Below are 72,089 nucleotides of genomic sequence, written 5' to 3' on the forward strand. Positions count from 1 at the left end.
CAGTGAAAATCCAGGGGAAATAGTTATTGTTCAATAGCATACATTTTGTAACTAATTAAACTCAAGCAGTATTATAGAGCATGATAAACATTCAGTAGAGGATTACATGGGAATATCCAAGAAATTTTACCCATAAAAATTTATTACTCTTTTACTGGTGGGTAACAGTTGACTATCACATGTGGAACTGGGGGGGTCTGAGTTGTATTAATATTTTAGTAGTGATGCATTCTCTTAAGTCACTGGCTTTGATCTCCAATTAGTACATCTTTATATTGTGAAGATTGGAATAATGATTGACAAATTGCCTGGATTTCCACAGTTCAACATAAATTTTCTGCAATCAGGATTTACAGAGCTGCCTAAAGAGTAATGTTTCTTTCAGAGAAGATCAGAAAACACCATAGATATATAAAGGGTTTTCTATTAAGTTTTGTCTTATAAGTGATTTCTCCTTTAACTATTCAAAGGAAATTAAAAATCTTAAACTAAATGTAGTTAACACTTAATATGAGCATTAGAAATTTAGAGAGGAAAGACTGGAGGATTTATTTTTTCCAGCAGTTTCGCATTTCTCCTTCCCATTCTGCTACAGCAATAGGGTTTGGCTGTGAAAGCCTCTGTCTATAGAGTTTCATTTTCATCCAGGTAAATTAGGCTGTTCTACTGTTAAATACATCCTCTACAACTGTTAAGAAGTCTCTAAAAGTGTAAGAATGTTTAGTAATATAATAATTACTCTATTTGAGATGTAGGACACCAAAGTTGGGTTCAAAGTCAAAACAGGCCAATTTTCAATTTATAAACATTCATCTTACACAAAAAACTTTAAAAAGGATTTGGTTACCTCACCTCAGAGTTCCTACCAGCCCAACACTGAAGCTTTTGAAAGAAGAGTCCTTTGAGTTCAGAAGTGAAAAGGGAGGATATAAAAACAGGAACACCAAAAGGCAGTTGACCCTGAGATCTAGATCCAGGCTGAACCTAACACATCTTAGCCCATATTTCCCAAAATGCTTTCTCCAATCTGCTTGACATGTATAAAATGATGATTTCTTCAAGAAAATCAGACCCACTCTGAAACAGAGCAGGATAGCATGACGGTTAAATGCATTGGCCCTAGAGTCAACCCCAATCTCAGCTCTACTATGTAAGCTATGCAACAAACAAGTAATTTTATATCACTCTGTATTAATTTAGTCACCTGTAAAATGATAATAAAAATAGAATATACCTCATAGGATATCTGTGAAGTTTTAAAGCGATTTACTCTATGGAAACTTCTTAGAACTATGACTGGCACATATGAAGTGTTTTTAATGGTAGTACTGTGAATCAGTTTTCTGGTACCACTCTTCTCTCAACTCTTTAATAGCAAAATAACTGAGGCAATAAGAATTCTAAAAGAAAGAAGAGAGGAAAAAAATCCTGGAGTGCTGTAGAATGAAGAGGTATTGTTTAAGTGAAAGAAGACATAAGGTTTCAGGAAAGAAAGGCACTAGAAGAGGAGAAAAACAGAGTGGGATGTGGGATGATGTTAAGAAAATATTTGACCAGGTAATTAATATGTTGGCCACAACTGACATTATATCAAAAAAGAAGTAGTCATTTTCCCACTTTTTTACATTTTCATTCTTTTTGCACAAAATGGTCTATGGTTCTTAGAACTCAGAACCCAATCTAGCGCTAAGGCCTTCAAAGGCCTCTAAACTAATCTGGGAACCAACTACTTCTAACCTTCTTTTTATTATAAACAGAGCTCTAAATTCTAACCAAGACACTACAATTTAGAGTTTGAATACAGTAAGTAACCAAGCCTTTTGCAAATATGTACCAGCAGAAACCCAAAGAGATAGCTTCCATATAGAGCCCAAGGGTAAAAATACAAAGAAAAGGAGCCGAGTCCTGATGAGGATGCTGATACAGAGTTCCTGAAATGGAAATATAGGAACCATCTGTTAAAAATGCATACTTGATGAGTTGTAAGCCACCAGGACCTTTTAAAGTCTTTACCATGTTAAGTACATCTGGAATCACACTGGTTATTGGGTGCTCAGAAAAGGAAGCAGGCTCCAGCTGACTCGGCACTAGTAGCCAAATGGAAGTCAGAACAAAAGAAAAAAAGACCATTAAGTAGCCCTCCTCAGGGAGCAGCACAGGAAAAAAGGGGCAGGAGGCAGGAGAGATTTATTTTCCTAAACACTCTAAACAAACACTTCAGATTCTGACTTCTTGGGCCAGGGCTGGAGGTTTCCATGGGGAGAACTGCTTCAAAAAAGGTCATGTTAAGGTAAGATGAGAAATTCTTTTTCCAAAAATGACATAATTCAAGCTTTCCCAGAACGTCCAGTTTCTTATATTGAGCACTTACTCTGTGTCAAAATGTGGGCAAATCCCACATAATATCTTATTTCATCTTTATTTTAAAACCCTGTGAAGTGAGTGATGTTATTACTCCATTTGATAGATAAGGGAACTGAGAATCAGAGAATAAGGTAGTAAGCAGTTTGTACAAGGTCACAAAGCTAGTTTGTGGTAAAACTTCAAATCCCTCACTAGAATTTATAAAATAATATGGTTACATGAATGAGAGAATATTCCATAGACTGCTTGGCTTTCTATTTCCTAAAGAAAGAAAGAGAAAGTAATAACATCAATTTGGAATTACACCAAAATCTTTAAATTTGTTTTAAACATAATAGACATTTACAATTTCAGATACACACATGATTTCTACAGGCAAATGATTGCCTCTTGCATATATAATTTAGTAAATCAACTGGTCTAAGTAGATTACATTACAAAAGTCTACTAACAGATTATTAAAGTTAGTAGAAACAGAACAAGAAACATTCACTGCCCTTGGGTGACATTTCCATTTGGGAAATGTTGGAAGTTTATTTCTACAAGATTAAAAGCAGTACAAGCATATCCCATTAAATGAGATCCTATGAATCTAAAATTTTCTTAAAGAAAAAATAAAACTACTTGAAAATAAATTATATTGTTCTGCTTCCTTACCAACACACATTATTTCACACACATGCTCACACCCAAGCACACACACGTTCTTTTCCACCATCTCATCTCCTCGAGCAGAGCCAATAGTGCACCATTAACATGCTACATTAATTTAGCCCTATTTTTTCTATAGCATTATCTTTTTATTCTTGCTCTGTATATGTCAGTGTACATTAGTTTTTCATAGAAAATTTACAATATCTGTTCTAAAGCTTAACTAAACTTTAGCATAAATCTTCCTTGTCAAACCCAATCCTTTGACCCATCTTTAATCTCTGTTCCAAATTTACAGTTAGACAAAGATGTGAGAGGGTGATATCAATGTAAAGTAAAAAAGTGTTTTGCCTTGATAAATTTCAGTGTATAAAATCACTAACTCCAGGAACCAAAATAGGACTTAAAATGTCATCTTTTAATATTTTTTAAAGATTTTGCAAGCCAGCATGAAAATAGGAATGGTGTAAGGAGACCGATGGAGACATATCAGATATGTAATTAAAGATATAGATGTGCAGAATACTGTTAGCCCAAACATGTATTGTCACTGATAAAGAAAAAAAAGAGTTGCAGGGTTTTAAACAATATTTTGCCAGTTATATATACCAAAAATATTCCCCATACTTTGGAAATGTCATACAATATGTGTCAAAGAGAAGTATCATTCTCTTTGAAGCTCTGCTCAACGTTTTATGTTTCCATCATTTCTGTTTCCTCCTCTTTTGGTGATGTGCATGTCATGTGTCTGTGGACCTAAAGGGAAAACTCACATAAACACAATGTCTGCATTGACAACTCTACAGTTCGTCCGCAGTGAAGACATCCATTGAGTGTGATCAAATTCCATTGCAGTATATCATCTAGAGACTTTATAAAAGGAAAGCCCTAGGTGCTCAGCACCCATTGTGGCTACTAAATTATGTATATTGCTTTATGTTTCCTTAATTTCCAATGTCCCAATTAGATCACAGACTAGCATATTATGCCTTCTTTATAAATGCCAGGATTTGATTTGAAGTTATAGAACAGTCATTTATTACTTTTGAGTGAAATTTCTACAACATTAAATGCATGCAGTACAAGAATACTTCATTAAATGAGATTCTATGAATCCAGCATTTATATGGAAGGCAACAGGGATAGCAAATATCTGATTAAAGTAAACGACTAACAGGACTCTTTTTCAATTTTTAATTCTGAAGATGCAAAGCAGGTTTGTATATTTATGGGATATATGGAATATTTTGATGAATTATGCAACATGTAATAATCACAACAGGGTAGTAAGGGTATCCATCACCTCAAGCATTTATCCTTTGTGTTACAAACAATGGCATTATACACTTTGAGTTACTTTAAAATGTACAATTAAAGTATTACTGACTATAGTCACCTTGTTGTGCTATCAAATACTAGATTTTATTCATTTAATTTAACTAATGTTTTGTGCCCATTAACCATTTCGACTTCTCTGCCTACCACCCCAACTACCCTTCTCAGCCTCTGGTAATCATCCTTCTACTTTCTATCTTCGTAAGATTAGGTGTTTTAATATTTAGCTTCCACAAATGAGTGAGAACATGAGTTTGCCTTTCTGTGCCTGGCTTATTTCATTTATGATGACCTCCAACTCCATCCATGTTGTTACAAATGACAGGATCTCATTCTTTCTTATGACTGAATAGTATTCCACTGTGTGTATGTACCACATTTTCTTATTCCATTCATCTACTGATAGATGTTTAGGTTGCTTTCAAATCTTTGCTATTGTGAATAGTGCTGCAGTAGACATGGGAGTGCAGATATATCTATATATTTGTATTACCTTTCTTTTATGGATATATCTAGGAGTGGGGTTGCTGGATCACATGATATCTCTATTTTTAGTTTTTTGATGAATCTCCCAACTGTTCTCCACAGTGGTTGTACTAATTTATATTCCCAACCAACAGTGTTCAAGGGTTCCCTTTTCTCCACATACTTGCCACCATTTGTTATTGCCTGTCTTTTGGATAAAAACCATTTTAACTGGGGTGAGATGATATCTCATTGTAGTTTTATTCTGTATTGCTCCTATGATCAATGATGTTGAGCACCTTTTCATATGCCTGTTTTCCATTTCTGTGTCTTCTTTTGATAAATGTCTCTTCAGATCTTTTGCCCATTTTTTATTGGATTATTAGATTTTTTTCTATAGAGTTGTTGGAGTTCCTTCTATATTCAGGTTGTTGATCCTTTGTCAGATGAGGAGTTTGCAAATATTTTCTCCCATTCTGTGGGTCACGACTCCTTTGGTTGGAAGTGACAAAAATTCAATGGAAGATAGCTTAAACTATAACAGTAAGAGCAATAATTAACATTCACCGAAAACTTACTGTGTTCCAAGCATTTAGCTAAGTATTTCTCACACATGTGCTAGGTACTCTCTTTGCCTCATTTTTGACACATGAGGAAATGTGGCTCAGAGAACTCAAGGCACTTGTCCACACCAACAGAACTGGTAGATCATGGATTCAGATAGGAATCGAGCCAGTTTGACACTTAATTACTATGCCACTGGGAAAGAAAAATCCATTCATCTGAAGAAAACAAGGGGTGGTCACAAAATTAAAGGAAGACCAAGAAAACACCCCAAGTCAGGAAACAGGACAGAAAATAAAACCAAGAATTATCTTATGTTAAAATCTTGCATCCTTTTCTCCTACATAGTAACAGTCTCCATGTGGCAGAGAATGTGGCTATGAACAGGTCAGATTCCCATCTTTACCACTAAAGTTGAAAGGACATAGCATCAACACAACCAACACCCAAGACTGAAACATTCTGGGGAAGGATTCTGATGCATACCCACCCTCGGACCCAACAATAGGCTGGCGAAGTGCTGCAAATGGTCCACCTCCTGCTGGTTTGAAGGGGATGGAAAGGGCTTAGGATCCATTACGGAACCACATGGAAGGATTTGAGGAGTAGTTTTCCAAAGAAAGATGCCATTAACAGAAAAACATAAAGGCAGTTTTATTATAATGGAAATAACAATAAGTGTTTATTATTCTTAGATGCAGAGGTGTGGACTCCAGACTTCGCTCAAGTGTGGCTGAATCAGAGGCCCTTGGGAATGTCTGCATTTCCATGCGTCTTCTAATTCATTTAAAAATAATCATTTCTGCCCTACCGTCTTTATGATTCTTTCAAATGTGGTAACAGTTTTCAAAAAATTAAAATTCATCGATATGATTTGTGACTATTTCAAAAGGTAAAGCTTTGTACTATTTATAGAGATAAATATGTATACAAGCTAAGTAAATTGTATGCAACACTTTGACCTTCTGAAGAGAAAAAACACTTCTCAAGTGTTTCAATAGTACTACTTTAAAAAACAAACTTTAAGTGTGAAATATATACTCAATATAAATTTTTCAAGTTATTTATTAAAGCAGATATAAAAAGCTTTTGGCAGGTAGAAAATTCTATTAAGATTTCTCATGCTCCTATAACAAAACAATTATACCAAAATCTTTCATAATTCACTTTTCACTAACTAGATTTACATTTTTGTCATTCATTCTTTAACTCATCTATTCATGTACTTGTATGTGCAAGGTGTTTTAAAATTCTATCACAATGAGTATAAATTAATTGGCCTGACTCTATCAAGAAATCAGCAGCCACTTAATGACTTCATTCAACAAATCCTACAAGAAACAGTAGCCTCAAATTTTCCCTCTTCACTGAGTCTAACAATCAAAGTACTGTTCCACCATAAAAAAATGACTTTTTTCCCAAGGTAATGAGAATTGTACAATAAAATTTGAATTGTCTAGAATCACAGGTAGCCTCTTCTAAATTTTGTTTTGCATGTTGTTTCACTATTCTTTCCAAAATTTACTAGCTCCCTAACAATTCCGTCAAACTAGATATTATGGAATGGTTTGGCCCTCATTAGACCACTAGAAGATATAAAACATGTTTTAAATTTAACATGAGAGTGAGGAATATTCTTTCCATGTACCTGAGAAAGAATTTCCAGAGATACTTGGATAACAAAACTTCCTCCAAAGATTTTGAAACTCAACCATCTCATTTTTCCAAACCCTTAATCAAACAATCATGAGAACAAAATTGCTTCACAATATCTACTCCAAGAGCTAAGCTGAAGAGAAAGCATTCCTTATTTATCTGAACTAGTAATATCCAAAATAGAAATAGAAATAAGAGCAAAAATGTCTTTCATATTTGTCTAATGCACAATCATTAAGCACTCATTATTATTTTTGCTCAAGCATATTCTATCATATTAATAAATCTGTTCTTATATGCAAATGGCTGACAGTAATTCAGTCTTTCTTATTCCTGAGTGGTTCTAAGAAAGACTTCATATCCATGAACAATTCTTACATGCATGTCACCATATAAATAAACAACTCCTAAAGGTTATCTTAAATGTCACTAAGCAGACATTGTATATCTAGCAAGAATGGATCTAAATATGGAGGCAAACTAGGTCCGAATTTCCAGAGAATCAAAATAGCAATTAAAGAAACTTCTTATAAAATTCAGAAAGCTCAGCACTGATTTCTCCACTACTGATGGGAATCAGAGTAGTCAATGCATCTTCCTGTCTTTTAGAGTTGTTTTATTCGATGGCTGGAAATAAATTACAAAAAATACTTTGAAAGCCAAAACGATTTTGAAATAAAAAGCCACCACCCAAATGGATTAGACTGTGAAATCTCTTGGTCCCATTTAACAGAGTGGAAGCCTTCCACAAAGATTTGGCTATCTCTGAGACAAATCCCCCAGGACAGTTCAATCTACTCTCCCAGAGCATTTAAATTTAGGATATCATTTACACAGAAACCCTCTAAATCTGATACATTCACAGACTCTCACTAAGTGAAGTCATATTTGTATTCAGTGCTAGATGATACTAGCTGCTACTTGTGAAAAGTGGTGTTGTTTGCTGAAATTTCTATTTTAAACCCAGCATTCTTTGTGAGAATTGTTAGTCTGTGATGTTGTGTCCTCAGCTCCCTGCCACAGTTGAAGGAAGGGCAACCCTCATTTTCTGGAAGTAGCTGACAGACGTTTCGTTCATGATAGAATCAAACTTTCCATCAGTGTGTTTTATGAAGGTGTTCTGCTGAGACCTGGAAACCATCAGTTGTATTTGCAGGTGAAGAATTCTCCCCAACAAGGGAGAAATTCTAATGGTATAAAGAAGCTACTGGAGAAGACAAAGAACACACTGTCTTCATCTTGCAGCTGGAAACTGGTTATGTTTGCTCCAGCTACTCCAAATAGCAGCTGAAATCTAAAAAGAAATGTGAAAAAGAAGATATTTTTCTTAAGATGTTTCAAAAGCATAATAAGCAGAGAGGAAAATACTGTCACTCAGGATAAGATCTCCATATGACTATCATGTCCCTTTCTAAGAATATTCCCTGGTGTGGTCTGTCTCTACCTGGATACTCACTATCCACCTAACCAAACTACTTCTCTTCACTTATTTAGGCTTAAGAGATACAAAGAAAGCCCTGACTCCAGCAAAACTAACAAGAGTGAGGGTGTCCATAGGCCTTCAGGCCGGAACTGAAGTGGCTTTTCCTTGGAGAAGCTTCCCCTGACACCCAAACAGGATGTGGTTTTCCCCACTATTGATTTTACTGGAATCACCCACTTTTTCTTCATAATATTTATTCCATCTGTACAAACATAATTAAATTATCATTTATGATATTATTTGTTTACTGTAGACTGCTTATGGGAAATGAATAAACAGATGTTACTAAAATAAAAAAAATTCTCAGTTAAACCATGAGAAAATTTAATTATTTAGAATTCTTTGTTCTAAAACACTTAATTGGGAAAAAAAAAAAAGAGGAAGGGAGAAAGGAAGGAAAAGAGGAAAGGAGGGATGGAAAAAGGGAGGAAGGGAGTGAGAATCTTACTGATTCACCTGAGGGAATAGTCCAGAGTAACTGTAATTTCAGATGAGACTGAATCTGGAGTTCAAACAATGGAATGTAAACAAACTATTCCCTCAGGTGAATAGTCCAGAGTAACTGTAATTTCAGATGAGACTGAATCTGGAGTTCAAACAATGTGACCACATTGTTTGTGATCATCCTTTCTGAACTACGTTTTCACAGGTTGACTTCTTTCAATGGCCTTGCTTCAAGGTTACATGCTTATTTGTTATGCCTAGTGGAGAATAAGAGAACATTTTATTCTCTAACAACTCAACTAAAGTCAAAGAATTGAGACTTTGGGGCCATATCTTAACTTGGCAGTGTGCCCATTCTTAAGCCAATCAATGTGGCAGAGATTTGTGGACATGCTCATTTGCTTAAGCCAATCAAAGCTCATTCTCAGAGCCAAGCATAAGGATGTTGCTCCCAAATCTCATCACTGAAAAATCCAGGGTACTATTCAAAAGGCAAAAATTAAGAATGGATGCTACAGAGACAAGAAATAAATGTCTACAACAATGACCAGTGAAATTTTGCACTCGAAGCCTCAAAGAGGTTTTCAGTAGGGAAATAGCAAAACCCGATTTAGGTTTGTAACTGCTATCAATGTGGAATGGTTAGATATAAAGGGAATTTTTAAAGCAAAACAGTAAGATTTGATGACTGGATAGAAATGATAAGAGAGGATACCATAAGGAGGATGGCTCTGAATTTTCTAGCTTCCATGAATGCATAGATGTTTCTGCCATGTATTAAGATAAAACATACAGGAGAAGGAGCAAATGTTTAGGACTCTTAAAATCTCTGTATTATTTTTTACATTCTGTAGCAAATAGATTTTATACAGATAGAACACTGGAAACTACAGAGGAATGTGTTAATCAGTCAGGTGGTGAGCTTAACAGGCTACCACCTCCCAAGAGCATATTAAAATAAACATTGAGTTACAATAAATTACAAACACATTGCCTAACTCTATTTTCTCATTTTTTTAGAGAAGGCACCAAAACAGGATATCCTACAACTTGAATAGCTTTTTTCTAGAATAAATGCTGAAACTCAACTAGGAGTACCCAGTGAATTCCAGTACTATTTCTGCTAAACACATTGGAGGAATTTTTACTCTCTCACCTGAACTCACATCAGCTAAGAGAGTTGATTAATTAGTTTTGCTGCATGACAAACCACCCCAAAATTTAGTAGTTTACATTACAACAAAATAATTTAACTCACAATTCCATCAGTAGGCAGTTTGGGCTAGGCTCAGCTAATCTGGGCCTGAAAAGCAGATTTCAGCCAGGACTCAACCAGGGGCAGTCAGCTGCCAGGTCAACTGGGGTCCCTATTTTCTCCTTAGTAAGGTCTATCAATACCCAATAGTCTAGCCCAAGTTTATATAAAGAGTGACAGTATGGTTCCAAGAAGAAGAAAAAAGCAAGACCCAATGTACAAGTGGTTTTTAAGTCCTTACTTATATCACATTTGCAAACATCCCATTGACCCAATTAAGCCACATGGCCAAGGCCAGAGTTACTGTAAGGGGGCACTACTGAAAAGCCTGCAAAGAGGAAGGTGAACCCATGGGAGCTTTTAAGACAATTAATCCACCACAGTGACCAACAATTTGACCTACACAAAGTATTAACCATAAAATACTTTCTTACACTTAAACCTGAGGGAGCATTATATCTATATTAAAGCTTAAGTATTTTTTATTCTTTTCATCAGACAATTACATTAAAATCCTTGTTCTGGAAAATTGGGGTGATGAGTTTTCAATTTGCTATCTTACTTAACAGCACCCTCTCTGACACAATTATTTATAACTACATTGACAGTAAAATTCATAAGGCTTTATTTAACTAAAAAAAATAGAAATTTGAATTAGCAACAATTTAATTCTGATCTTAATATTATCATTGCTGTTCTCGTTATTAATCTGCACCAACCAGTTTCAAGCAGCTCTGAACAGTGAATCTCTATCCTGGGCTCATGATGGCCTTTTCAACTTTGCAAATCAGGTACGTGTAAGTTCCTGACAATAACAAGTCTGCTAAAAACATAGTTTTGGGAAATTATATCTATAATAATGAAACAGAAAAACAATTAAGACATTTAAAAATTCAACTTCTGTTTTTAACCATGAGGGAGAAACAAGGGCCAGACTTACCACTTGAAATAACTGTTGTGTTTTTATTATCATATGTTTCAAAAAACTTTTCAGTTTCTTTCTTAATATCTTCATTGATAACTGGTCATTTGAGAGCATATTGTTTAATTTCCATATGTTCATATAGTTTTAAAAAATCCTCTTGTTATTGATTTCTATTTTCTTTCCCTTGTGGACAGAAAAAAATACTTGACATTATTTGAATTTTTTGAATGTTTTAAGAATTGCTTTGTGGCCCACCATAGGATCTGTTCTTGAGAATGATCCATGCTCTGAGGAGAAGAATGTGTATTTTGCAGCCATTGGATGGAACGTTCTGTAAATATGTATTACGTCCATTTGGTCTATAGTGCGGTATAAGTCTGATGTTTCTTTGTTGATTTTCTGTCCGGGAGATTTGTTCAATGCTGAAAGTGGAGTTTTAAAGTCTGCAGCTATTATTGTATTGGGATCCATCTCTCTCTTTAGCTCTAATAATATTTGTTTTATATGTCTGGTTGTTCCAGTGTTGGGTGCATATATATTTACAATTGTTATAACCTCTTGCTGAATTGACTCTTTCATCATTATATAATGACCCTCTTTTATCTCCATATATAGATTTTTTCTTGAAATCTATTTTGTCTGATATAAGTGTAGATACTTCTGCTCTTTTTTTTGTTTCCATTGGAATGAAATATCTTTTTTCATCCCTTTATTTTCAGTCTATATGTGTAGAGTTTAATCCATTTATTTGTAATGTTATTATTAATAAGTAAACACTCACTCCTGCCATTTCATTATTTGTTTTTTGGTGGTTTGTGGTCTTTTCTTCCTTGTTTCCTTCCTGCCTGCCTTTCTTTTAGTGAAGGTGGTCTTCTCTGATGGTATGATTTAGCTCCTTGCTTGTTTCTTTTGTATCCGTTGTATATTTTTGATTTGAGGTTACCATGAGGCTTGCAAATAAAAGAATCCATTATTTTAAACAGATAACAACACTGATTTCATAAACAAACTAGCCAAAACACAAGCAAATAGAAAATAAAAACTCTATACTTTAACTTCATTACCCCAGTTTTTAACTTTTTGTTCTTTTCTATTTATATCTTACTGTACTGCCTGTGTCATGAAAAGTTGTAGTTATTATTTTTGTTTGGTTCATCTTTTTGTCTATTTAAGATATGAGTCATTTACATATCATGATTCCACTGCTATAATATTCTGTGTTTCTGTGCACATACTATTGTCTGTGAGCTTTGTACCTCAAGATAATTTCTTAATGTTCATCAACATTCTTTTCCTTCAGGATGAAGAACTACATTTAGCATTTCTTGTAGGACAGGTTGTGTTGATGAAAACCCTCAGCTTTTGATTGTCTGGGAAAGTATTTCTCCTTCATGTTTGAAGCACATTTCGCTGGGTATATTATTCTAGGAAAAAGCTTTTTTTTTTCCTTTAGCACTTTAAATATATTATGCCACTCTCTCGGTCCGTAAAGTTGCCACTGCTAAGTCTGCTGCCAGACATATTGCACTTTCATTGTATGTTATTTGTTTATTTTATCTTGCTGCTTTTAAGATCCAGTCTTTATTTTTGATCTTTAGGAATTTGATTATTAAATGACTTGAGGTAGTCTTCTTTGGTTTAAATCTGCCTGGTGTTCTATAATTTTCTTATGCTTGAATGTTGATATCTTTCTCTGGTTTGGGAAATTCTCTGTTATTATCCCTTCGAATAAACTTCTGTCTCTCTCTCTCTCTCTCTCTCTCTCTCTCATGTTTTGCTGCTCTCCCCACTTTAAGGTCATTACTCTTAGATTTGCCTTTCTGAGGCTATTTTTTAGATCTTATAGACATGCTTTATTCTTTTTTATTATTTTTTCTTTTGTCTTCTCTGACTGTGTATTATCAAGTAGCCTGTCTTCAACCTCACTAATTATTTATTCTGCCTCATCTGTTCTCCTGTTAAAAGACTCTGATGCATTCTTCAGCATGTCAATTGCATCTTTCAGGTCTAGAATTTCTGCTTCTTTTTAATTATTTCAATCTCTGTTATCAGATAGAATTCTAAAATTTTTCTCTGTATTGTCTTAAATCTCTCTGAGTTTTCTCAAAACAGCTTTTTGAATTATTTGTCTGAAATGTCACATGTCTGTCTCTCTGGGCTTGGTCTTTGGTGCCTTATTTCACTTTTTTGGTCAGCTCTTGTTTTTCTGGATGGTTTTGATGTTTTCCAGTGTCTGGGCATTAAAGAGTTTGGTATTTATTGTTGTCTCGGCAGTCTGGGCTTGTTTGCACCCATCCTTCTTGGTAAGGCTTTCCAGTTATTCAAAGGGACTTGAGTGTTGTGATCTACATTTTTGGTCACTGCAGCTGCATCTGCATTAGGGGGCACCCCAAGCCCAGTAACGCTGTGCTTCTTGCAGCCTCACAGAGGCACCACATTGGTGGTCATGGATAAGATCTGGAAGAATTCTCTGGATTACCAGGCAGAGACTCTTGTTCTCTTTCCTTATTTTCTCCCAAACAAATGGAGTCTCTCTTTCTGTGCTGAGCTTCCTGGAGCTGTAGGAGGGGTGACACTAGCACCCTGTGGCCACCACTGCTGGGACTGTGTTGGGTTAGACCTGAAGCCAGCACAACACTAGGTCTCATCTAAGGCCCACTTTAACCACTACCTGGCTATTGTCTATGTTCGCTCAAGGCCCCAGGGCTCTAGAATCAGCAGGTGACAAAGCCAGCCAGGCTTGTATCCTTTTTTTCAGGGCCAGGAGTTCCCCTGGGAACTGCTGGGTCCAGAGATGCTGTCAGGGAGCCAGGGCCTGGAGTCAGAAACCTTAGAAATCTACCTAGTACTCTATCATACTACAGCTGAGCCGGCACCAAAACCATAAGGCAAAGTTCTTCCCACTCTTCCCTCCCCTTTTCCCAGATAGAGGAGTCTCTCTCCATGTCCAACTGCACCCCAGGCCTATAAGGACTACTGCCAGGCTACCACTAATGTTCACTTCAGGCCCAAGGCCTCTTCAGTCTGATTGTGGTAAATGCTGGTAGGCCTGGAACTCAGCCTTCAGGGAAGTAGGCTCCCCTTTGGTCCAGGGTATATCCAAAAATACTGACCAAGAGCCAACACTTGGAACTGGGAACCCCAAAAGCATGCTTGGTGCTTTACCGCACTGTGGCTGAGCTGGTACCTCAACTGCAAGATAATGTCCTCTTTACTTTTCCCTCTGCTTTTCTCAAACAAAAAAGAGTCTCATCATAGCCACCACAACTGTTAATGTGCTAGGTCACACCTAAAGCCAGCACATCTCAGAGTAATCACCAAAGGCCCGTGGCATGTAGTACCTGATTACTGCTGTTGACTATTCAGGGGTCAAGGGCTCTTTAGCCAGCAGGTGATGTATCTAGCTAGGACTAGTTCCTTCCCTTCATGGCAAGGGATTTCCTTCTGGTCCAAGCTGAGTCTAGAAATGTCATGCAGGAGCTAAAGCCTCACTACTCTGCCAGGTGCCCTCTCCTACTGTGGCTAAGCTGGTGTCCAAGTTTTAAGACAAGGTCCTCTTTATTCTTCACTCTCCTCTTCTCAAGCAGAAGGCAGGAGTCTCCTTCAGAGCTGCAAGCTGTGCTGATTGAGGCTGGGTTAAGGGTGGTGCAACCACTTCCTTGGCTGACCAGCCAGTATCTCCCAGATCTTTTGCCCCTCAAGTCCAATGGCTCCAAGACCAGCACAGCATTAGGACTTGCCCAGGAGTTGCATTCCTTGTGGCCTAGACTGCCTTTCGAGTTTATTTAGAACCCCCAGAGCACTTCAGCCTGTGGTGGTAAGGTTTGCCAATACTCAAGTTCCAACCATTGGGATGGGTGACTTCCCTCTGACTAGGGCTGGTCTAAATGCTCCCTCCATGGGCACTGGCTGAGTTCTGACTGGTGTTGCTTTCCACTACAGTAGGGCAGCACTGAGTTCCAATGAAAAGCCGCAAAATTGCTGTGCTCTCCCTCTCTCAAACACACAAATTCTCTCTCAGCACCACAGGATGCTGATGGTGCACGGGTTAGTGTTAACAATTCAAGACTGTTTTTCCTACCCTCTTCAGTGTCTCTTTCACTGATATGAGTTCAAAACCAGGTGTTATAATAACTCACCTAATTTTTGCATTTTACGAAGGTGTGTTTTTTTGTGTGTAGATAGCTGTTAAATTTTGTTTTCCTAAGAGGGGATGAGTGGTGGAGGCGTCTATTGAGCCATCTTGCTCTGTCTCCTCCTCTATGTTCATTATCTTGATGTGGTAATGGTTTCACAGTTAATAGATATGTCATAACTCTTTGAAAGTTAAATATATATAGTACGTTAATTATACTTCCATAAAGGTGTAGGAGAAAAAATTTAAAAATTTAATAAACAGTTTGAATTTTGAAACTAGTATTCTATTTGAACTTCGATATGTTAGTGATCATTTCTGAGTCCCAGTTTTCTCATCTATAGAAAAGAAAGGTTTGATCAAATGACTTCTAAAGTTTTTTCAAGGTTAAACGCCTAATTCTTTTGTTTTATGTGTTTATTATCTCAGGCATAATAGATTGTATATTTGTTCACAAATATGTGCTACTTCTTCTCATGACCTCTCCCCTTATGGTGCTTTCCTGTGGGTAGATTATATTCACCGTTGCATGACAGATTGGCTTGTCCATGTGATTTACTTTAGTCAATGAAAAGTAATTGGAAGTAAAATCAGAAGCTTTAAGACTATGATTGTGCCCTATCCGTTACCCTTTTCCATGTGATTAATAAGTCCAAACGTGAGCTCCTCCTTCAGCCTGGGTTCCAGGATGAAGAAGATGTGGAGCAAAGCTGAAGACCTGCATGGGCATTAATGTGAGCCAGAAAGGAATATATTTTGATAAGCCTCTAAGGATTGAGGAGGTTTTGTTAATATTTGGTGAAACTATCACCTGTAATAAGTTTGAAGTAAATACTGTATGTAATAAATTTTGGGCATTAAGCAAATAACGTGAAAAACAGAAGGCTCATAAGAATGAGTTAGTTGCATGTGCTATTTCTCCTATCTGATTTTAAGCTTCCTGAGGATGAGCAATACAAATTGCTCATCTAAAAAGAAAGTGATGAGCTCAGAAAAATATATATGTATGCATATATATATATATATATTTATATATATATACACATATTTTTTTGGCTGGTTTTCAAGTAGCACTTAAAGGGAACATAGAAAGTCTGGGAATTCTGGGTTGGGAAGATTAAACTAATTCTGAATTCTAACTAATGAATTATAAATTGGAAAGAACCACTGGACAACCAAATGTAATTAACACTCAGCCTCTAAACCAGGACCAAATTAACAATATGCTGAAAAGCTTTTTTTTTTTTTTTTTTGGATTGTTATCAGTGCTCTTGTCTTATTATTAATACATTTTAAAAGAAAAACTTCGGATGGATTATGTTCTCTGAGGCCACAACAGTAGGAGATCTCTTCCTAGGGCTGGTCTAAATGCTCCCTCCTTAGGCACTAGCCAAGTTCTGACTGATGTTGCTTTCCACTGCATTAGGGCAGCACTGAGTTCCAATGAACAGCACTGTACTTGACTGAGATACTACATGTATAGCGCACATTTATTAGAGAGTGGTTGGTTGGCTTACTTCCTTCATGAGATGAGACTATCCACTGTGATACCTTCTCAACTGGAAGGCCTCTTCCAAATAATCAACTGGCTTCTACCACTTCTGTGACCTTTCTTATATCAAGAGTTTCTACTAATAATGTCATCAATGTTATCCCAAGTGAGTTCCTTGAAATACATATTTTGTGGAATGTTAATGTGTTAGGCATGGGTTTGTGGTCAAATTAGTTTAGAATGCACATAGTTAAACAAAATTAAACAGTTTTATCTAGTATAGAACTTCTCACAGATTTTAAAATGCCAATGGATATGGTGAATCTTCAAGGAGGGACTTGATATACAACATTTGCCAGACTTATTTGACCACAGAATGCTTTTTTTCCGCTAGTGCATTTTGCATATTTTATATTCTATGGAAAACACATAGAATTTAATATTCTATGGAAAAACTATTTCAACACTGTGGGAAACACTAAATGCATGCTAACATCTATATTTTAGCCTAACTTTACTTCATGTGGCGACTTCCATGATACTAAGAATAATTAGAAGCAACGATGACAAATCTTAAATTTTTGCTTCCGGTTCTTTTCTATGCATTTCTATATTCCATAAGGACTTGAATAATCAATACGTTCTTTGTTCCTTCGTTGTGCCAAGTTTATAGCTCAATTACAGCACTTCTTTCCAGCTGAGAAACTGCCTTTTGTTGTCCCCTGTGCAGGAACACGCGGCCCTGGTTCAATGGGAAGGAAGCCAATCACATCTAGTTGCTGGCCCAACGCCTGGCTCACAAATTGAAAGCTATATATGAGCATGGAGCCCTAAAAAGAGTTCTGAAAAATTGTTGAAAAGTTGCTTATCTTGTTGGGTCTCTCCAGCCCCTTCCCCTCCTTTTCTGTTCATGCCATTTTCCAGCATCTTTGAGATATGCTATTGCCCTTTGTTCGTTCATTATTCCCATTAACTCTGCTAGTTAATCCCCTCAATGTTCTCCAGATATGCTCTGTGCTTTCATTTCCTGCCTCTGCTCTGGTTGTCCCTTTTTCCCAAATGTCCCATATTTCCACATAGGCAAGACTGCTTATCCTTCAAGGTCCAGTTCAAATGATCTATTGCCTTGATTCCCTAATTGTAAGAAAGCTCTCTCTTCAGAATATCCACAGCACGTAGTTTTTGACATGAAGCATGCTCTTTCATATGGTAATTTATGTACATGTGTATCTCTTCTGACTATTAAGTTCCATGAGGGTGGATGGTACAATTTGCTCACCTTCAGCTCTTCCTGTGCACACACTTTACCCACCTATGTTTCAGAAGACAATGATGTGTAAGACTTTTATTGAAAGTCTTCCACATTGACTGTCTCTATCTTGGTGCAACATACATACATCAACATTGACTGGCTCTATCTTGGTGCAACATACACTAGTATATAAACTCAATACCATTTTACTTCCCTAGAAAATAATTATTTGCAATAAATATGCTAGTAATATAGATTTTATAAATATTTTATAGAAAAGAAGATTTACGGCCAGGCACAGTGGCTCACACCTGTAATCCCAGCACTTTGGGAGGCCGAGGTGGGCAGATCATCCGAAGTCAGTAGTTCAAGACCAGCCTAGTCAACATGGTGAAACCCCATCTCTACTAAAAAATACAAAAAAAAAAAAAAATTAGCCTGGAATGGTGGTGTGTGCCTGTAATCCCAGCTACTCAGGAGGCTGAGGCAGGAGAATCACTTGAACCTGGGAGGTGGAGGTTGCAGTGAGCCGAGATCATACCATTGCACTCCAGCCTAAGCTACAAGAACAAAACTCTGTCAAAAAAAAAAAGAAGATTTACATGCCATACGCCACAACACACTTCATAATTTTTATGTGTTCGACACATCACTTCTGTTAAGTCCCTGTAGACCTACTGCCCATGAGAGCACTTCATCATTTTCTCTCTCTCTCATAGCCAAGCACACTTGCTTTTGGCTTTTCCATTCCAAGACCCTCTTCCCCAGCCATGAACTCCCTTTCTTCCTTTATATGCAGAAAAGATATCTCCATATCTGAATCAACATACTCTCAGGAAAGGTGTATATAATCACTGTCTGCAATTTCTCTCCTTCCACTCGATCTTCAACATACTTCAATTACACTTTTGCTACCATTACTCCACCAAAAATTACTCCCATCAGGGCCAAAATACATCCAAACAACTAAACCCTTTGACCAATTTTGGATGAAGCATTTGACTACTAATCAGTCGCTCCTCCTTAATACTTTTGTTCACTCGGCCTCCTGCATAGTACATTTTTTGTGGTTTTCCTTCTACTCAACTCTTTGCTTCCTCTCAGTCTCACTTGGTGATTTTACTTCTTCTCCTTGGCTTCTAAGTGTGTACCTTCTAGGAACCAGTCATTTCGTATTTTCTCTTCACTATCCTCATTTGTTTCATTAGAGATCTCATCCAGGCCCACAGCCTAAATGTATGTTCGCTAGCAACTCCTGAATTTATTTCTCAACTCAAACTTTTTCCAAAGTCCAGATTCCCATATCCAACTTTCTACTCAACATTTCTACTCAACTGTTTAACAGCCTTCTGCACCCTCACACACCCTGGCTGTTACTCCAACCCCTGCTCTATCCACAGCCTTCTAAGTCTCATTGATGGTAATGCCTTTCTTCTAGGTCACAGGACATGAAACTTGAAGTCATCCTTAATTCTTCTCCTCACACTCATCAACCAATCTATCAGAAAATTATCCTGGCTCTACTTTCGTAGTGTATCCAAAATAAGAAGTCCTCTCACCCCATTCATTGCTACTCCCCTGCTCTGAACCACTACCATGCTGCCTGGATTGCTGCAATATCCACTTAACATGTTTCCCTACTTCTACCCTGGACCCACTTAAATCTGTTTTCAGTTTAGCAGCCAAAGTGACCATTTAAAATGTGAGACCATGTCACTCCCCTGCTTAAAACCTTCCAATACCACCCCTCTGCTCAAAACCTTCTCAATTTTACTCAAAGTAAAAACCATTTACAAAAGCCTAAAAACTCTACATTTCTTAATACTTCTCTGACCACCGCTCTTTCCCCTTTCTTTGTCAGTCCTTCTTCTCCAGCTGCACAGCTACACCAGCCCCCTGGATGTTCATCAAACACCAGGCATCCTTCTGTCCTAAAGCCTTTGCTCCATCTGTTCCCTCTTTCTAGACACACATGAAGACACAAAGAGACCTGTTCATCTTTGCTTAAATCTCACTTACACTAAGCATATTATTTAATACTAAAACCTGGCATGCAGATGTGCATGCACACATACAAACATGCACTTAGCATTCCCAATCCACCCTACCCTACTCTAATTATTTTCCATAGCATTTATCACCTTCTGCCATAATGTATGATGTGTTTACTTATTACTTATCATTTTATTAAGTGTTACCACAGATGGAATATGAGTTCCATGAGAGGAGACATTTTAATCTGACCTATTTGTTTGTCTTTTACACTGATACGTTCCAAATACTTAGAATAGTACCTGGTACTTAGCTGATGCTTAATAAATATTTATTGAAAGAATAAGTAACCAAGTGTTAAGAAAAAAAAGTTCTTGACCTGGACCTACTTTCTTTAGTATACAATAGGGACAGAATAATAATTGTCACTATTCCCTTTATAAAAGATTTATATATTTTGTTTCCTCTTTAATATGAAAATACTAGCAATTCCTAATTGTTTATTCCAGCAGTCCCCAACCATTCTGGCACCAGCAACCAGTTTCATGGAAGAAAATAAATCAGAGGGGTGGGGTAGGTGGTTTCAGAATGATTCAAGCACATTGCATTTGTTGTGCATTTTATTTCTATTATCATTTACATACCCACCATAATATAGAGTCAGTGGGAATCCTGAGCTTATTTTCCTGCAACTAGATGGTTCCTTCTGGGGGTGATGGGAGACAGCGACAGGTCATCAGGCATTAGATTTTCATAAGGAGCATGCAATCTAGATCCTTCGCGTGCACAGTTCACAATACAGTTCACAATACTATGAGAATATATTCCCACCATTGATCTGACAGGAGGCAGAGCTCAGGTGGTAATGCTTGCTTGCCTACTGCTCACGTCCTGCTGTGCAGCTGGGTTCCTAACAGGCCATGGACCAGTAGCAGTCCATGGTCTGGGGTTTGGGGATCCCTGGTTTATACCTTTCACCTCTTCCTACAGTGTGATCCTCCATGTACAACTGACCTTTCTAGGCTCTTACACATTATTAAGATCAGTCCTTCTTCTTCCTCTCTACTTATCCAAACAATCCCAACTCTAATATTTTAGCAGCATATAGGCAATGTTCAATAGCATTTTTATAAAATTACAAGAGAAAATTTGTTTAGCCTTATTAATCATTGTCTATCATGTCTGGATTTTTAAAATCATTCTTTTTATTGCATTATAATGCAATGAACATACAATAAACTGCACATATCTTACATGTTCTATTATACAAAATTTGACTATTGTAAATATCAATGAAATCTATATTCCAAAAGAAGTTATGGACTATTTCTATCATAAATGTAAAGTTCCCTCAGGCCACTGTCTTTCAACTGTCTCACACCCATTCATAAGAAGCAATCATTGTCCTCACTTTTATCCACAGAATTGTTTTGCCTGTCTATGAACTTTATATAAATGTATATGGTATGCATTTTTATGAGTCTTAGTATTTTTACTCAACATATGGTTTTGAGACTCACTTTTTTTATTACATGTATCAGTAGTTTGTTTTTTATTAATTGTTGAGTATATTCTACTATACAAATATACCATAGTGAATTTATCCACTCAACTTTTTGACAGAGAGGTATTTCCAGTTTGGAGTAACTGAGAATAAGGCTGCTATGTACATTCTTATGTAAGTGCTTCTGTAGATAAATATTTTCATTTCTCTCAATAAAAACAAAGAAGAGGAATTTCTGGGCTGTAGATATGTGGGTTTTTTTTAATCTTACAAGATATCACTAAAAAGGTACCTGAAGTTGTTGTAACATTTTTATCCTCATGAGAAATATATGAAAGTCAGTTACTCCACTCCTCATCAACATTTAGTGCTGTCCATCTTTTTCATTTTAGACATCTTGGTGTGTGTGAAAGGAGATTTCCCTGTGATTGTAATTCATATTTCTCTGTGACTGATAATGTTGACAACTTTTCATGTGCTTAGGAGTCATTCAAATGTCATCCGTTGTGTAGTCCCTGAGTTTTTTTGTCCATTTTGAGTGGAATGCTTGTACTTTGATAGTAAATTTATAGGAATTCTTTGTATATTTTCAATATGAGTTTTTTGCCAAATACCTATGCTACAAATATTTTCTTAAGGCTGACTTGCCTATTTATTTCCCTAATGGTGTATTTTGGTGAGCAAATATTTATAATTTTGATGCTACCTAATCTATGAGTTTTTTTTTCTGTTACTGCTAGCTCTTTTTGTGAAAACCTAAATAGAGAGATATATCCTCTTCATTAACTGGAAGACTAAACATTGTTAAGATATCAGTTATTTCCATATAGCTCTATAGGTTCAATGCAAATTCAGTGTAACATACAGCAGGGGTTTTAAAGAAATTGACATGCTACTTCCAAAACTGTATAATAAAATGTCATATATTTATAAACATTAGACCAAAATATTTAAAAATATAACTACTTAAATGAAATATGCTATCTTATATCAAAATTTGTGAAAAAAAAATCACAGGAAATAAACCAGGATGGTATTTGTATTAAGGTAGAAAATAGATCATGGGACATAATAAATTGTCTGTATTTAGACCCACTTGAATATGGTTAATTGATTTCACTACATGTAACTAATTTAGTCAATTAAATGTAAAAAGAAAAAGGATTTCGAACAAATAGTATTAGTCCATTTTCACGCTGCTGATAAAGACATACCTGAGACTGGGCAATTTACAAAAGAGAGATTTAATGGACTTACAGTTCCACATGGCTGAGGAAGCCTCACAATCATGGCAGAAGGTGAAAGTCATGTCTCACATGGCAACAGACAAGAGAAGAGAGCTTGTGCATGGAAACTCCCCTTTTTAAAACCATCAGATCTCATGAGACTTATACATTATCACAAGAACAGCAGGGAAAAGACCTGCTCCCATAATTCAATTACCTCCAACCAGGTCCTTCCCATAACACATGGCAATTCAAGATGAGATTTGGGTGGGGATGCAGCCAAACCATAACATTTTGCTCCTGGTCCCTCCAAAATCTCATGACCTTACATTTCAAAACAAATTATGCCTTCCCAACACTCCCCTAAAGTCTTAACTCATTTCAGCATTAACTCAAAAGTCCATAGTCCAGTGTCTCCTCTGAGACAAGGTAAGACCCTTCCACCTATGAGCCTGTAAAATCAAAAGCAAGTTAGTTACTTCCTAGATACAATGGGGGTACAGGCATTGGGTAAATACAGCCATCCCAAATGGGAGAAATTGGCCAAAACAAAGGGGCTACAGGGTCCATGGAAGTTCAAAATCCAGGAGGACAGTAAAATCTTAATGCTCCAAAATGATCTCCTTTGACTCTGTGTCTCACATCCAGGTCACGCTGATGCAAGAGGTGGGTGCATGGTCTTGGGCAGCTCTGCCCGTGGCTTTGCAGGGTACATACAGCCTCTCTCCCAGCTGCTTTCACAGGCTGGCATTGAGTGTCTGCAGCTTTTCCAGGTGAATGGCTCTAGGTGTTGGTGGATCTACCATTCTGGGGTCCAGAGGATGGTGGCCCTCTTCTCACAGCTCCACTAGGCAGTGCCCCAGTAGGGTCTCTGTATGGGGGCCCCAACCCCATATTTCCCTTCCACACTGCGCTAGCAGAGATTCTCTATGAGTGCTCTGCCCCTGCAGTAAGTTTCTGCCTGGGCATCCAGGCATTTCCATATATACTCTGAAATCTAGGTTGAGGTTCCCAAACCCCAATTCTTGATTTCTGTGTACTTGTAAGCTCAACACCACGTGGAAGCTGCCAAGTCTTGGGGCTTGCACCCTCTGAAGCCACAGCCAGAGCTCTACATCTTTCAGCCAAGGCTGGAGCTGCTGGAACTGCTGCTCTGAAGCCACAACCAGAGCTCTACATTAGTCCCTTTCAGCCAATGCAGGAGCTGCTGGGACACAGGGCACCAAGTCCCCACACTGAACACAGCACAGGGACTCTAGGCCTGGCCCACAAAACCAATTTTTCCTCCTAGGCCTGTGATGGGAGGGAGTGCTGTGAAGATCTCTAACATATCCTAAAGACATTTTCCACACTGTCTTGGAATTAACATTCAGCTGCTTGTTACTTATGCAAATTTCTGCAACTGGGTTGAATTTCTCCTCAGAAAATGAGATTTTATTTTCTAGTGCATTGCCAGGCTGCAAATTTTCTGAACTTTTATGCTCTCCTTCCCTTATAAAACTGAATGCCTTTAACAGCACCCAAGTCACCCTTTGAATGCTTTGCTGCTTAGAAATTTCTTCTGCCAGATACCCTAAATCATCTCTCTCAAGTTCAAAGTTTCACAAGTCTCTAGGGTGGGGGTAAAATGCTGCCAGTCTCTTTGCTAAAACATAACAAGAGTCATCTTTGCTCCAGTTCCTAACAAGTTCCTTATTTCCATCTGAGACCATCTCAGCCTGGTCTTTATTGTCCATATCACTATAAGCATTTTGAGCAATGCCCTTCAACAAGTCTCTAGGAAGTTCCAAACTTTCCCACATTTTCCTGTCTTCTTCTGAGCCTTCCAAACTGTTCCAACCTTTGTCTGTTACTCAGTTCCAAAGTCATTTCCACATTTTCAGGTATTTTTTCAGAAATGCCCCACTCTACTCGTACCAATTTACTGTATTAGTACATTTTCATGCTGCTGATAAAGACATACCCGAGACTGGGTAATTTACAAAAGAAAGAGGTTTCATGGACTTAAATTTCCATGTGGCAGGGGGGCCTCACAATCATGGCAGAAGGTGAAAGACACATCTCACATGATGGTAGACAAGAGAAGAGAGCTTGTGCAGGGAAACTCCCCTTTTTAAAACCATCAGATCTTGTGACACTTATGCACTATCCCGAGAACAGTATGGGAAAGACCTGCCCCCATGATCCAGTTACCTCCCACCAGGTCCCTCCCATGACATGTGGGAATTCAAGATGAGATTTGGGTAGGGACACAGCCAAACCATATCATTGTGCTAGCAAAATTACATGTACATAGTGGGAGAAAAAGCAACAACACTGATCACACTTCATTCCCAAGCAGTAATTTAGGGTGGATAATAAAGCTAAACTTAAAACATGGAATAACATTTTATAAAAAAAAATAAGAGAAAATCTTTATGATCTTAAAGTAGGCAGAGATTTTTTGAAAATAACTTTTTTACTCTACTTCAAGGTTATTGAATGAAGCCAATCTGATTCCTTTATCTGAGCTCATTTGTTAATGGAGAGCAAAAGGTGTAAAATGTAGCCTATTTCAGAAAACACAAGGAGAATACTTGGAAAAGTCAACCTTAGGAAGAATTTAGTACATAAGTTTGGAAAGAAAATATTTTTTGAGCAGAAGATACCCTCTTCAGATGCCTCTGTAATAAAAAGATAGCCCTCTTATTTGTAATATGTACCTTGTTGTATAAACGGTTACCCTATGGTGACTACTCTGTTATAGAGACATGCAAGGACAGGCCTGCATTCTTATCATTAATGGGTAGGACTTCCTTGAGAAAGTGGCCATTTCCTGGTGTCAGTCATCCTGATAGTGGTGGGTCTTTGGGTAGAAAACAGAAATCATGAGGAATGCTAAATTTTCTACTGCTTTTAGTCTATATTTAGACCAAAAATTTATCAAGGATGGCAAGTACCTGGCACATTGCTCCTTACCTTTAGAAGACACAATTAACATAGCATAAGCAACTACCTCCTATTTATTAGAATTGGCATTTAAGAAAACAATCAAGGCATTCTTAATCTAAGTGATTAGAAAAAGTACCCTAAATGGTATGTTTTAAGTTGGTGTTTGTTGTGTGAAATCCATCCTGGAATAAAAAGGGAGAGACATAGAGATTTTTTTTCTAGGGCTCCTCATAGATGGCACAAAGACTAAAAGCTCAGGGAAATAAGTTAAAATACATTTGGAAATGTCATATTCTCTAGATATCTGGCATTCCGTATTTATTGGCTTTTCATTACCTCTAAGATTTTTATGCATGTATGTATGCATTTAATGTATTTATTTATTTTTGCATTTTGACTTTGCCTATGAAAATCAATTTCCCAGCTACCTTCTGCTTTTCTAACAAAACTCTGACTTTGTCTTATACTTTTGTCATACTTCCATGGGTTTTGGGGGAGTCTCAGGAATTGAGTGCTGATTGGTGCAAGCTAATCATGCAGAGTACCATTTTTGTTACGGGCAATCAGTGCAGGTATAAGGCAATGTTGGCCAAAGAGACACAAAGGGATGTCTGAGGGGTTTTAAGAAAGACTTTCTTGCTCTTTAAAAGGAACACATGAATAGGTAGCCTTCCTCTTCCTCTGACCAACATCATGACTGGAAATAACGCCTGAAATTGCTGTAGTAATTGTGTGCCTCTAAGTGGCACAAATATAAAGAGGATGGTGAAACAAAAAGAGGGAGGAAGACAAAACTGGATGACATCATTGAATTTCTGATCATGTGGTGCCAAAGATCTGCCTTCCTCTGATGTTCTTGATAGAGTCCCCTAAAGTTATATCAATTTAGTATAAGATGTTTTCCATTACTTGCTACTAAAGGCATACTAACTAATATGCTTTTTTTGTTTCTTTAAAGAGCTTCAGCCTTTCCTTCCTTTGAGTAGTTAGGCTATAGGGATTTATGAAAATGGTTTTGGTTCATGTTTGACCTAAGTTAAAAATAGAGAAGAAGAGTTCCATGCCCTCATGTTCCCATAATCACCCTGCCAGGAAAGAGGTTGAGTGCCAACTTCGAAGAGTTTGAGTTTGATTTTAATTAAGAAAGATGTTATTCTTCTCAGACTTTCGAATCACACTAAGGAAATCACTCTCTGGCGGTGGAACACTTGTACACAGAGCCATTCTGCTCAGAGACACTGGAGAAAGAAAAAAAGGCTGCTTGGATGCCTGCTGGCTCAGTGGGTACTTATCCAGGAAAAAGCGAGAGTCAAATTCTTTGAACAATGATTACCAGACTCCAAGAAGCCACTTCTGTATTTACTTTTCTTTCTATTTTAGAAGTTAGGACACGTTTAGGAGGCAAGATCTTTTTTATTTTAAGTTTTCTTTTTTGATGCTAATCACTTAATGACATTTTCTCCTTCTGGGCTGAGGTTTTCCACATTTGGTCTCTGTCTTCTTTTTGGCTTCATTAATTGGACCATAATCCCTTTCCCATCTGCCCTGCGTTACCACTGATTTTCAGAGCGATCTCACAAAGGTGGAACAAGTACACGAATGTGGCTCTTTGCTGGTGATGATGCAGCAGACAAGGAACTGAAAATATGGTGGCAGAAGATACATCTGGGTAGAGACTACATCGTGAGTATTCACAGGGTTCCAAAGGATTCTCCACACCACTCACCCTCCAAACTCTGGTTTGTCACAGCACAATAAAGTAACCACATTTGAGCATGTTTATAAATCCTAAGCTTAACCCCCTTACATAATATATTTTGTTCACATTGTTTCTTAAGTGCCTTCAATTCAGCATTTCATTTACAATAATGGTTCTCGTCTTTGAATACTAAGTATGTGCCAGGCACTATGACACCTGATTTGCAGATAAATCTTATTCATTCCACGCAGTTATCTAGCAAAGTTGGTATTATATTTTTATATGTGAAGAAACTGATTAAAGGAGAATGATTTGCCCAGAGTCCTCCTGTATGTAAGTGCCAGAACCTAGATTCATTCTAGTCCTGTCTGACTCCTGTCAATTCTCTTAAGCACTAAACTGATTTCTCTTTTTCTTTGGCATCCACCTTCCAAATATGAATTTCTTAAGGGTATATGTACAATTCGCCCAGACCGAGTATACATATAAGTGCTCATAAACAGCTATTGCTATTAGTGTAGAATACTGTGAATAATATAGGCAAAAGGAATTTTATTGATTCAGAATAAAATTCTTGGTGAGTGAACATCAACTCTGAAGAAATTATCCTGAGTGTGGCACTTAGCTCAGTTATTTAAGATAGTTCTTAGTCAAGCTAGGTCTAAGATGTGGTGGCTATAATAGCTATTTAGCCAAACTCTTGGTGGTAAGAATTGGGTCGGATTTATCTCTATTTCTCCAAGAATTGACACACAGTGGCTGGCACATATAAAATTTTAAATAAATGTTTGTTAAGTTGAATTAAAACACATTACAGGCCAGGCGCGGTGGCTCATGCCTGTAATCCCAGCACTTTGGGAGGCCGAGGCAGGTGTATCACTCAAGGTCAGGAGTTCGAGACCAGCCTGACCAATATGATGAAACCCCATCTCTACTGAAAATCCAAAATTTAGCTGGGCGTGGTGGTGTGTGCCTGTAGTCCCAGCAATTTGGGAGGCTGAGAAAAGAGAATTGCTTGAACCTGGTAGATGGAGGGCAGTGAGCTGAGATTGCACCTGCCCTCTAGCCTGGGTGACAGAGCTAGACTCTGTCTCAAAAAAAACCCACATTACGTAGAGGGAAGGAAAATACATTTTAGTTATACATTTAAATAAATACAAATAAAAGTACAAAAGAGCCTTCAACTGAATCTCTGTTTTAAATATATTTTGTAACCCTGATATTAAGAAAAAACATGGAGGTGGAAAGTCAAGGAAATATTGGCTGAAATCCTTCTCCTTTATTAAAAAGTTATATGATTCTGGATAAAACAACAAACATTTAAATTCTCAGTGTTTTCTTCTATCAAATTGAAAATCATATTCAACTCATGGAGTTTTTAAGAATATATATATAACTTATAAATTACGTACAAAATTGTTATATGTATTACATATATAAGATACATACACAAACATACATATACATGTAATGCAATCATGCAAAGCTTAACAGGGAGATACATTCTGAGAAACGTGTTCTAGGTGATTCTGTCACTGTGTGAACACCAGAGTGCACTTACACAAACCTAGATGGTGCATCCTACTACACGCCTAGCCTATATGATATAGCCTTTTGCTCCTAAGCTACAAACCTGTACAGCATGTTACTGTACTCAATACTATAGGCAACTGTAACACAATGGTATTTGTGTATCTAAACATACCTTAACACAGACAAGATACACTAAACATACAGTATTATACACTTACGAGACCACTATCTTATATGTGGTCTGTAATTGACCAAAGGTGGATATACAGCACATTACTATATACTTAATATGTAAGATACATATCATATATGTAACATATAGTACATATTACATATGTATTACATATTACATACATATGTGATATATACTATATATTACATATATTTTTATCATAAACTTATGAGTATTATTTTCTGTATCATATACAAAATATGAAATACATGTATGTCACATATATGTGACATACATGTTATATATAAGGTAATCGGTCTATGTATTAGTTTTTGCTGCAGTAACAATCAACTGTAAAAATATCAGTGACTTATAAAAACAAATGTTTATTTCTTGCTCTTTTTACATGAGGGCTGCAAGAAGTGGGCTGCAGCTCTGCTCTTGATTGCAGGTGGGTGTAGACCTATTCCATGTTTCTTTTAATCTAGGACCCAGAAGGACCTGCTGGCTCATGGGAGACAGCAAAAACACAAAAGTACTGGTAGAAACTTACAATTCTCTAAAAGCTTCTCACATTCTATTTCCAAAATTAGTCACATAGCCAAGCCAAAATAAATGAGTCAGGAAGTGTACCCACCTACAAAGAAAGTGGGTGATATAATTATTCACAATTATATCACCAACCACAATAGAGATATTTTTAAAAATTTAGTTTCCATTTCTATTAAAAAACAAACAAACAAACATTTATGGAATACTAGCTGTGTCCCAGATATTGTGCTAGTGGCTGGGAATATAAATATGAAAAGTTTTAGATCCTGACCCTAAGGAGCACAAAATATCATAAAATGATAATTTTTAGAATTTCATCAGTCTGATACTATTGCATCCCAAGCTATATAATACAGTGAACAAAATTTTCTATAGTTAATACCTGTTGTAAAGTACATGTATGTATACATACATCCAGTCTGGGTGACAGAATGAAACTCTCTTTGTATGTTTCTCTCTCTGTCTTAAATAAATGTTTATTAAGTTGAATTAAAACACATTACATAGAAGGGAGGAAAATACATTTTAGTTCATATACATATATATACATACATCTATATATGTGTGTGTATGTGTATATATACATATAGATAGACAAATTAGATAGATAGATAGATAGATAGATAGATAGATAGATAGAGACAGACAGAGAGAAAGAGAGACTCACTCTGTCACTCAGGCTGGAGTACAGTGGCGTTATCACGGCTCACTGAAGCCTCGACCTTCCCAGGCACAACTGATCCTCCCATTTCCACCTTCTGAGTAGCTGGGACTACATGCATGCACCACCATGTCTGGTTTATTTATTTATTTATTTATTTTGTATTTTTTAGAGACAGGGTTTCATTATCTTGCTCACGCTGGTCTCGAGCTCCTGGGCTCAAGGGATTCACACACCTCAGCCTCCCAAAGTGTTGGAATTACAGGTGTGAGCCACGGCACCCAGCCTAATGTATATATATTTTTTACTAAGTTTTCTAACTTTAATATTTTTGCTTAAGTTATATGAAGAAAAATTTGTTGCTGAAAAACCATCCAACATTAAAGATGAACAGGTAGTATCCAAGTTAAGAACTGAATAGTCACATTAGCTAGTGCAACTTTTATATATTCCACATTTTCAATTGCTATCTTGTCAGAAGTTTGTGGTCCTATCTGTTAAATATGGCCATATTAAAACTGACATGAGTCTCTAGTTTATTTTCTGTTTATAACTTTTAGCCCAAATGTTGTTCATAAAATACACTTTCTTACTTAAATTCTTAATGAAAATCTATTTAAAAAAAAAAAAACAGAAAGCTGGCAGAACCTTGCTGCTAATTGAAAATGTGGTCAGGTTTTCTATGAACTTTCTGTCTGAAAGCAGTGCTGAGCTTGGAAGAGCACATGTGTATTTTTGCACACATGCAAAAACTTTTAGCAAAAAGAAGTTTTAGACAGGTCTTGCATCAAATTACTCAATTTTAAAGGTTGCCATGGAAACAGATTAGCCCTCTGGAAGTGCAAAACCATGCCTGAGTCTAATGCAAAGAACAATCCATAGTATGAAAGAGAAGAACAGCTGGGAGGCTGAGGTAGTGTCAGCTGACATGTCAGACAGTAGCCAGACAAAGTGAGCCAGGCACTGTCTGGGAAAAAAGGGGAGTGGGGGCTGGGGAGGCAACTGAACACTGGCTACAGAGTGAACAAAATGGCCCAGCTGTTCACTCTCATCATAACTAAGAAAATATAGAGAATTCCAACGACGAAGATTAAATTTACTAAGAGAATGAATATTTAAAATAAAATGGATTGCCCAAAGCAGCCTCCACCAGACGCTTTTGACTAGAAAGTGCAAGCAGGACTCTTCGTGGTAGGCCCAGTATCCTGGTTGCTAATGTGTTTGGGATATAAAAACTGAGTGTAATCTCTCTCTTCCTGGGATATTGCCCTTCTTGCTTTGTGGCTGTTGGAAAGTTGCTTTCTTCTAGCAAGTTATCATGTAGCACTTCTCTTCTTGCAGTGTCCCAAAGGGGAGGGGCAATTCCTAGACTGAGTTGGATTCAGGGAGGCCTCTCATGTACATGGTATCGGTAGCATGATTTGGAGGAATGGTCTGGGAGACAAAATGTCTGGAGTCATCTAAGACACTTGTTTTCTCTGAGTTGCAGTTGTTGGGCAAAGGTAAGGCAGTATGTTTCAAATAAGCTGAGGTCAGAAAAGATGTTTTAGGAAACAAATAGGTTGAAAGACACTGTGTTTCTGAATCTTGAGGACTCACAATCTTGTCTTGTAAGTCCTCACTTGATGTCATCAATAGGTTCCTGGAAACAAAGACCTTAAGGGAAATGATGTATAACAAAACCAATTTTACCACAGGCTAATTGCAATAAACAAGAGGTAAGTTTCTACAGCATATTTCTCATCACAAGAACTTCACCGAACTTCTAAAGACCAAAAACACTCTTAATATTAAATATTGCAATGTGAGATATATAAGCATTTTTAAAAGATTAATAGGCCGGGCGCGGTGGCTCACGCTTGTAATCCCAGCACTTTGGGAGGCCGAGGCGGGCGGATCACGAGGTCAGGAGATCGAGACCACGGTGAAACCCCGTCTCTACTAAAAATACAAAAAATTAGCCGGGCGTGGAGGCGGGCGCCTGTAGTCCCAGCTACTCGGAGAGGCTGAGGCAGGAGAATGGCGTGAACCCGGGAGGCGGAGCTTGCAGTGAGCCGAGATCGCGCCACTGCACTCCAGCCTGGGAGACAGAGCGAGACTCCATCTCAAAAAAAAAAAAAAGATTAATAAAAACAAGTAGGATAATTAGTTAATAATATTTTCAGTTCATGATCATGAGTTGCCAGAAGTGCCAGAGCCTATCATGGTAGCTCAGAGTGAGTGGCAGGACCGTTGGGTCCTGGACAGGAGGCTATCCCATGGAAGGGCACACTCACACCCACACACACACTCGCTCAGATGAGGACCATGTTAGGGACCACGTCACATAATATGAACATCTTTGAGATGTCCAAGGAAACCAGAGTACCTGGAGAAAACCCACACAGATGTGGGGAGAACTTGCACAGGCCACATAGTAGCCCTGGCTGGGAATCTATTTTTTTTTATAGCAAAACAATGTTGAATAAAATGATGTTATTCAAAGATCTGCTATATACTAAATTCTCTACGATATCCCAAAAAGGAGGAAAAGTTGTCAACTATGTTTAATCCAATGTTTCCCTCATTATTTGGCCACAGAAAACTTTTATCACTTAATACTTGTTAAGATCCCACAGTGATGGGACCTTAGAGTTCACTTTGGAAAACACTGGAATAACTGTTCCCAAGGACATTTTCAGCTGTGAAATCTGCGTTATATTCCATACTTTTCAAATTTGTTGACATAAGGTCAATGGCGGAAGCTCAACCTTGGCTAGCACCTGGAAATAAAAGATCGACTATCTTTAAAATCATCATTAAAACACAGAGGGTAGCTTCTGTTTCATATATAAAGTATGGTCAAGTAGTAACTACAGGCAAATTATTTTTAAAAGTGGGTGCTCCCCTGGCCTCCAGAGTGTAATTAAAATGCAAGGCAAGTTCTTATCCACAGGCAGCATCAGGATAATGTAGTTTAAAAATAGCATAAAGAGCAAACTCTACAATCTCACAGTTTAAAACTCAACTTTATCACTAATTAACTGTGTGCCTTCAGGCAAATAATTTAACCTCTCTAAATCTCAACTCCTTTTTTCTATAAAATAAAGATAACCACAATGTTCACCAACACAATACCTAACAAATAATAAGTGTTCAATAAAGGTTAGAAAAAAAAAATCAGTAAAAGGAAATTAGGAGGGCCTCAGAAAAACCAGGCAACTTCCCTAAATAAAAAACAAAAACAAGCAAGCAAACAAAAAGAATCATCCTTAGGTCAGGACTTTTAATGACATCCCTATCATTTTAAATTAAGGAGGAATAATATCTAAAGTTAACTGAGTCTAAACACAAAAAAGTGGGTTTCTTTCTTTAGTTTTACCTTCCTGAATACTTAGGTGATACTTTTTCCAAAATAGAAATATAAGCATGTCATTTGTCTACTTAAAACCTTGCTGCATCCTAAGAAGCCACTGCCTGCCCAGTGACTCATCCCACACATTTATCTCTACATCACAGCCCTAGCCCTAGCCCTAGCTCCAGGTTACGCTTACTTACTTGTGATATTGTAAATGTACCATGTTGTGTCCTAAGTTGATGCCTTACACTAGTTGCTCCCTTAGTGTGAAACACCCTTACCCTCACTTATCTGTTTGTTCCTTTATTCCACCCCCGGCTCATGTCACCTCCTCTATAAGCCTTCCCTAATCATCCCGCAGTTCCTGACTCATCCAAGTTCCTCCAGAGAGTTGGCTCTGTCTTCTGGGTGCCCTCATAGTTCACTACAGTGTCCCTGGGCTGCCCTGAAATGATTTGCTTCCTCATCAACTCCCCAGCTCCAACATGTTTCCTGCTAGAGACGCCATTCATCTCTGTGTCCCCAGAGTCTCACAGGGCCCTGGGCAAACATCTGTTAAAGGAAGGCATGAGGATATAGGGAAATGTTTCTGGAAACTGTTTAACCAAACAAACACTTTTGTGGCACGGAAAAGGTATTTTTTCCCACCAAATATTTTGTTTTGTTTTTTAGCTTCATAATAAAAAAAAAAAAAAAAAAAAAAAAAAAAACTTGTATACCTCAGGAACCACAAGCAAAATTAGGGTGCAAATCACAAGTAGGAAAAAAACAAATCCGCCACAAACATGAGAGTTAGTATCTTTAGCTATCAGAAAAGGTAAATGCAACAAATGCCAATAAATACCTTGCTCACCTTGCTCAAATGATGGGCTTTAGGATAGTGAAGGGTACTGGTTTCAGTTAGAAGGTGGTCTGGCATTCTCAGATAGGACTCTGAGATAGGATCTGGAAACCTGATGGTACATTTCTTTTTTTGTCTTTTATTATTATTTTTAGTTGACACATAACAATTATGCACATTTATAGACTACAGTGTGATATTTCAGTACGTGTATACATTGCATAATGATCAAATCAGAGTAATTAACATATCCATCACCTCAAACATGTATCATTTCTTTGTGTTGGACGTTTTAATGTTCTAATAATGATCATAGTGGAACTTCAGGCTCTAGAGTTGCCTATGTCTAAATCCAGGTTCCACTTCTTTCCAGCTCTGAAAATGCGAGAAAATTTTTTCACGTCTCTGAGCCTGTTTCTGCTTCTGTGAATAACCATACACACTCCAGTCCTTAGAACAGGGCCAAGCATATTGTAATGTTACCAGTGGAGGGTCTTGACTATGAGTTGTCCAGGTTCTTGGCGTTTCGAACAAAGAATTGAACAAAATGCACAAAAAATGAAAGAATGAAGTAATAAAAGCATAGAATTATTGAAACAAAAGTACACTCCACAGACTAGGAGTGGGATTGTGCAAGTGGCTCAAGAGAGCTAGTTACAGAATTTTCTGGAGCTTAAATATCCATTAGAGGTTTCCCACTGGGTACTTGATTACACCCTATATAAAGGAAGGAGTGGCCCATCACGTCATATTTGTTGTGGGAGACAACCAATCAGAGGCTGAAGTGAAGTTACAAAGTTACACAAGAAGAACTGGCCCTTGACCAGTCTGATTGGTTGCAGGAGGGGACCAGTCAGAGGTACCTTCCATTTTTAATCTGCAACCCGGTGCAAAGGTAACTGATCGTTTTGTTACTTGGGTGTGGAGAGGTGGGGTTTTCCTTCTGATTCAGTTCTAGGAATTCAGTGTGAATCAGCCTTAGGTTCTCTGCCTCTGGACCCTATTCTCCTGCCTCAGTAACTGTTAATTGTTATTGGATCATTTTACTATTATTTGCATCATTATAGTATTTGCTGTGGTTGTTATTGTTACATAAAGTTATTTAAGTGTGGTGCCTGGAGCAACGTGTTCACTGTGTGACCTTAGCCCAGCCGAATCTCACACTTTTTTAAATGTAACAATAGCAGAGAGGAGGGTTGGAGATAACACAAAAGATTAAATATCATAATCTCAAAATGAAATCATTTGTAAACTGTAAAGAGCGATTAAGTCGTTAGTTCGATATTGTTTATCTTATTTAAACTCAATTAAATAAAATTTGGCCCGTTTGAACCTTCCTGTAGGTGTGGCCATTTGGTTGGGGACCAAGTAATATAAATAATGTGAGCTAATTAGAAACTATAATTGTAAAAGAATTTCTGAAACCTTTCATAGCCTAAGTTTTCAGTGTGGAAGCCTACGAATTCTGCAGTCTCAAGACTACTTATTTTCCCAGATGGCATTCCAGATATACCTAAAGTTTTGCAAAATCCATCCTCTTTAATATGATAGGTAATTGAATATAAAGAATGAAACTGACTCTGCAAATATCTGGTTAATACATTTACTCATTGCTCAGTACTTCAGTAATATAACAGTGAGCAGAAGCAGGTTGAAGGAGTAAGTCCTGAAACTTCATTCACTAGCAAATGGCTGTGACCTTGAGAGAACCACAAATTGGGAGTGAGTCCATGTATAACAAGCCCTTTTTTGGTTTGTTTGTTTTTACTTTCTCTTTCAGTAATGACATGGCTCTGGAGAAATTCTCTTAGGAGAGAATCTGGCTAAGTGTCTAGCCGGGTGATTGATTAACAAGATGTTTTGTTTTCATCATCTCAGAGATAAGTACAACTATTCTGTCATCTAATCTGCTAACTCCTACATTATCAATACGGTAGTAATAAATTATGAATAAACATAAAATATACAGAGATAGAAACTGCAAATTTATTTCAGAGAGCACAATTAAGGGACTGATTTTATTATTTACACTGAATTATAAGCACAATTATTTCTTCCAACTATAACCACAGAAAGCACTTTAAATTAGGATGCTTGGGCTGAACAGCCCAGAAAATCAACTAGCCAGAAATTGAGATGAGCCTGTGGATAGAGTTTTAGGTCATGCTTCCAGTTCATATTCCAGCAGAGATAAGTGTAAGGCCTAGACAGCACTTAGATTTTGAGGTTTTTCACTCTTTGTTTTTCCTTTGACTTTTAGCAATAGCTAGCCATGATGCATGGCTATCAGTTACAATTAGGGTTGCCAGATAAAATATAGGGCTTCACGTTAAACTGATTTTCAGATAAACAATAAATAATCATTTAGTATAATTTGGCACATACACTAAAAATTTGGGTTATACTAAAAAAGTATTCATTGCTTATTTAAAATTCAAATATAACTAGGCCCTCCATATTCTTTTTTAAACAGCTTTATTGAGGTATAATTGATATGCCAAATAACTGGACACATTCAACTTGTACAATTTGATGAGTTTGGAGATACACATACATCTGTGAAACCATCACCAAAATCAAGGTAATACATATATCCATCACCTCTAAAAGTTTCTTCTTTCTCCTTTTTTTTTTGTTATTTTGAATTTTGTGGTAAAAACACTTACCATGAGATGCTATTCAATTTTTACATGTACAATACTGAATTGTCAACTAAGGGCACTATATTGTAGAGTAGATCTCTAGAACTTGTTCATCTTAAAAAACTGAAGCTTCAAACCTATTGAACAACTCCCCATCCCCCATCTCTCCCAGGCTCTGGCAACCATCATTATACTCTGTTTCTGTGAACTAGACTGTTTTTTTATTTATTTTTTTATTTTTCGAGAGTGAGACAAGGTCTCACTTTGTCACCCAGGCTGGCATACAATGGTGCAATCATGGCTCACTGCAGCCTCAAATTCCTGGGCTCACGTGATCCTCCTGCCTCAACCTTTCAAGTAGCTGGGGCTACAGGCATAACCCATCATGCCAATTTTTTTTTTTTTTTTTTTTTGTAGAGATAGGGTCTTACTATGTTGCTCAGGCTGATGTTAAACCCCTGGCTTCAAGTGATCCTCCTGGCTCAGCCTCCCAAAGCACTGGGATTATAGGCATGAGCCACCACACCTGGCCTGGTTGAACTATTTTAAATATTTCACCATGATTGCAATGGTACAATTATAGCTCACTGTAGCTATTAAGCCAGCCACAGAAGACCAAATATCTCACTTACATGAGGCATACTCACACTTAGCATAATGTCTTCCAGACTCATCCATGTTGTTGAATTTTTATTTGCCAGCTTTGACCACCTTAGTTACAACCAATTTATGAGAAGGAATTATCTGTCTCCCTACATACATTTCCCAGTGAAGAGAAAATAAGTGATTCCCTCAGGCACAGAGGTCCCAGACAAACAGCCCCACTAGCTACATTTTCCTCTTTCAAGTACAGAAGGAAATAGCTCCTTTAATGTTAAGAAGGTACCAGTTGCTTCCTTTGCCTGACTAAACTTTTTTCCTGCCTTCCCCTTAACTCTTATTTAAGTGGGAGTAGAGAATGGAAAGATGATTAAGCATTTCAACCGAATGCCAAAATACACAATTTTCTAAGCAAAGCTTGTAAAAGAGAGGCTTGTAACAGAAAGAAATTGTTCATTAATTTCCTTACACCCCTTTTTTCTTAATGATTAATCTATTTTGGCAGTTAGCAGAAGACACTTCCCTCTGTTCTAGAGTATTTCTGTGGGTCATGCTGGAGGGAAAAACAGGGGTTTGGGACTCATACAAAGTAGTTTCAAATTCAGCCTCCAGGACATACAAGTTATATGAGCTCTGTTTTCTTCATATTTTTATCTGTAAAATGGGACAATAACACAGTAATCACTCTTACAGAACTGCTGTGAGAGTTAAATGATATGAGGTAGAGAAAGACACAAAATGTTGGGTTGGGATTTTCCTCCTCCTTCTCTTTCTGAATCTTTAGAATGCTTTGAAATGTTTATTCATCCTTTCATCTTTTCATTTTTTAAAATATAAAGAGTCAAGGCACTGCCTCCCCTTCTCTCCACCAGGTGTATTTCCATTGGCACTGCTTGAAGGTTCAGGATTATCTGCTTAGGAATCCTCTCTGTGATCTCTATCTATAATCACTCTTACCTTCACATGTGTCTGCCATATAAGCTTTATCTTTGGGGTAAGAATACTTGTAACTTCAAATCCGTAGATAATAAAATAGTCTATTTTTATACATGCCTAATACTTTTTGGAAGAGACCATCGAAAATTATTAAGTCACTCTCTGAGTTTGGAAGTAATGATTAATGTTCACTAAATGTTGTAAAGCTGTGAATGTTTCCAAATTTTGAAATATAAATATGCATTATGTTTATGATAAAAATAAAATTGAGCATCAAAATATTAATAAGTTACTAAAGACCTCATAACCAGTCAGAGGCAGAAACAAACCTTAAATTTTGTTCTTCTGACTACAAATAGGGGCTTATTTCCTTCTAGTACACTGTCTCCTTGGTATGTTCCACTTGCCCTGGTGATCTTACAATGGATAATAATGAATATTCAAAAGTGAACAAACCCTGTCTTCCCCAATAGATCATAATGTCCTTGAGAACGGGAGCCATGCCCTGTACTTGCATAAAATGGTGTCATCTAGATCCTAAGTGCTTATTAAATGTTTATTGACTAAATGATTTCCTACTTACAATAACTTTTCATTATCTTTTTAATGGCCATGGTGGTCTGTCTGGAGTGGCCACTGCAAGGACACCATAAGCAGCGGGGTAGGCGCAGCCAGGGCTGCTCACTCTGTAGAGCCAACAGGGGCCGGAAATAGGTGATCCTGGCAGGAGGCCTGCACCCTACCGAGTTGGGGGTGGCAGAAGCCTGTCAGCCTTGGCTCCAGACCTGGGCCACCCTATACTCTCGGGGGCCTGGACAGTACCCTGTTCCCACAGGCTTGGAAATGCTTGCTGCCAATCGCTGGCCTCTTCCAGCCCCCGGCTCACAGTGCAGCAAAGTTGTAGACATGTCCCGATAACCAAGCCTGGGCACTGTCGTGACCTGACCGGGTGTGCATGTGGTTGGGGCAGCACTGATATGCCAGCCTCCCCACTGCCTCTGCCCCCTCTGGAAACTGCTTCTAAGGCTAAAACTGTGAGCACCAACTAGCACGAGAGTGAGGATGTGGCCTGGGGTGGGAAGGCCTGAGGGTGGCTCTGGAGCTGCCTGCCCCACCACAGCAGCCAGCATGCCTGGCTGTGCACAGAGGCCAGACCTGTACTCACTCACTCACACGCCCCTCACCACTCCGTGCCTGGCTCACCCTTGGCAGGCATGGGATCCCGGCCAGTAGCACGAGCCAAGCACAGCCTGCTGGGCCAAGTGGGTAAAACGAGCCCAGTGGGTGCGAGCAAGACTCAAGCAGAGGCACCACCAGCCGCCGAGGCACCACCAGCCACAGAGGTTTCTGGCTGGTGAAGCAACACCTGAAGAATCCTATGGCATTTTCCTGACTTTGAAATTTACCCACTTAGTCAAGAAAATATGAAGCTATTCATTCCCTTTACTTGTCTAGCAGAATATTTCCGCATAGAAGATTTTAGTCTTTGTCATCAAGACTCCATAACATTTAACACTCCTTCCACCACATCAAAATGCTACTTATACATACATAATAAACACTGAGAGGAATGCTGCCTTAGACATCATCTTTTCTTCACTCTGTCTAAAGCATGAATGTCCTTAGATGTTCATTCAAAATTAGTGTCAGGGAGTACTATTTGGCAAGGCCACTTGGAATACAGTAATTAATTAGAATGCATTTATTAAATTAAGCTGAAACTATCCTCTCTAACTTTCACTGATGATTCATATATAAGCCATGTGGACTCAAATAAATTCTCATCCTTTCTACTTTAGAAATGCTTTTGAAGTGCTTTTAGATATATCTGGACCTCCTAAATATTCCTTTTTCCTTTCTTTTGACTGGATATTTTTTAAAAAATTAAGCCCCCTCCTCAAATGAGGGGTAGGCAGCTCGTTTTGACTTGGTGTTATGGACAGCTAGAAGGTTCACATCCCTTGGCTCTCTGATCCCCCAAGGTTTCATTATTATTTTTTGCATCCAACAGATAAAAGGAGATACAAGAGTGTGGAAAAGAAATATTACTTAAAAACTCTTTTCTAGATACTCATCACTTCTGTTTACACTCTAAGACAAAAAAAAAGAAAAAAAAAGAATCAATCACGTGGTCATCTCTGAATGCAAGGAGGCCACAGAGGACAACACTGGGAAAGATGGTCTCCTCTTGGGTTGTCACTTCCCTGGAACAACCTTACATTATTACTAAAGGGGAGAGAAAATTGCGTGTGTGACAGTAAACTTATCTGCCATAGTGTGAGGGTAGATCAGATTTAGCAACCGAGTAGCAAAGTGCCAGAAGCCTCAGGTAACAAGAATTTCTCCTTTATAGGTCTTCTTCTCTCTAAGCCCCAGCTGTGCTACCCTATCCATTACTCTCACCCTCTCCCACGACTTTTTACTCTGATCAATTAAAAGACTCACCTAATATTTTGTGTGACTCTACAAAAGGAAAAAAAAAAAAAAAAACACTGCTGATTATTCTGACACCGTTCTTTCAGAGTACAGTGACTGTATGATATATCCCAATATCTGAGGCTTTAAAATTGGGGAAAAAAAGCATCTTAGAATCACAATGTATGGTATCTGCTGTCTTACACAAACACATACATGCACACACTGCAATACATAGCTTGTTCTATTTTCTTTCTCCTATTTCAGAACTTCCATGTATTATTCCTTTAATCTAATATACCTAAAGCTCACAGGAGATTGTTTTAACAATCTGCAAATCTCTCAATCACAGGACACTTATACACATACCCCTTGTAACATGTTGTTACAAAGAGTGTAGCTCAAAACCTTGCTTTTTGAGTTTTCTGAATCAGTCTGAAAATCATACTCCTTGTAACACAGTATAAAACGTACTCCTTGTATCTCAGTCTGAAAATTATACTTCTTGCTACAAGTCAGCAGAGACACGAAGGGCAGGAGAGGCAATGGAGTCTCCAAGGCTCTAGCCACACCCAGCATACACTGAGGGAGACAAAAACAAAAACAAACAAACAAAAAAACACACAAAGCAACTGTTTTCTTTATATTACCCACCGTTCTCAACTTTATTGATATGGATTGAAACTTAAAACTAGAAAATCTTCTCCTCTTTTTTGTAAAGAGCAGAGAGATGAGTACAATTAAATTCTCCGACTTTTCCTCTCACAAAGTCACCATTTCACTGTCCAGCCACACCAACAGTTCAGCGCTCTCTTGGCAGTAGAGGCCAAAAGCTTCCAAATGGACTCTGAAAGTGGCTATGCAGCCATGACAAGTGACGAGAACCCCTTGTTTCTGACAGGAAAACAACTCAGGAGCTGCTTGCCACTTTCACTGGGGCCTTTTGGAAAGCCTCACTTCGATGGGCCCTAGGGGTGCATTGTTGAGGGGGGAGATGAGAGAGCTCAAGAGGCTTGTGGAACATGAGCCATGGCTTTTGAAATTACTTCTTCTTGTGGGCTGATTTTGCAGTTTGATTTTACTTTTAAGAGAGGAAATACAGAGCCAGTCTCCACTAACACTTTAACTCGTTTGCCAGAAGAAGATCATATCAGAAAGCAAGAGAGTTACCCCAAAGGCCCTGGAGTGGGTGGAGGGGTGGGAGAAGCAGAGGCAATGGGGGAGGGAGAAGAGAAGGAGAAGAAAAGAGGGGACTATGGAACTGCAGCCCAAGAAAAACCTATAAACCTTTAATCCCTTATGCACTACAAAGTGATTAAACTCACCTACCTCACACCTGGCCTTAGAAAGAATGCAGATATGTGGAAGAAGAGAGTATTTGCAAACTGCACTTGGGACCCATGAAAAGTTCATTTGGAATTCAGAAGGCTGATCCCAATTAGGGTGTGAAATATACACGGGTTCTGGCTGCAAAATTGGAGGGGAAAGGTATGAGCCATTATGAACCAGAAACCTGTCTTGTGTTTCTCCAGAGAAAGTGGACTATGAACAATCCAAAGAAAGTGGTAGATGGTTTCTGGAAGGACAAGTCTGCACCAGAGAATAAAAGGGCATTCCTTAGGGTTGCTGAGGATTTTCTTCTATTGTATTCTGCTAATGTGTGTGCAAGGCAGATCTAACACATTTGTGGAAGGCTCTAGAGGCATTTTCTACAAATTTTGCCCTGGTTTCAGATAGTTTTCTTCTCCCCTCATTTTAATGTCATTATTATAAGTTGGATTTAAAAAGTTGACATAAGAGTTGTTTGTGTCTTTTATAGAACTTTTTATACAATAACAAGTTAGATGAGTTCATTACATTTGTTTCTTTTTTGTGTATAATACATTCATTTTATTCTCTAACAATTTCAATATGCATTTCCAAAAAATTTGGAAATGCCACTCAGTATAATCTTATCAGTTTTCTTTTACTTTTTAAACTTTTTAAACTTTTAAAACTATTTTTCTAGTGATAGGGTAGTTAATATAATTGTTCCAATAGATAACTAGTCACAGAGTACAATAAGCATCTGGAAACTCAATACATCAGTGACAAAAGAATATGATGAAGGAAAACTAAACAATTGCCTGGCCAATATAAGTATGCAGTAAAATTAGGATTCTTAAATGGTTTTGTGCAAGAATAACAATCCAAAGACTTTGCATTTCTATAGTGTCATTATCATCATCATTATTAAGATTTTTATTATTGAGTCTGATCTTATGAAAAGACAAAGAAAATAATCTATTATCTGGAAGTAATTTGTTCCTCCATATGATATGAATTAACTTTTCCTAGAGAACAGGGTTCTGTTCCAAGCTCTGAGAGGAGATCATCTCTGGGGAGCTCATGCTAACGTGAATGCAGCAGCAGAGGCTGCAGCCAGGAAGCAGAAGATTGTGAGGCCATTCTTTAGCCAAAAGGAATCTGTCTCCTGCAGCTCACAGAAGCTCCCCCTCTGACTTAGTGCACATTCCCAAAGTATTGCAATCCGTCTGGGCCTCCTGATGAGCTAGATTACTCCAATACATCCTGCAGAGATTGCAGAAAGTCTAGTTTTCCCAGGAGTGACACAACAGAAACAGCAGGGACTTGATATTCTACCTATGTGTCTGACATGTTACCTGAGCACACAGTAAGGAAGAGGGAAAGAGTGGTTTCCTTTTTTTTTTTTTTTTTTCCAGCCAGTCTTTCACTTCCCTTAGTTCCCCTAGGGACTTTCATGACCCTTGATGCCCACTATTTGCTTTATATATGCAAACCAAGTCAACACAAATCACATCACAACCCTATCTCTGGCACAACTGCCATCAATTCATGACTGAGAGAATCTAAAGTTCAAGAGCAGAGGATCAAACCAACACCCTCACTTATTAGCAATATCACCTTGGGCAAATCACATAACAGCCTTAGTGATACAACATAAATGCCCAATAAATGGTAGCTTTTAATATTATTTAATGCTGTATTAAGGAATAATACGTATGTCCTTTTTAATGTTTTTATTTTTTATTGTTACATAATAGATGTACATATTTGGGGGTGCATGTGATAATGTAATACATTCACATAATTTGTAAAGATTAAATCAGTGTAATTGAGATATCCATCACCTTAAATATGTGTCTTTTCTTTATGCTAGAAACATTTGCTAGCTATTCTGAAATATACAATAGATTATCCTAAACTGTAGTCAGCTTACTATCTATCAAACACTAGGTCTTAATTTCTTCTATCAAACTGTATATTGTACTCATTAATCAACTTCTCTTCATCCTCCCCTCTCTACCCTTCGTGGCCTCTGATTACTATCATTCTAATCACTATCTTCATGAGATCCATCTTTTTTAGCTCCCACAAATGAGTGAAACCATGTGATATTCATCTGTCTGTGTTTGACTTATTTCACTTAACATAATGACCTCCAGTTCCACTTAGACTGAGTCCATATTTTGGCTATTGTAAATTCAGCACCGCAATAAACATGAGAGTGCAGATATCTTTTCTGTATATTGATTTCCTATCTTTTGGATATATAACCAGTAGCAGAATTGCTGGATCATATGGTAATTATGTTTTTACTTTTTTGGAGAAGCTCCATACACTTTTCCATAGTGGCTATACTAAGTTACATTCCCACCAACAGCGTAGGAGGGTTCCCCTTTCTCCACATCCTCACCAGCACCTGTTATGCCTGTTTTGTTGATAAAAGTCATTTTATCTGGGGTGAGATGATATTTCACTCTGGTTTTAATTTGCATTTTCCTGATGATTAGTGATGTTTCATAGACTGGTTGGCCATGTGTATGTTTTCTTTTAAGAAATACTACTCAGATATTTTTCTATATTTTCTCCATTTTAAAATCAGATTCTTTTTTTTTTTTTTGCTATTGTGCTGTTTGAATTCCTTATATATGCTGTTTATTAGTCCCTAGTCAGATAGATAGTTTGCAAATATTTTCTCCCAGTCTGTGTATTGCCTCTTCACTTTGTTGATTGTTTTCTTCACTGTATAGAAGCTTTTTGGCATGTTGTAATCCCATTTGTCATTTTTGCTTTGGTTGCCTGTGCTTTTGAGGTCTTACCCACACAAAAAAAAAATTTGCCTAGACCAGTGTCCTAGAGTGTCCCCTAAAGTTTTCTTCTAGTAGTTTCAAAATCTCAGGTATTAGATTAAAGTCGTTAACATATTGTGATTTGATTTTTGTATATGATGAAAAATAAGAGTCTAGTTTCATTCTTCTGCATATGGTTATCTAGTTTCCTCAGTACCATTTACTGAAGACACTGTCCTTTTCCCACTGTATGTTCTTGGAAACTTTGTCAAAAATGAGTTGGCTCTAAATACATAGATTTATATCTGGGTTCCCTATGTGTCTGTTTTTATGCCAGTATTATGCTGATTTAAGTTTCTACAGCTTTACAGTATACTTCGAAGTCAGATAGTGTGATGCCTTCTGCTTTGTTCTTTTTACTCTAGATTACTTTGGCTATTTGAGGTCTTTTGTGGTTCCATATAAATTTTAGAATTTTTCTTTATTTCTATGAAGAACATTATTAGTATTTTGATAAGTATTGCATTGACTCTATAAATTGCTTTAGGTAGAATTGTCATTTTAAAAATATTGATTCTTCCAATTCTTGAACACGAAATATCTTTCCAGCTTTTAGTATCCTCTTCAATTTCTTTCATCAGTGTCTTATAGTTTTCCTTGTATAAATCTTTAATTTCTTGGGTCAGATTGATTGCTAAGTATTTTATGTTCTTTATAGATATTGTAACCGGGATTGCTTTCTTGATTTCATTTTCAGATTGTTTGTTGTGTATATATAAATGCTACTAATTTTTGTATGTTGATTTTTAATCCTGGACATTTACTGAATTTGTTTGTTGGTTCTATTTGATGGAACCTTTAGGTTTTCAAAGTATAAAATCATGTTGTCCGTCAACAAGCTTAATTTGACTTCCTTCTTTCCAATTTGCATTTTTTTCTTTTTTTTTCTTTGAGATGGAGTTTTGCTCTTGTTGCCCAGGCTGGAGTGCAATAATGCGATCTCAGCTCACTGCAACCTCCACCTCACAGGTTCAAGTGATTCTCCTGCCTCAACCTCCCAAGTAGCTGGGATTATAGGCATACACCACCACACCCGGCTAATTTTGTACTTTTAGTAGAGACATGGTGAAACCATGTTGGTTAGGCTGGTCTCAAACTTCTGACCTCAAGTGATCCACCCACGTCGGCCTCCCAAGTGCTGGGATTACAGGCGTGAGTCACTGTGCCCAGCCACGTTTTCTTTGTTTATTTCTGATTACTTAGGCCAGGACTTCCAGTATTATGTGGAACAAAAGTAGCAAAAGTGGCTTTCCTTGTTTTGTTCCAGATCTTAGAAGAAAGGTATTAAATTTTTCCCCAGTTAGTACAATGTTAGCTATGAGTTTGTCATATATGGTCTTTATTATGTTGAGGTCAGTTCCTTTTATACCCAGTTTGATAAAAGAATGTTATCACAAAAGGCTGTTGAATTTTATCATCAAATGTTCTTTCAGCATCTATTGAAATTATATGTCTTTTGTTCTTGGTTCTGTTAATGTAATGTGTCACATTTATTGATTTACATATGTTGAATCATTTTTGCATCCCGGGGATGAATCTCAATCAATCACGGTGAATAATTTCTTTAATGTGTTGTTGAATGCAGTTTGCTAGTATTTTATTGTGAATTTTTGCATCTGTGTTCATCAGTGATATTTACCTGTAGTTTGTTATTGTTGCTGTTCTGCTCTTGTCTGGTTTTGGAACTACAGTAATGCCTAACTTGTAGAATAAGTTTGGAAGTATTCCTTCCTCTTCAGTTTTTTTGAAGAGTTTAATTAGGACTAATACTAGCTTTTCTTTAAATGTTTAGTAGAATCCAGTAGTGAAACCATCAGGTCCTAGGCTTTACTTTGGTGGGAGACTTTTTGTGATGGCTTCAATTTTCTTATTTATTATTGGTTTGCTAAGATTTTCTGTTTCTCAAGGTTCCATCTTGGTAGGTTGTATGTGTCCAGGAATTTATCTATTTATTCTAGGTTTTCAAATTTGTTGGCATTTGTTTATGTTAATAATGATCTCTAATGATTCTTTGTATTTCTGTGGTCTCAGTTGTTTCATTTCTATTTTCATTTCTAATTTTACTTATTTAGTTCTTTTTTTTTTTTAGTCTAGCTAAAGGTTTGTTGATTTTGTTTCTTTTTTTCAAAAAGCCAAATTTTTGTTTTGTTCATCTTCCGTATTGTTTTTCTAGTCTCAATTTCATTTGTTTCTGCTTTGTTCATTATTTCCTTCCTTCTACTATTTATTTTTCCTCCATGAGGTACACCCTTAAGTTGTTTATTTGAAGTCCTTCTATTTTTTTGATATAGCTGTTTTTCTATAAACATCCCTCTTAGTAGTGCTTTTACTGGGCCCTTAGATTTGATATGTTGTATTGCCATTTTTATTTGTTTCAAGAAATTGATTGATTTCCTTTATAATTTCTTCACTGACCACTTGATCATTTAGGAGCATGTTGTTTAAGTTCCCTGTGTTGGTGTATTTTTTGAGGTTCCTCTTGTTATTGATTTCTGATTTTATTCCATTGGGGTCAGAAAAGATATTTTATATGATTTCTACTCTTTCAAATTTCTTGAGACTTGTTCTGTGGCCTAAGATGTGGTCTGTTCTGGAGAATGATCCAATTGCTGATGAAAAGAGTGTATATTCTGCAGCAGTTGGAGGCAACATTCTATAAATGTCAGTTAAGACTATTTGGTCTACTAAGTAATTAACAACAATATTTCTTTGTTGGTTTTCTGTCTGGATGATCTGTCTATTACTGTGCATGAGGAGTTAAAGTCCCCTACCATTACTGTATTTCAGGCTATCTCTCTCTTTAGATCTATTAAAGTTTGCTTTATGTACTTGAAAGCACTGATGTTGGGTGCACAGATATTTATAATTGTTACATCCTTTTGCTGAATTGACCTCTTTTTCATTATATAGTAACCTTGTCTCTTCTTACAGTGTTTGGTTTGTAGTCTATTTTACCTGATGTAAGTATAGCTACTCCTGCTCTTTTTTGGTTTCCAGTTGCATGGAATATCTTTTTCAACTCTCTCACTTTCAGTCTCTATGTGTCTTTATAGGTAAAGTGGGTTTCCTATAGACTTTTTAATTAGAGATTTCAGTCCATTTACATTCAGTGTTACTGATGAGTAGAGATTTGCTACTGCCATTTTGTTATTTGTTTTCTGGTTGTTTGTAATCGTTTCTTTCTTCTTTCCTTTGACACTGTCTTCCTTTGTGGTTCAGCAGTTTTCTCTGGTAGCACACTAGAATTCAGCATTTTTTATTTTTAATTAATCTATTATAGGTTTTTTTCATTGTGGTTACCATGAGGTTTACAAAACACATTTTATGGATATAATAAGTTATTTTTAAAAGGTGACAACTTAGATCATAAGGAAAAGACACAAAGTAAACATTAAAAAAAACTTCTATAATTTAACTCTATCACCCCCAAGCAAACAAACATTTTGACTTGATTTTGTCTTAATGTACATATTTCTTTATTAGCTATTTCTTAACAGGTTGCTGTAAGTTTTATTACTTTGATACATTTGTCTTTTGGCCTTCATACTAGAGTTATGAGTGGATTGCACATCACAATTATGGTATTACAACATTTTGTATCTGCTCATGTACTTAATTTTACTAGTGTAGGTTTTGTACCTTCAAATGTTTTCTTTTGGCATGTTAGTAATTTTTCTTTTAGATTTAAGAACTCCCTTTGGCATTTCTTATAGGGCAAGTCTAGTGGTAGCGAACTCTCTCAGGTTTTGTCTGGAAAAATCTTTCTCTCACCTTTATATTTGGATACCTTTGCTGGATACACTATTCTTAGATGCCAGGTTTTTTCTTTGAGCACTTTGAAATGTTGTTTCACTCCCTCCCAGCTTCTGTATTTTCTGTTGAGAAGGCTGTTGCCTGATCATTGGAGCTCCTTTATATGTTATTTGCTGCTTTTGTTTTGGTGCTGCTGCTTTTAGAATCCTCTCTTTGTCCTTGTCCTTTGAGAATTTGCTTGTTATATGTCTTGGGGTTGTCCTATTTGTTTTTAATCTGTTTGGTGTTCTCTGATATTCCTGTACGTGGATATTTGTCTCTGTCTCAAATTTTAGAAAGTTTTATGTTATTATTTCTTTGAATAAGCTTTCTACCCCTTGCTCCTGCTTAACTCCCTCTTGAACACGAAGATTCTTAGATTAGGTCTTTGAAGTAATTCTCTATCTTTCATGCTACCTTCATTACCTTTTACTCTTTCTTCTTTTCTGAATGTTTATGTTCAAGTAGCCTACCTTCAAGCTCACAGATTATTTCCTCTGCTTGATTCATCCTGCTGTTGATGTCCTCTAACAAAATTTAAAGTTCAGGAAATGCATTTCTCAATAATGCATTTCCCAATATTTCTGTTTGATTTTTTAAATTATTTTATTATCTTTGTTAAATTTTTCTGATAAATTTCTGAATTGTTTTCTTTGTAATTTTGAAGAGCACTGAATTTTCTAAAACTATTATTTTGAACTCTTGGTCAGAGAGTCCACATATTGCCGTCTCATTAGAGCTAGTTACTGGTTCCCTGCTTTGTTCATTTGAGAAGGTCATGGTTCCCTGTTTGTTGTTGATTTTTGGGGATCCATATCTGTTTCTTCGTATTAAAGGATTAGTTATTTGTTCTAGTTTTCTCTATCTGGCTTGTTTTACTTTTTATTGAATATCTTTGCCTAGAAATTCTTTGTAATTTACCTATTCTTTTTTTTTTTTTCTGCTAGGTTGCTGCCTTCTTTTGAGTACTAGATGGCTCTGGCACCTTAAACCCACATTGGCCTCAGTTTTAGTAAACAGAGTGCTGCCCATCCTAAATGGGAGAGGTCCCGAAGGGAAAATCTTGATAGTGTGGGGAAGGCTGGCTAGTGGTTTCTGTCCATGGTAACTGTGGATAAAACCTCTTACAGTATGGTGCTGCCGAACAGCCACTCTGATTTGGCTATGGCCTAGTTATGGGGCAAAATTTCCAGGGCTCTGGGTGATACATCCTCCTCCTGCTTTGTCTCTGGCTATGCTCAAGGATATTTCTCCCCTTTAGTCGCTCCCAATGCTTCCTTTGGGTTGAAGCAGGGACTATTCCCCTGACAGGGAATTCTAGATAGTAGGAAGCTGCTTGTCCACCTCAATCTCACTTTTTCTGGTGTAGAAACCATGAGTCAGAGGGAAGAGTCCTGTGCATTTTGTGCCAGACATACTGGAAGAAGGGCCACCACAAATATGAAATTTCAATTCTCTTACCATCTGCTCAGAGTTGCTTTGCTTCTCTGTGGCCTTAGAAACTATCTCATTCCCATACTTGACTTCTGGGATATTGCTGGTGATAATCTCAGCACTGTATATTTGTTTTTCATTTTCTTCGGGGTAGGGATGAAGCCAACTTGCTTCTACACTGCCATTTTAGAACCAGAAGTATGAAGGATAAGGTCTTTAGCTCTGGCAAATTGTCACATTGAGCAAAATTTTTCCATTGCATCAGATACTATAAGTTATGTATGTGGAAAGGGCTCATTGTTTTATCAAGAGTCTTTTTTTGCATTAACTAAATCCAACTTGATTTAGGTTCAGCAAAAGAAAAATAAGGTAGAGTAGAGGAGTGCAATATATAGGTATCAGTATTTCTTAGAATCAAAGTAGCTGAATCTCTAGAGCACCAGTGTCTTAATAGAAGGATAATAGGAAACACATTAATAAGGTTAGATTTCCTAGTAGCCACTTTAAAAAAGTAAAAGAGAATAAAGTTAAATTGATTTTAACCCAATGTATCCAAAATTTGTCATTTCAACATGGAATGAATATAAAATATTAATGAAATTTTAAAACTATTTTTTGCACCAAGTTTCTGAAATCTAATGTATATTTTACAGGTACAGACAACTTAATTTGGACTAGCCACATTGCGAGGACTTAGTAGCCACAGGTGACTACCATGTTGGAAAGCAGCTCTAGAGATTCCTGAAATCAAAAACTAGACAGCTGTCTGTAATCAGGTAGTAGTTTCTCTGCTTGATTCTCTTCTGTTCTCTACTCAGATTCTTATTCCTTTGCAGAATAACTTTCTCTGATCTCTGTGGACATGCTTAAAATGGCTGACTCACACAGCAAGAGTATCTCACTGTGCCTAAAATCAACCCACATTCAGATGCTAACTGTAATCCTATTCCCTGATCCATCAGGAAAAAGAATCTGATTGACATAACTTGTCAAGTGTTCACCCTAGCTTCTATCAACTATGGGGAAGGAAGGGCCAGAAAAGGTGTAACCATCATGGCTGTCATGTTTTGAAATATTTAGATTACATACTGCATTTATTAAAATACAAATTAAATCTGCAATAAAACACTAATTGACCATTCTCTGGGATTCCTTCTATGGGTAATATTTTCTGCAGAAAATGTTAACCTCTCCCTTAACGGTAATGGTCAAGCTAAGTTGGTGCTTGATCTTTATTTTGATTTTTTTTGTTTGAGCTGTGAACATTGGACAGTATATGAAATTAATATACTGAATCAGGGATCAGCAAATGTTTTTTTAAAAGGCCAGGCAGTAAATATTTTCAGCTGTATGAACCAAGAAACACAATTGAGGATATTGCATAGATATAGTGTAACCATTTTAAAATCTTAAAACCATTCCCAGCTTACAAGCATGCAAAAAATGGGGGACAAGCCAGATACGCTGTACAGGCATAGTTTGCAGACCCGTGTCCCACATATTTCTGTTCCTATCATCTATAGGTACTAAGTGATGGTCTCCAGGTATAAGCCTGGCTCTTTCACTGCACCATGAAAACCTGTAACAGACCTTAATGTGAGCAGCATGATGAAGTTCAGCTTCACTGTTTCAAAATTAAAAAGAAAGAGACTGTTCTGTGATGAAGCAAACTCATTCTCAACACTAAATGGGCCACACTCCCTCCTGCTGCTTTGCTACTTTTAGGTTTCCGATAGTCTGGGCCTTTGAGGGGACATTTGTCTGACACACACAGAGATGGCAGAGCTTTGGAGGAAACTCGCCTCTTAAGAGGGCGTGCTTCTGAAATGCCCAGTCACAGATCCTAGCACACCCCCAGGTGAGCTACTGTTATAACTTTTTCACTAGCAATTATTCTCACTAGTAATATGTCAAGCCACTTTTCAGGACAGTTAGATACACAAGAGAGTATTCTATATTTAACCCTGTTATCTTGGGCACATAACCTCTTTAAGCCCATGTCCCACTGTGTAAAAATTAGAGTTGAATGCCTACCTCACAGGGCAGCCATTAGGACTAATGCAAATAAAACATTAGCACTGTGCTTGGCATATATTCAACCACTAAATATATGCAGGCAGTGATGATGATGATATGATGATGGTGTTGATGGCAGTAATGATTAAGATTCAGAAGGCCAAACCAAGAGTTTCTCCTAGAAACACATGAAGTTACCTTCAGGAAATCTAAGTTGCAAGTGCCTTAGTCCCATTAACAGACATGCTGATATTTGAAGCTTACTGATATGATCCAGATTTGGAATTATCACATTAGTCACCACTCTGCAATTTCTCATCACTCCAATTTCAGACATTTTAGTGAGGGACACAATTTCCCAGCAATGTGTTCTGTGAAAAACTAGTTTTTTGGATTGAATGGCTTACATACACATGTGCAGAAACACCATACATACATAGGTTCTGTGGACAAACGAGTTTGAGAGATACTGAGCTAAACACATTTATTATGACAATTTACATTGTGACTCTCTATGAAGAAACTAAAGAAAAAGTAACACTTCCCAAATTCATTAATAGAGGCAGTCTTTTTTTCAGTGAGTTGCTTGTTGTATCAGATTTCTATGGAACACATTTTCAAAATGATGACATTAAAAATGAGCATTTATTGATCAATTAATATATGCTATGCTCTCTGCTAAGAACTTTTATTTAACTTTCAAAATAACCTTATGAGGTAGGTACTATTCTAGCACCAATTCACAAATGAGGAAACTTCTCAGGAAAACTTAAATTTCCCACATTCAGACAGCAGAATCTGTATTTGAACCAAGTAACCTGAATTCAGAGCCTGTGCTCTTGATCCATGTAAGTAATGAAATATGGAGTAAACTGATACATCATGTTCTATAGTCTAGATTAGGAATTAGATGGAGACAAACCAGAGGGGGAAAGTGGATGTTTTACATTCCTAACAATAACTCCCAAACCTGCTTCTCCTTTATTTTAAATGGAAGGTTCCTCTCCATCCATTTTTTTTTTTTTTTGCCAGTTTGAGAATTATCTCACTTTTGTCCTGAACCATTAGATTTAGTAATACTGGATTCTGATTCTCAGAGTGAATGTTTCTATTTTCAAGGTTAACTGTCTATTGGAGTGTTTATGTTATGAGATCATATTCTTAGAAACATAGGATCCTGTCTTTGGTACTGACTGTTCTATTCAATAGCTCTGAGACCTTGAGCACATTATAGGACTTCTCAGACGCTCAGTTTCCCCACCTATAAATCAAGAATAATGAGACTTTTAAGAAGTGATTACTTACACGTAGAAATTTATGTAATTTAATAATATTTGTATATGGCTTAGTGGAGAATCTGGTATGTAAATAGGCACTATATCAGTGTTCTTTAAATAAAATAAACAAACCATGTAAAGTTTTAAAATGGTATACATTAACCATTCAACAATGTTAGTTATTATTATTATATTAGAAAATTTGGAAAATATTTTCAACTATAGGTCATCAGGAAATTTACAATTATCTTCCATGATGGTTAATATTAAATGTCAACTTGACTGGATTAAAGGATGGAAAGTATTTTTTCTGGGTGTGTCTGTGAAGGCATTGCCAGAGGAAGTAAACACTTGTGTCAGTGGACTGAGAGAGGAAGACCCACCCTCAGTGTGAGTGGGCACCATCCAATCTGCTGCAAGTGTGGCTAGAAAAAGCAGGAGGACGAAGGCGGGATAAGCTGGCTTGCTAAGTCTTCCAGTTTTCATCTTTCTCCCATGCTAGATGCTTCCTGCCTTTGAACATCAGGCTCTAGGTTCTCCAGCCTTTGGACTCTTGGACATATACTGGTGGTTTTCCAGGGGCTCTCAGGCCCCTGAAGGCTGCACTGTCAGCTTCCCTAGTTTTTTTTGTTTTTTTTTTTCCCCGATGGAGTTTCACTCTTTTTTTTTTTTTTTTTTTTTTTTTTTTTTTTAATTATACTTTAGGTTTTACTCTTGTTGTCCAGGCTGGAATGCAATGGCGGATTTCAGCTCACTGCAACCTCTGCCTCCCGGGTTGAAGCAAATTCTCCCACCTCAGACTCCTGAGTAGCTGGGACTATAGGCATGCGCCACCACGCCCGGCTAATTTTTGTATTTTTAGTAGAGATGGGGTTTCACCAGGTTGGCAACACTGCTCTCGAACTCCTAACCTCAAGTGATCCACTGTCTCAGCCTCCCAAAGGGCTGGGATTACAGGCCTGAGCTACCACGCCTGGCGAGTAACTTATTTTTTTATTAAACAAAATAATGATTGAGTGCTTATACCTTGGTAAAATTCTGTTTGGGTATTATTTTGAAAATAATAAGATTTCCCTAAGCACAAACCAAACATTTATAAAAGGTGATCTTACTAGTAATAAGCTCCACAGAGACGGTAAGTAAAATACATCAAGCAATGCGTGTGGAAGCTCATTCATTAGAAATTAAAATTTTACACTTCTAGTGAGTTGCTATGAGGATTAAATTGCTTTATTAATATTAAATTGTTATTCAATAATTTTAGTGCAGATAGAACTTTACCCTTTACAGGACATTTTTCAGCCATTATTTCATTTAATTTTCACATAATAATTATAATGAAAATAGTAACAACAACAATGGCAATGTGTAGAACATTATCTTAAAATTTTATTTGATTATCTCACTTATTAATTCAAAAACTCCTAATGGTAAGTATCATTTTACCTTAGAAGAAAATGAAGTTTAAAGAGGTTAGGTAACTAGTTACGCAGGTAATAATTTACAGAGAATGCAATTCTAATATAAGCACCATGTTCTAAATCACAATGCACTGTTGCTTCCAAAAACTCTAAGTGCTGAAATTTTCTAGGACTGTTATGTACAAGAAAATTAATTGCTAAGTAATTTCCAAGATTTTTTCTCAGCATGTAAGTCTAGGGTCAGATTCAGGCCTTCTGACGATTGATTCCAAGCTATTGCTACCAGGCTTGCCCCATCCATTTTACTTTCCTAGCTTCAGGAAGCACATTACAGTTCAAAATTCATAACTCAAAAAACTCCACACAAATCAATTCCCCCAGTATAGCTGCAAAGAGCCAAACAAAGTGCTCTCTTGGGAGTATAGGGGAAAACCTTCCACAGACATCATAGTGAAGAAGTGACTTGGTCAATGGCAGCTGGTGAGTCAGGGTTCCTCTAGCTAAAAATCCTGATTCACGCCCTTTGATACTTTTATGACCTTATCTCAAATCACCTTTCATGAGTAAAAGGGTCAATGTCAAAGTATTACTTAGACAAGAGCGGGAGGGAGTTGTGCTTATTATTTGGGGGTCTATTCCTCCTGCAGCAAACATGAAGGAAGAAATGCCACTCTCTGAGGGGAAATTTACAGTCTAAGGACATGGTTTGGAAGCAGTAGAAAAATGACAATATAAAATATACTCCTCTTTCCCTTTGTAGACACAAATGTCTGTTCTGAACTCATGGGTTGCCTTCCATGGTGCATGAGATGGATGGAGTCACTGGTGGCCCAGGGTTTTGCAGGCTTTCCAGTAATTCACAGCCTGTATTCCACTTGCCCAAAGTTTCTTATTAGGCAGCAAAGATAATATACTCACAAAAATCAAGGTGGCTAGGAAGTATGTTTCTACTTCTAAAGAGTTATTTCCTTGTCATTCTATGTAATTAAGACAAAATAACAACTGGGTTGTTTATCGAAAAGTCCACTGTGATATGCTTCAATGTTTAATTGTAACATTCATCATTATTTGCCTTTGACTAAGAAAAAGCTTCAGTTGAAGGCAACGAAATCTCAAGGTTATATTAAACAATGCCTTTGGACTAGCTAAGAACAGCATGGAGTCTGGCTTTCTTGGGTTCGTTAAAGAGCTCTTCTGGCAGCTAAACAGCAGGAGTGGGTGCTGTGGCATTAACAGTAACAGTGGTGTGCCGCCATTGCCTGTGCACAGCCATGTGTGATGCGTGATGAAGAAATAAATAGAGAATCCTTTTATTAAAAAGAAAAGGCAGAGAGCAAGGAAAGGAAAGCAAAGAGGCTTCCAAATGTAGGACACTGTCTTATTTTCCTATATTCAGCTCTTCACAGGGGCAAGTGGGGGAGAAGAAGACACAAAATTAACTTTTCAAAATATAATTGTCCTGCAAATTAACGACTTTGATGATTCATTGGAAGAAAGAGTATTATTTTATTTAAATTAAATCCAATATGTGTAATACCATTTTTGTCATACTGGAACTACTTACTGTGAATTCACAAGCTGCCTTATGTTAACTTCTGTTATCTTGTTATATCTCTTGTTTTGATTTTAATGAAGATGAGTTTCTACATGAAAGTTATCCTCTAAATTGCAATTATCCCTCTTAAGATAACCTTTGAAGTTGAAGTTAATCATACTTTTCTTTTCTTTCTTTTTTTTTTTTTTTTAATTTCCCAAAGTACTTACAAAAGATCCTGTGTCCAGGTTATCGGGATTTTTGGACATTGAAGTATACTCTGGCTATTCTTACCCGAAGTATTTACTCTGAGGAGTTCCTTTGGTTTAACAATGTTTTTTTAAAAAGTGTTATGTTCAGTATAGAGAGCAGTTTTATGAGTAAACTGAATTCATTATGCAACATCTCAACCTTAAATTATAAATATAGTTTTGGTAAAGATCACAGTTTATTGAGTTATTTTGTATAACATCTAGCCAAATATAGGTACGGTTATATGTTTATTGTATATTTTTCAATAATTACGATACTTTAGTAGCCTTTCTCACATTCTAAAAATGAATAAAATACATACCTCTGTATCAAATATTTGTAGAAAATCTTAAATTTTAGGTAAGTTTATCAAAAAAAAAGTTATTGAAAAAAGTTTACCACCTTAATTGACATTGCTTAGGACTACACTTCAAGATGCGTTATAAAAACACTGAATGTAAGCCCATAAGGGCAAAGAACTTCGTTCATTTTATTCACTGATATATCTCAAGCCCCTAGAACACTTCCTGGCAAAATAAATTGTCACATATTAAATATAAGTTTAACTGAATTATTATGTTTATCATTGTTATTCAATCCAGATACAAATACATTAACTTTAACAAAACACACACAAAAAAAGAATTGGAGTTTTTCATCCAGAGGGATCCCTCAGAGCTACTCCTGAAACTGTTCTCACAACTGTTATTTTAGGCCTTTTCTTTAGTCATCAACTACCTTCATAGCCCTCTGATGACTCTTTTGTTGCTCAAATTAGCCAGAATAAGCATATGTGGCTTGTATTAAGGAATCTTAATGGAAATAATAGTTGTATCTTGAATTATCAGTCTCATAACTCTACATAATAAGTGAAATAACCCATGTCATTGTTGAGGAGAGGCTGTGTGTGTGTGTGTGTGTGTCTGTGTGCGTGTGTCTGTTTGTGTGTTGTAGGGAAAGCGGTTGCTTTGTGTTTTGTTGTTTCACTTTCTAATGCCATCCAAATCAGATTGTATTGCTTACAACCACCTGGATGCGAAGAGAGCAGCCTTGCTGAATAATACCTAGTTATTGCTTAGACTTTTAGAAATGTGCCATATAGCTGCTCATTAATTGCTCATAATGATGTTTTAACTACAAATAATTGGAGTAACTGGGCCTTGGAGCTCTCTTAATTTACCTTTCAATGGCTCCAGACATTCTCCCTCATTTCTCTCCACCCACCCTCCAACCCCTACTCTCTCATGTAGGCCAGAATTCCAGCGAAAAGGAAAAGAAAGCAGTGCCCAAACCACTTCCCTTTTCCTGCTTATCCTTTGTAAAGTAGCTAGCCATTCCCCTTCCTGAGAGGTCAGTCCCACAGGAGGTCACCAAAACCAGCGCACTTGAAAGGCCAGTGTCCTTTTATGAGCAGAAAGCACATGCAGAATAGCCACATGAACTAAATCCTCCACTTGGATCACCGTGCTCTGTCCAGAATTATCAAAGGCTTTTTATACCAGGAAAGCAACTACAGAAACTGCTGTGTGCACAGAGGCTGGGTTTTCCTTGAGTAATTGGATATTATTACCAGTATCAGGGCTTTTGAACAATGGGTCATGAACCATCAGTGAAGTTTAAAATCAATTTCATGGATTGAAGAAAGCATTTTTTAAAATGTAACTAAAATTTTTGGAATTATATTCTGTTGCTCTGAAAAAGGAATTCTCATTTCACTTAAATATCACAAAGTAGGCAAAACTGAAACTAGCTATGTAGGTGTTCTGAGCAAACAACACATATGAAATATGCCATGAAGTCAATTTTATAACAGATGATACGGTTCACAGACATATATTAATAATACTGTGTGCCCTCCAGTGGCACTTTACTCTTAGAAATTATTCTTGCTGACTAGGTGGTAGACTCAATTGTCCTGTGAATGGGTAAATGTGCTATGAGCATGTAAATCTAATTTTAAAGTGATAATCTTTTGTATATCGTTATTTACATTTTTGTACCCTAGTGTAAGTATTGGATTGCCTCTCTCTACATATGGATCTGGAGATGAGTGTTAGTATTACCCTTATTTTTATGAATGAAGACACTGAGCTTCAAGGATTTGGATAACCTCACCGAGATCACACAACTAGTAAATGGGAGAGCTTAAAGAAAGTTCTCTGTCTTGTGCCAGTTTTCAGAGGGAATGCTTCCAGTTTTTGCCCATTCAGTATGATATTGGCTGTGGGTTTGTCGTAGATAGCTCTTATTATTTTGAGATACGTCCCATCAATACCTAATTTATTGAGAGATTTTACCATGAAGGGTTGTTGAATTTTGTCAAAGGCCTTTTCTGCATCTATTGAGATAATCATGTGGTTTTTGTCTTTGGTTCTGTTTATATGCTGGATTACATTTATTGATTTGCATATGTTGAACCAGCCTTGCATCCCAGGGATGAAGCCCACTTGATCATGGTGGATAAGCTTTTGGATGTGCTGCTGGATTCGGTTTGCCAGTATTTTATTGAGGATTTTTGCATCAATGTTCATCAAGGATATTGGTCTGAAATTCTCTTTTTTGGTTAAGTCTCTGCCAGGTTTTGGTATCAGGACGATGCTGGCTTCGTAAAATGTGTTAGGGAGGATTCCCTCTTTTTCTATCGATTGGAATAGTTTCAGAAGGAATGGTACCAGTTCCTCCTTGTACCTCTGGTAGAATTCAGCTGTGAATCCATCAGGTCCTGGACTCTTTTTGGTTGGTAAGCTATTGATTATTGCCACAATTTCAGAACCTGTTATTGGTCTATTCAGAGATTCAACTTCTTCCTGGTTTAGTCTTGGGAGGGTGTATTTGTCGAGGAATTTATCCATTTCTTCTAGATTTTCTAGTTTATTTGCATAGAGGTGTTTGTAGTATTCTCTGATGGTAGATTGTATTTCTGTGGGATCGGAGGTGATATCCCCTTTTTCGTTTTTTATTGCATCTATTTGATTCTTCTCTCTTTTCTTCTTTATTAGTCTTGCTAGCGGTCCATCAATTTTGTTGATCTTTTCAAAAAACCAGCTCCTGGATTCATTAATTTTTTGAAGGGTTTTTTGTGTCTCTATTTCCTTCAGTTCTGCTCTGATTTTAGTTATTTCTAGCCTTCTGCTAGCTTTTGAATGTGTTTGCTCTTGCTTTTCTAGTTCTTTTAATTGTGATGTTAGGGTGTCAATTTTGGATCTTTCCTGCTTTCTCTTGTGGGCATTTAGTGCTATAAATTTCTCTCTACACACTGCTTTGAACGTGTCCCAGAGATTCTGGTATGTTGTGTCTTTGTTCTCGTTGGTTTCAAAGAACATCTTTATTTCTGCCTTCATTTCATTATGTACCCAATAGTCATTCAGGAGCAGGTTGTTCAGTTTCCATGTAGTTGAGCGGTTTTGACTGAGTTTCTTAATCCTGAGTTCTAGTTTGATTGCACTGTGGTCTGAGAGACAGTTTGTTATAATCTCTGTTCTTTTACATTTGCTGAGAAGAGCTTTACTTCCAACTATGTGGTCAATTTTGGAATAGGTGCGGTGTGGTGCTGAAAAAAATGTATATTCTGTTGATTTGGGGTGGAGAGTTCTGTAGATGTCTATTAGGTCCACTTTATGTAGAGCTGAGTTCAATTCCTGGATATCCTTGTTAACTTTCTGTCTCGTTGATCTGTCTAATGCTGACAGTGGGGTGTTAAAATCTCCCATTATTATTGTGTGGGAGTTTAAGTCCCTTTGTAGGTCACTGAGGACTTGCTTTATGAATCTGGGTGCTCCTGTGTTGGGTGCATATATATTTAGGATAGTTAGCTCTTCTTGTTGAATTGATCCCTTTACCATTATGTAATGGCCTTCTTTGTCTCTTTTGATCTTTGTTGGTTTGAAGTCTATTTTATCAGAGACTAGGATTGCAACCCCTGCCTTTTTTTGTTTTCCAGTTGCTTGATAGATCTTCCTCCATCCCTTTATTTTGAGTCTATGTGTGTCTCTGCACGTGAGATGGGTTTCCTGAATACAGCACACTGATGGGTCCTGACTCCTTATCCAGTTTGCCAGTCTGTGTCTTTTGATTGGAGCATTTAGCCCATTTACATTTAACGTGAATATTGTTATGTGTGAATCTGATCCTGTCATTATGATGTTAGTTGGTTATTTTGCTCGTTAGTTGCTATAGTTTCTTCCTAGCCTCGATGGTCTTTACAATTTGGCATGTTTTTGCAGGGGCTGGTACCGGTTGTTCCTTTCCATGTTTAGTGCTTCCTTCAGGAGCTCTTTTAGGGCAGGCCTGGTGGTGACAAAATCACTCAGCGTTTGCTTGTCTGTAAAGTATTTTATTTCTCCTTCACTTGTGAAGCTTAGTTTGGCGGGATAGGAAATTCTGGGCTGAAAATTCTGGTAGTTCTGGCCAGAGCAATCAGGCAGGAGAAGGAAATAAAGGGTATTCAATTAGGAAAAGAGGAAGTCAAATTGTCCCTGTTTGCAGATGACAGGATTGTATATCTAGAAAACCCCATTGTCTCAGCCCAAAATCTCCTTAAGCTGATTAGCAACTTCAGCAAAGTCTCAGGACACAAAATTAATGTACAAAAATCACAAGCATTCTTGTACACCAATAACAGACAAACAGAGAGCCAAATCATGAGTGAACTCCCATTCACAATTGCTTCAAAGAGAATAAAATACCTAGGAATCCAACTTACAAGGGATGTGAAGGAACTCTTCAAGGAGAACTACAAACCACTGCTCAATGAAATAAAAGAGGATACAAACAAATGGAAGAACATTCCATGCTCATGGGTTAGAAGAATCAATATCATGAAAATGGCCATACTGCCCAAGGTAATTTATAGATTCAATGCCATCCCCATCAAGCTACCAATGACTTTCTTCACAGAATTGGAAAAAACTACTTTAAAGTTCATATGGAACCAAAAAAGAGCCCGCATCGCCAAGTCAATCCTAAGCCAAAAGAACAAAGCTGGAGGCATCACGCTACCTGACTTTAAACTATACTACAAGGCTACAGTAACCAAAACAGCATGGTACTGGTACCACAACAGAGACATAGATCAATGGAACAGAACAGAGCCCTCAGAAATGATGCCGCATAGCTACAACTATCTGATCTTTGACAAACCTGACAAAAACAAGAAATGGGGAAAGGATTCCCTATTTAATAAATGGTGCTGGGAAAACTGGCTAGCCATATGGAGAAAGCTGCAACTGGATCCCTTCCTTACACCTTATACAAAAATTAATTCAAGATGGATTAAAGACTTATATGTTAGACCTAAAACCATTAAAATCCTGCAAGAAAACCTAGGCAATACCACTCAGGTCATAGGCGTGGGCAAGGACTTCATGTCTAAAACACCAAAAGCAATGGCAACAAAAGCCAAAATCGACAAATGGGATCTCATTAAACTAAAGAGCTTCTGCACAGCAAAAGAAACTATCATCTGAGTGAACAGGCAACCTACACAATGGGAGAAAATTTTTGCAACCTACTCATCTGACAAAGGGCTAATATCCAGAATCTACAATGAACTCAAACAAATTTACAAGAAAAAAACAAACAACCCCATCAAAAAGTGGGCAGAGGACATGAACAGACACTTCTCAAAAGAAGACATTTATGCAGCCAAAAAACACATGAAGAAATGCTCCTCATCACTGGCCATCAGAGAAATGCAAATCAAAACCACAGTGAGATACCATCTCACACCAGTTAGAATGGCCATCATTAAAAAATCAGGAAACAACAGGTGCTGGAGAGGATGTGGAGAAATAGGAACACTTTTACACTGTTGGTGGGACTGTAAACTAGTTCAACCATTGTGGAAGTCAGTGTGGCAATTCCTCAGGGATCTAGAACTAGAAATACCATTTGACCCAGCCATCCCATTACTGGGTATATACCCAAAGGACTATAAATCATGCTGCTATAAAGACACATGCACACGTATGTTTATTGCGGCACTATTCACAATAGCAAAGAGTTGGAACCAACCCAAATGTCCAACAACGATAGACTGGATTAAGAAAATGTGGCACATATACACCATGGAATACTATGCAGCCATAAAAAATGATGAGTTCGTGTCCTTTGTAGGGACATGGATGAAACTGGAAAACATCATTCTCAGTAAACTATCGCAAGGACAAAAAACCAAACACCGCATGTTCTCACTCATAGGTGGGAATTGAACAATGAGAACTCATGGACACAGGAAGGGGAACATCACACTCCGGGGACTGTTGTGGGGTGGGGGGAGGGGGGAGGGACAGCATTAGGAGATACACCTAATGCTAAATGACGAGTTAATGGGTGCAGGAAATCAAAATGGCACATGGATACATATGTAACAAAACTGCACATTGTGCACATGTACCCTAAAACCCTAAAGTATAATAAAAAAAAAAAAAAAAAAAAAGAAAGTTCTCATCACCACAATAGTGCACTGCCTCTTCTTGAAGCCTGGGAAGTAGAGCACCCTGCTCCACCCAACTGTACAAAACTGCTACAGCAGTACATCCTAAGAAAATGCTCTCCACCCAAGAGCAAAGTGGGAGAAGGAATGTGGGTGAAGGCATTTCATTTCTATTTTGTTCTTCCTGAGTTGCTTTTTTTGTCGACTTCTCCAGAAAGAACTGCCTTGCGCTGAATAACCAAAATTTTATCTAGAAAGTTTTGCTGAAATGCTATCACCTTTGTCTATTCCTCTGTGTGGCTTTCATGACGTCTGCTCTATTGAATTTTTGGATATCTTTTGTCTGTTAACTCCTCCACTCTAATATCACACTATTCCTTCTCTACTTTTAGTCACACAGTTTCAGTTATTATTCTATTTTTAATTTACCTAATGAAAGCATTTGTCTATTATATCTTAAAATACCATGACTTAATGCACCTAATAGACTGAGAAAAAAATTAAATCTAAACTATTGAAAACAGTCAGCTTTTCAAAATATATATATCATAAAATCACTCTCTGAGAATGCCCTGGAGAGCAAATTATAGATGGCTGGAGTTCAATAAAAACAACTTTGAATGTATTGAGACTGGGTTATTACATGCTTCTGCTGCTTATAGCCAGCATATTTCCTCTTTATTGTAAATCGTGAGTTCAAACTACAAATACTTCCTATTGACCTGAACTTAGTTGCACTTCAGGGTCTTTCTGTCTTGCCTGCCAGCCGCCTGCAATATCTGTTACGGGGATTTGGTGAGGTTTTATGATGATCCAGAATTTTTTTCCACCAACATAAGCTATGTTTTATGTTGGACAAGTGGATTTTATTTTATTATATTATCAAGATCTTGGAGTAGTAAGAAAACCGAAAACACAAGCAAAAGGGTGATGTGGCATAAAGAGAATCAGTTGGGTCAGACATGCTAGGAAAGCCAGGTTCAAGTTTTTGTTTTCTTGGTACAATCATTCTACTTCTCACCTCCATTTGGTTGCCTTCTTTTCTTGCCCAATTTCAGTGCTGAGGTTGAAATTAACATGCCAAGCTGAGTACTCCAATTAACACTAGAATTGCAAAAATGAGATGAAAGTAGAGAAGAACTGATTTGAGTCCTTATGTCAAGGCAAACATTCATTTGCCATTTAGACTTTCTTAACCATAAGACTGGACAGACTGTCAGCCACATGATGCTATGGTTCAAGGTGTCATAACATCTTGTATGGCAGGCAATTGCAGATAAAAGTTCTAACTTTCGAATCAGATGGACTGCATTCAATCATATTTCCATTAATTACTAACAATGTGACTTTAGACAGATTACTTAACTTCTCTAAACCTCATATATAAAATAAGGAAAATAATAATATCTACTTTATGGAGCTATGTGAAAATTAAATAAGGTTATGGCTATAAAATGCCTAATGGAGGACACCTTGTGATCACTCAGTATGTTATTTTAGTATTGTTACACTACACTACTTCTACACCAAGCCCAAGCTGAGAGGTAGGAAGAGAGTAAAGTTAGGTAGAATTGCCCACATTGGGAAAACCACTGCTGGGAGGCAAGATAGAGATAATCATGGAAGAAGAAAAGAAAGTTTGAGCCCAGAGAGTGTACATGTTTGTAGGTTGCAGGGCAGGTAATAGTGGTGGAATGACAGAACATTTGTATGAGAGGGGCTTAGAGAAAAAGAAGCCTGGATTCTTGCTCTAGGTCACATACTTAATGGTTATGTGGCCTTTGGCAGGTCACACACTCTCTGCCTCTCATAAAACTCATCAGATGTAAAATGAAGAAATTGGTTTAATGCAGCTCTAATGCTCCTTCAAGCTATCAGTGTATTGTGGCACACAGTTAAGAGTTAGTTAGCAAAGAAATAGAGAATCCAGGGGCAGAGGAAAGAGGCTTACTGCCAGTGGGGAGATAAGGCAGATGAGGCAAATTGCTGTAACTGCCTGACAGGTTCTTCCTGCAAGCTGCACAAACAAAGACCACAGCAAAGAAAGGCCGGCCACACCACATTGGAGACAGTTATTACTCAGATGGATCTCCCCGAAAATTCGGAGACTGGGTTTTTTTAAGGATGATTTGGCAGGTAGGGCCCAGGGAGTGGGGAGTGTTGATTGGTCGGGTCAGAGATGAAATCATAGGAAGTAGAAGCTGTCCTCTTGCACGGAGTCATTTACTGGGTGGGGGCCACAAGATCAGATGAGCCAGTTTATCTACCCGGATGACACTAAATAATCCACCGAATGCAGGGTCTGAAAAAATATCTCAAGCAGCAATCTTAGATTTTACAGTAGTGATGATATCTCTATGAGCAATTGAAGAGGTTTTGAATGTTGTGACCTCTAGGTGCATGATACCTAAATCATAATTTCTAATCTTATGGCTAATTTGTTAGTCCTACAAAGGCAATCTAGTCCCCAGGTAAAAAGGGGGTTTGTTTGGGGAAAGGGGTGTTATCATCTTTGTTTCAAAGTTAAACTATAAACCAGGGTCCTTCCAAAGTTAGTTTGACCTACACCCAGGAAGAAATAAGGACAACTTGGAGGGAGGTTCAGAAGCAAGATGGAGTCATTGAGGTCAGATCTCTTTCACTATCATAGTTTTCTCAGTTATGATTTTTGCAAAGGCAGTTTCAGCACAATGAAGGATGGGAAAACATAGGAGAGAGAGAGAGAGATCTAGGAGAAAATAAAAATTGAGTGCAATTTTTCTATTTTCTATTTTGCCAGAACATTTATAGTAGGAGTTGTTCCACATGGGGACATTGCAGTTATTTCCTCAATATCCTGATAATACATAAAAAGCCTACATCATACTACCCATTACCCTCATAAAGCAGTTCTGTGGGTGTTAAATATGGTATCACCCAGTAGCCTCAGGTTAAGCCACAGCAAACAGACAGACACACACACACTTCTGAAAAATATGCTATCCGTATTCCCAGTCCCTGTCTCCGTTAAAACTTCTGATTACTTAATTTTTCTGTATAAATACAAATAAGGTTTAATACTAATTAGCTGTCTAGTTTTTTAGATTATTATTCTACAAAATAACCCTGGATAGTTCTTTATTCCTATAACATGCTATAGAAGATCATCTTCCTGAAGTAGTCTAAATTACAATATTAGATCATCAGTGCCCTCAGCTATCTGTCCTTTCCCCCTTCTGTTTGTTCCTCTCACACATACATAAATAAAATGGCAATAGGAATACCTTGAAGAGTCTTTTAGCTTGCATTATATTTTCTTATATTTTTATATATGTATACCTAGATCTGTGTGTTTGTGTTTTAAACCATTCAGCATTCATACACTCTATCTTATATCAGCTGTTTACAGGTATACTCTTCTTTAATTTATAGAAAATACGGGTCCCAAACCAAATCAAAGTGGAGCACAGAAACTAGGTTAGAAAAATCAGCACATTATATAACCTCTGGCCACTGTGACTGGTTCTTTGAAGGACACACAATTCAATTAGAGTCACTGAGATCCAATGAGAACCTTGCCTGAATGGAAAGCTTGGACCACCTGTAGTTATCTTTACTCCATGAAAGAAACCCTTCCAGAAATAGCTAATCCAGAAGCAGCAGGCCTGAGGGATGAAGAAAGAGATTAGCTGAATCTGTTTCTACCATTTGAGGCCTTACATAAAGCCTAAACAGGGCCATTCTGACCTCTGAGCTTTTTAACATATTAGTTTTTTTTTTAAGATATTGTTATTTTTAAGAGATCACTACTATGTATATGCATATGTAAGCTCAGTAAAAATTAAGTAAAATGCAGAATTAACCTTTATGTATTAAATAGAATCACTTTTGTTCTAATAGGAAGATGTACTGAAATCCGGCATTAAACCAGTACACACACACACACACACACACACACACACACACAAACACACACACAGTGAGCTAACTTTAAACTTGAAAATGACCTGTGATATTTTATTATTTCAAGTGTCACTGAAATTTTATTCTTGCTCACTAAAGCCTTTCTACTCTTTCTTCAAACTAGCTTTTCATAGATATTCCTATTTCTTAGCTTACCAGTGAAAATCACAGCATTCTGAGATATTCAAAGCACGGCACTTTCAGCCCATAAAGACCTCAGATTTCAGGAGCTTAAATTTTCAGTTGACCTTATACTTCAATAAGAGCTTTATTTTGCCGGTTATAGTTCCTTTGAAAGAAATAGCTCAAACTATTTCTATCCAGTTTTTAAAGTTAAGTGTTTTTCAGATGGATCATAGGGATAAATTGCCTCAAATAAGAAAATTGTTCATTTTGAGAATAATTACAGGGCATTTTTCTTTTACAAATTATTTTCTCTCCCAAATTTGTATCTCTCTAAATGAGCTCTCTCTGTTGACTAACTGCAGCTAGGATGTACAAACACGTCTGTGAGCAAACACGCACATTTATTCAGATATGTAGCATGTCCCAGATACTACCCTTGGCCTTCTTTCTCTTACGCTATGTCTCTTTTTGAATAATACCATCCATTCTCACGGTGTCTACTACCACTCAAATACTGATGATTTGCAAATGCTTTTTTCCAACTCACTTCTATCTTCCAAAATCAGTGATGAAATGTCTGGGATGTCCCAGAAGATGCAAGACTCAGTTGATTCAAAGCTAAATTCATCACCTTCCAATAAAACCTCTCTACAGACCAGGCAATGTAATCCTCTTCTGGGGCTGCCCATAACAAACTACCCCAGGTTGGGTGGCTTAAACAACAGAAAATTATTTTCTCACTAATCTGGAGGCTAGAAGTCTGAGATCAAGGTATTGGCAGGGTTGGTTTCTTCTGTATCTGTCAGTGTCCAAATTTCCTCTTCTTAGAAGGGCAGCAGTAATATTGAATTAATGCCTTCTCTAATGACATAATTTTAATTTAATAACCTCTTTAAAGATGCCTTCTCCAAATACTATCACATTCTGAGGAATTGGGAGCTAGGACTTCATATGAATTTTGTCGGAGACGTAATTCAGCTCATAACAGAGTTGCACTTTAGGAGCCTCCCAGACAATAAAGGTATTATGTTTGGTATAGAGTGAGTGCTCTGTAAGCACCATAATACCACAATGCCCCAGGCATAATAAACTTCATGCAGATTTCTCTCATGCCATGTTCTCTGATATGTCCAGCCCTTTATTCAGGTTCTTCCCTCTGCCTGGATTGTTCCCTGATGCCTCATCCCCCACCATTCTGCATCAACCTTTATACTCCCACTTAGCTCATATTTACCATTTAAGACTGATTCCAAACATTACTTCGTTCTCTGAAATGCTATTCTCTACTCATGATGAAAGAGTTCATCACCTTTTCATTTACAAATATTTTGTAGCTGGTATGCATATATATGGACTAATTTTAACTGGTGTCATTGTGGCAAGTAACATAAATGCCTAAATCCTCCTCTAAATTTCCTGCTCCTCAAAGGCAGGGGTTGTGTTCTCATCTTTACTGATCAAATTTTAGCAAAGTGCCTGGTGCATAGTAGTCACTCAGTGTATGTTTGTTAGATAAATAAACATAAATAAGCCCACGAATAAAGCCATAATGTGTGTAACAGCTTGCATCTTACAAAGTACTTTTATGTACATGATCTCCTTTGAACAGCTCAATAAGGTACGAGAGACAGACTGGCATAGTGCGGGAGACAGCTAGCTATGGTTTGCAGGCCAAATCTGTGTGACCTCTGAGTAAAGTTTTTGTTTGTGTTTTGTTTTAGGGAGCATACTTATAATATTTCTTAACATTTAATAAACCTCTTATTTCCAAAGTTTTAGATTTACAGAAAAGTTGCAAGAATACTAGAGGTTCCCGGCCGGGCGCGGTGGCTCACGCTTGTAATCCCAGCACTTTGGGAGGCCGAGGCGGGCGGATCACGAGGTTAGGAGATCGAGACCACGGTGAAACCCCGTCTCTACTAAAAATACAAAAAATTAGCCGGGCGTGGTGGCGGGCGCCTGTAGTCCCAGCTACTCGGAGAGGCTGAGGCAGGAGAATGGCGTGAACCCGGGAGGCGGAGCTTGCAGTGAGCCGAGATCGCGCCACTGCACTCCTCCAGCCTGGGTGACAGGGCGAGACTCCGTCTCAAAAAAAAAAAAAAAAAAAAGAATACTAGAGGTTCCCATTGTCCCACCTTCTAATTTCCCCATTGTTAACATCTTACGTTACTTTGATGCAAATGTTACAACTGATGAACCAATATTGATACATTATTAACTAATGTCCATACTTTATTCCATTTCTTTTTTACCAAATGTCCTTTTTTTGTTCCAGAACCCCATCCAAGATACCACATTGCATTTGGTCATCATACGTCCTCTAGGATCTCTTGGCTGTGATAGTTTCTCAGACCTTCTTTGTTTTTAATAACCTTGGCAATACTGAGATATACTGGTCAGATATTTTACAGGATGCCCTTTACTTACTTTACATCTATGTTTTTCTCATAGAGTTTATAGGTTTTGGGAAGGAAGACCATAAATGTAAAGTGCCATTCCCATCACACATATCAGGGTTACTGATATGCTATTAACATACTTTTTATTGATGATATTAACTTTGATCACCTGGCTGAAGTTGAAGGATGGCTTTTACATTATAAAGGTTGAAAAATCAAAAGAAGGTTAATATTTTGTGATGAGACAATTCTATGAAATTCAAATGTCAGTGTCCATAAATAAGTTTTACTGCAACACAACCAAGCTCATTTATTTGCAGATTGTCTAGGCTGCATTGACACTATAATGGCAGAATTGCAAAACAGGCTCATGGCCTGCAAAGCCAAAAATATTTACAATCTGGGCCCCTGGTGAGATGAAACAAGAACAAGCTCAAATCAGACATGTCTGAGTTTAAACCTCAGCTCTGGCATTACCATCTGTGTGACCTGCAGCCAGCTGCTTAACATCTTGGAAATAAGGTTTTCTCATCTGTCAAATGAGGTTGTCAATGTGTGTTTCAAGGTTATAATGAAGATTGTGATAATGTTTATAAACCTTTCAATGATTAATATCGATTACTAATCAAACAGATAAAATTATCCTCATTAAATAGAGAAAATAGATTCAAAGGGGCAAAGTGATTTGCACACCACTGGTAAATGTCAAAGTGGAGTTTCAGTGTGCGTTTGTAGGTGCTGCAGCATGAGACATGCCACAAACTTTGAAACAGGATATCTTAATGTGACTTTAGGTTCTATCTGAGTCTTCCTAACTGTGAATTCTTGGGCAAGTCACTCACTCTTCCTCCCTGAGGCTGAGTTATTTTTATGTACAAAATGGGTCTCATGCTCACTATTTACTACAGAAGACTGATGTGAAGAGTAAGTGAGCAAAGGTATACAAATTCACTGTTACATAGGATGGAGTCCAGAAACATGAGTTCAATTTTTTACTACATTTATGAGAATAAAAGCTCCATTTATGAGAATAAAACTTATTCAAATAGTACTTTCAGAAAAATATTAAAAGGAAGGCAAAAACACAAAAGGCAAAAAAATCAATAATCCTCTGATTATCTCTTGTTTTGAATCATCTGCTTTGTACTTTCTTCTATGAGTCCAGACACTAGAGCACTTGCCAGGTCTAAAACATGGTGGACAGAGAAATGAATGTGATGCAGCTACTGACTGCAGGAGTTATAAACCTGATGGATAGCAGTGTAAGACTAAGATGTTGTACATTCTATGAAGTAAGAAAGCCATGACTAAGCTATGATAATGAATGAATTTTTTCATGTTAGGTTCTCAGTTCTTTAAGAAGCCTCATAATTGCTATTGCCCTCACCACTTCCAAGCTCTCTCCAAATTATTTATGTAGCTTGACTCAATTCACACATACCCATGCTCTTGCAGACTCTCCTTCTTTACTCCCATAAATGCTTGGGAGAAAGCCCCATCATGGTTAAGAAGCTAACTTAAAGTATCTTAAATAAGTTTTGACAGCAAGACATTCCTGGAGCTTCTCTTGGATGTTGGAGGCATATGGAGTATTAAAAATAATTTGAAAAATGTAATATGTAATATTCTACAGTATTATAAATAGTTCATGAAAAAATAGAAATTAAATTAACTTTTAACTCTTTCTCATACAATATTTAGAGTACATGGTTTCCGGGCCAAATACCACAGTGCCCCAGGCAAGGATGTGGTCAGTTTCCATCTCTGCTGGATCCCAAAGCCCAGGGCAGCTCTTGCACATAGTAAGAACTTAATAAATGTTTACCAAATCAATATCTACACGACAGCCAGAAAGAAAGACTGCCTGTACTAAGTGATTACTATATGACCTAATCAAAATATATTCATTTTATTTTCATTTTTTAAATCCTTTTCTGAATATTTAGAGTGTCTACTGTGTGTCATGACAGATGCTAAGTGCCAGAATTCAAAGATTAACAAAACAGACACAGGCCTAGCCTTCATCGGTATTACAGCACATTGGAGGAAGCAGGCAATTATAAGAGCATTTAAAATATAACTTGGTAAATGCTATGATAGGAATTATAGAGTGCTGTAAGACTAATCTAGACTTAGAGGTCAGAAAAAGCTTCCCAGAGAATTCAACTTGGCTTAGACTTGAGGAATGAGTAACAGTATCATAGGAACATAAATTGAAACCTTATGTGGTCCAGTTTCGTCATGGAA

General features: G+C 37.3%; 1 long non-coding RNA gene across 1 annotated transcript; it reads left to right on the forward strand.

Annotated features, from left to right (window-relative positions):
* Positions 1-35,263: 35,263 nt before the first annotated feature.
* LOC134736952 (uncharacterized) lies at positions 35,264-51,591 on the forward strand. Its single transcript, XR_010121456.1, has 4 exons — positions 35,264-35,364; positions 36,250-36,353; positions 36,943-37,050; positions 51,279-51,591. It is a non-coding gene; the product is annotated as an uncharacterized lncRNA (long non-coding RNA).
* The last annotated feature ends 20,498 nt before the right edge of the window (positions 51,592-72,089 follow it).

This window comes from Symphalangus syndactylus, chromosome 6 (genome assembly GCF_028878055.3).
Source record: "Symphalangus syndactylus isolate Jambi chromosome 6, NHGRI_mSymSyn1-v2.1_pri, whole genome shotgun sequence".
Taxonomy (NCBI): Eukaryota; Metazoa; Chordata; class Mammalia; order Primates; family Hylobatidae; genus Symphalangus; species Symphalangus syndactylus.